This window comes from Aedes aegypti, chromosome 1, assembly GCF_002204515.2.
Source record: "Aedes aegypti strain LVP_AGWG chromosome 1, AaegL5.0 Primary Assembly, whole genome shotgun sequence".
NCBI classification, from domain to species: domain Eukaryota; kingdom Metazoa; phylum Arthropoda; class Insecta; order Diptera; family Culicidae; genus Aedes; species Aedes aegypti.
The window spans coordinates 247,244,570-247,296,452 of record NC_035107.1 but is presented as its reverse complement, the minus strand read 5'-3'; the positions used below and the strand labels follow the sequence as shown (position 1 = coordinate 247,296,452).

The 51,883-nt window shown below is 42.2% G+C and overlaps 2 protein-coding genes across 2 annotated transcripts; one reads left to right on the top strand and one right to left on the bottom strand.

Moving 5' to 3' along the window:
- Positions 1-13,342: 13,342 nt before the first annotated feature.
- On the bottom strand, positions 13,343-31,984 carry LOC5566463. The gene is made up of 4 exons (XM_001650795.2): positions 31,726-31,984; positions 31,104-31,653; positions 13,634-14,047; positions 13,343-13,566 (listed from the first exon to the last, which is right to left on the bottom strand). The coding sequence occupies exons 1-4, from the start codon at positions 31,882-31,884 to the stop codon at positions 13,490-13,492; spliced, it is 1,200 nt and encodes a 399-aa protein (XP_001650845.1). The 5' UTR covers positions 31,885-31,984; the 3' UTR covers positions 13,343-13,489.
- A 1,889-nt stretch (positions 31,985-33,873) lies between these two features.
- Positions 33,874-46,226, top strand: LOC5566464 (ferrochelatase, mitochondrial). The gene is made up of 3 exons (XM_001650796.2): positions 33,874-34,133; positions 44,434-44,602; positions 45,151-46,226. The coding sequence occupies exons 1-3, from the start codon at positions 34,088-34,090 to the stop codon at positions 46,109-46,111; spliced, it is 1,176 nt and encodes a 391-aa protein (XP_001650846.1). The 5' UTR covers positions 33,874-34,087; the 3' UTR covers positions 46,112-46,226.
- The last annotated feature ends 5,657 nt before the right edge of the window (positions 46,227-51,883 follow it).

Below are 51,883 nucleotides of genomic sequence, written 5' to 3'. Positions count from 1 at the left end.
TGCGACGCGACGAAGTTGGTCAAAAATCGAACTTCGCACGTTGGTTAACCCATTTTCCAATGCGAAGCAGTATATTGACCTGATATTGTTAGACACTATTGGAGTTAATTGAAAGTACAACCGGCTTGGTTGATGGTCTAACGATAACTGACAATATATTTCAAATTAACTTACGTGCTTATTCTGCGCGGCTTGTGAGTCGAGACGACTCGCTCTCACCGCGAGTGACGTGAGACGACTAATGTTAATCAAATGGGAGCGAATCGACAATGAACCAATGCACGAGTTCATTATTTGACGTTTTAGCTGTGCCGTGTTATTTATGTGGCCATGGGAACCCGTGAATTCGGCACCACTCAAACGTCAAATTAATGAACTCGTGCATTGGTCCATGGATCAATGCACGAGTTCATTTTTTGACGTTTTAGCAGTGCCGTGTTATTTATGTGACCATGGAAACGAGTGAATTCGGCACCGCTTAAACGTCAAATTAATGAACTCATGCATTGGCCCATTGTCACCTCATTTGACTCGTGTCACCTCACACGCCGCGCAGAATAAGCACATTATACACTAATTATTTCACGACATGCTTGAATATAGCACTTGCACATGCGCCGACTTCAACACTCCTCCTCAAGGACGATGTTCTGCAGGCTGATCTCCTCCCTCATCTTCTTCAGTTTGATCTGGCTCAAGGGTTTGGTTATCACATACGTTAACATATCCTCAGTCGGACAATACTTCACTTCAACGATCCCAGACATGGCCCAGGCTGTGTAGTTCCGGCTTATAGAATAGAACTACGGATGACCGATTCCGGTGGTAAGAGTCCACCAAACAGGGTAACCCCAATTCAAGGTGTCAAGCGAAAACCGTGCTGAGGAATGAATGGTCGAAGGGGTGGAAAAGATGTTCGGCCATTAACGGAGCCTGTGGGGCACCTGGGCACCCCTCACAGTATCTTGTCCCTTACCGCGTTAATGCAGGGCTCTGGCGTGGTGGACCTCTTTTCCCGTGGGATCCAAAAATTAGTACAATTTCAAACATAAATCAGAATAGTAGTGGTAGTGCAGGTAGTAGCAGTAGTAGGGAAGCGAACCCCTTCGCAAGAAGTGGGTTAGCTAGGTCTCCGTTGAGGAGAGTGAAAGCAGCAGTGCCAGTGCTGGAAACCATATTTCATCCCCGGCTAACGCATCGGGTGAGGTTATGGATGGAGCGTGGTTGATGAGGGCCATCAATAAAAGTAGAAATGGGCTCACTGTGATGGAAGTGGCTGCACAGCAGCTCGACTCCATAATTGACTTTGCGTCCTCGAAGTCTAACATCAGCAAGGACCTCGAGCAGGCCCTGCTCAGACTTCGTAAGTCAATGTTGGCGGCCAAGCAGAACCATGCTGAACCCACGGTGACTGTGGCTGCGGCAGAACCCGTGGAATTGAAGGTGCCGAAGTCTACCCAGACGGAGCCCTTCGTCTTCGCTCAAGGTGCCCGACCTTCAAACGAGCCATAAACGAAAAGTCACAGTGCAGGTAACGCAGCTGAACCTGAACCACTGTGACGCAGCTCAGCAACTGCTGTATCAGTCAGTTGCTGAGTGGGGACAGACATCGACATCATATCGGACCCATACCGTGTACCCGCCGGCAACGGCAACTGGGTCGTGGATGGATCCGGAAAAATGGCGGCGATATGGAAAACGGGTAAATACCCTGTCCAGCAGTTGGTGTCTACTACCTCCGAGGGCTTCGTGATCGCCAAGGTAAACGGAGTCCTCTTCTGTAGCTGCTATGCGCCTCCGAGTTGGTCGACCGAGCGGTTCACGCAGATGCTGGACTGTATGACGACCGTGCTGACAGGGCGAAGGCCAGTAGTAATAGCGGGTGACTTCAATGCCTGGGCCGTGGAATGGGGAAGCCGTAACACGAACCAGCGAGGTCAAATCCTGCTAGAGGCACTGGCCGTGCTAGATGTCGATCTGGCCAATGTTGGTACCAAAAGTACCTTCAGCCGAAACGGAGTGGAGTCGATTATCGACGTTACTTTTTGTAGTCCTGGCCTAACGAGTAGTTCGAACTGGAGGGTAGACAATGCCTACACTCACAGCGATCACCTAGCGGTTCGCTACAGTATCGACTACAACAACAGCAGGCAGCGGGTTGAGGGAGCGGCTAGGTCAAGGCCAAGCCCTCGTAGGTGGAAGACATCGTACTTCAATGATGAAGTAATTAGGGAGGCGCTCCGCCGTGAGCGTAACCTACTCGGCCTAAGCGGGGACGAACTGGTAGCGGTGCTTACGCGTGCATGCGATGCGACCATGCCTAGAAAAGTCCACCCAAGGAATGGGAGACCACCGACTTATTGGTGGACTCAAGCTATTGCGAACCTGCGCCGTGTCTGCCTACGGGCCAGGAGACGGATGCAGCGAGCACGTACCGAGCAGGAGCGTGAAGAACGACGGGCGGTGTTCACCGCTGCCAAAGTCGCGCTGAAATCCGAGATAAGGGCAAGCAAAAAGGCCTGCTTTGAGGGACTCTGTCAGAGTGCCAACGTGAACCCGTGGGGTGATGCCTACAGGATCGTTATGGCGAAGACAAGAGGTGCAATTGCTCCTACGGAGCAATCTCCACAAATGCTGGAGGGGATCATCGAGGGGCTCTTTCCGCGCCACAACCCTAGCCCATGACCTCCTTTTGTAGGACAGCCGGGGATTGGGACTGGCGATGAGGATAGAGTAAATCCCTAAGCATGGGGAAGGCACCAGGTCTGGACGGAGTTCCAAACCTGGCCCTCAAAGTCGCAATCTTGGAGGCTCTCGGTATGTTCAGATCTGCTATGCAGATATGCCTGGACGAGGGAGTATTTCCAGATGCGTGGAAGAGGCAGAGCCTGGTACTGTTGCCAAAGGCGGGGAAACCACTCTCAAGTAACCAGTTCGGCTTCCGAAAAGGGAGGTCCACCGTAGACGCTATTCTGACGGTTAAGAAAACCGCTGAGATAGCACTCCAGTGTAAGAGGAGGGGTATTCGCTACTGCGCAGTAGTGACTCTGCATGTAAGGAACGCATTTAATAGGGCCAGTTGGGCGGCTATTGCTGATGCGCTCCTGCGTCTGGGGATACCCGAGTACCCAGACATGGCAGAAACACCGAGCCGTTCTGCACGGGTGGCGAGTATATCGATGAACACAGCACCGCGTACTTCGATTTCAACACTCTGGTGTAGTACCTGCGGATGAACACACAAAACAACAAGCAAAACACGGGTGTCGGTGCTTGCGTTCGACACCAACACCGGACCCGAGTGTTGACGAATATCGAAAGCACGCTGGTTCGTTTCTTCAATCGGCAAAGCACTCCAATCAGTTGATTGTTGTGCAGTTGCTGGTTCCCGTTTTAGGATATCATTGGATGACGCATGGGCGGGTTTGATCCATCTCGCTCGTGCTGCGAATGACGAGCGGGTTTTTTTTTTAAGTGTTTTACTTTTACGCGCGGTGGATTCGTGGATTTACTAGGAAGCAATCGCGCTCAAATCCACCCCTAGTAGCACCACGTTTACGCTGTGTACAACAAGCGTGATTTGTTTGTGCTAAGTGTATGTCTTGCATTTTTCTTCCAAAGTTATAAAGTGAACGGTACAAGGTGTTGTATATAAAGCTGGGTTCTGACAGCAGTTCTACCATTTACGTTAATATTGGAAACCATAAAAATTGTTCAACCTTTAAACAAATGCTTGATATTCTGCCAAATATTTATCACCGTGTAAATATATGCTTGAAGCTCATTTAAAATCAAAATAGTCAGACCTTTTTTATCCACGGGCCAAATCTTAGAAACATAATTGTGAACGCCGCGTCTAAATTTGTTTATTTCGATGCGCAAAAAAATTTAACATTCTCAAACAAATGTCAGTTAGTGAAAAATGTGTTATTGAAGAAATTCAGAAAAAATGTAATGAATCCTACGATCATTTTGCTCAGAATTCTGTGAAAATATGCTTCATGATTACGTCAGAGTCAAGCCCAAGATTTTCAAATTATTTTCTTGAGCTCTATGAAAATGATGTTTGTCGGAATCCTGACCATGTTTTCTATGAAATTTGGGTCCTAGATTCGGTGAGAATCCTGACAATCCGTGAGAACAAAAAACAATGAAAATACAGTCGACTCTCCACATCTCGATGTTCTACATCTCGATAGCTCTCCCTATGTCGATGATTTCATAAGTCCCTTCAGTCTGCATACATTTTCACTCTCCATATCTCGATATCCTCCTTATCTCGATATCTCCATATCTCGATGTGATTCTGTTGATTTTTCGTTCTCAATTTTTCCTCCGTATGTCGATATGACCAATATCGAAGGTTACTAGACCAAAGTTTTGGGATTCAAAACAAATTAGGAGTGCTAACTGACGTTTGTTTGTGTATTACTTTCTTGGCAACGGAGTGTTTTTCAATCTAGTATTCTTTAAAAAATTGTTCTTTGTCTCGATCTCTCCCTATCTCGATGGTCCCTTTGATATCGAGATGTGGAGAGGCGACTGTAATTTATTCTCAACAAATTTTGTTCAAGTTTGACAGAAATTTAATGCCAATAATGGACCTATGCACGAGTTCACTAATTTGACGTTTGAGCGGTGCCGAATTCACTCGTTGCCATGGTCACGTAAATAACACGGCACCGCTCAAACGTCAGGTGGTGAACTCGTGCATTGGTCCATACAATAAACGCGAAAAAAATGTTTGTGCTATCCGAACAAAATTAATCTTAACGAATAGGAAGGACGTTTTTGAATTCTTGTTATGAATTGAGATCGATTATTTGTAACAAGATCTATCGATTTACTAATTCTAATGAGTAACTTATATTTATTTTAATTTGTTTGTTCATGTGTTCATTTATATTTATTTATTTATTTCATGTCGTCAATCAGAAGTAGACCATTTCATTACAATTTTGAAATTGATATTATATAGTTTAAAAACGTTATTTTCTTAATCTAGTTCGAATTTTGATATGACATAAATTTTTGTTTTAGTTCCGATTTCGTCATAGTAAAGTCAATGGTTTCGCAATGTTTATTGTAAACAGACATTATTTGTACTCAAGGTAAATGTATCTTAAGGAGACGGTCCCCTATAGAGTCTCACTGTAGGGCTGTTTCGCTATGAATCTCTATAAAATATATTGTTGCTATGAGGGTGAAGAATTAACCATTTTAATTTTAACCAACTAAGCGAACGATTGTTTTGGTCAACGAAATGAAGGAAAATTTTGGATTTATTTTAAATCAGTCGAAAGCTTTTGTTCTATTCGTAATAGGAAAAACATAAAAGCTATGTAAAAAAACGATTTTGATTTGAGTTTCTTCTGTGCAGTGAAGCTGAAGCTACCCACTAAGCTAATTTTACCGGAAATCGGTGAATTTCACCGTAATTTCAACAGCTGAACAGTTCGGTGAAATAAAACACCGTAATTTCGTCGAAATTTTCAGCTGTTGAGATTTCACAGGAATCCGTAAAATAATTGAAGTGTGTACTGTAAGAATAGAAATTTGAAATAGAGCTACTATATGTCAATCTTAATCTGGTATTCATGTGAAATAACTGTTTCAATACAAAATAATTGTGTTACTCCTGTTGATCTTTGAATATAAGCGAATCAGACAATCAATTCGAAAATGTTCTTTAATTATAATTAAGTCAAAATAAAATAAAATTACGCAATGTTTATTGCAAACGAAACTAGAATTGGTGACCGTCTATCGTTTAATGCTAAAATATGTTTCGAAATTGGATAAGATTCTTATAGAAATTGATCACTATAATTAAGACCATATGAAAAACCTATGCCCAGTGATGCATTTTGAACTGAACGCGAGCCAAAAATGAAAGGAGCGCGTTCAAATTTTGCACGAGAACGCAGTAGGCATTGAACTCTCGAGCCAGAGCTTGTCGCTGCTCTCGAACGGCCCGTTCAGATCGCAATGCATTATAATGGACCGATGCACGAATTCACTATCTGACGTTTGAGCTGCGCCGTGTTATTTACGTAACCATGGCAACGAATGAGTTCGGCACTGCTCAAACGTCAAATTAATGAACTCGTGCACTGGTCCACAGTAACCGAAGCATGGATTTTGGATTATATCTGGGAAATATTTCCTGAATTGATGAATTGAGTTCAATTAAATTATAATGAATATAGCAGCGAACTGAACGCGTTCAAATGCATCACATCATGTAGAATTGTCCATTTTTAATCCAAGCTGTGATCGAAACATGAATGAACCTTTGATCTGAATAATCTTTTAACTCCATAAAACCGTACATCAATTACCCAATGCGAAATAAAACCTACGCATATCAAAATGTATCATAATCATAGATGGAACAACGCGATTCATAAGATTCGATACCTACCAGCAGTAGTTTTTGTGTTATCCCTTTGCATTCTATAAACTCGTCACCTACCAGCACCGCTCAGCATCGACCAAAAATGCGCAACACCGAACGTTAAAACTGCACGAGTGTCTTCTAAAATCGGTAACACTCGGCTACGGTGCTATCCGAATAATAAAGCACGGTGGCAAAAATGAACACGAGCACCGACACCGGTGTCTAGATTGCTGCGTGTCGTGTTTGTTTATATGCACGAGAGCTGAGTGCAGTATTTTGTACGCCCGGTGGTGTGTTACAGACAGGCTCGCCGTGCAGTGCAGTGTTTGGACATGTCTGCCGAGTACCTGTACAAGATTCTCGGAAGTTACTTCCAGAATCGGGTATTAGTCTATGACACAGAGGTGGGTCGGAAGTGCTTTCATATAACCTCAGGAGTCCCGCAAGGTTCCATCCTGGGTCCGGTGTTATGGAATGTCATGTACGACGAGGTATTGAGATTAAAATTCCCGGCGGGTGTGGTCATCGTTGGCTTTGCCGACGATATTACGCTGGAGGTCTACGGTGAATCGAACGAAGAAGTGGAATTGACTGCAGCCCACTCGATCGCAAATGTGGAGGAGTGGATGAGCTCCAGGAAACTGGAATTGGCTCACCACAAAACTGAGGCTGTTGTTGTCAACAACCGAAAGTCGGTGCAGCAAGCGGTGATCAGTCTAGGCGACTGCACGATCACTTCGAAGTGCTCCGTCAAACACTTGGGGGTGATGATCGACGATAAGCTTACCTTCGGTAGCCACGTTGATTATGCCTGCAAGAGAGCCTCCACAGCTATTGTGGCACTGTCCCGGATGATGTCCAATAGCTTTGCGGTGTACGTCAGTAAGCGTAAGCTTCTGGCCAGTGTCGCCACGTCCATACTGACGTATGGCGGCCCGGCTTGGGGCACGGCTTTAAGCACCAACAGCTACCGTAGCAAGCTGGAGAGTACATATAGGCTAATATGCCTGAAGGTTGCGAGCGCGTACCGTACCGTGTCACACGATGCACTCTGCGTCATCATCGGTATGGTGCCTATTGGTATCCTTATCATGGAATACATAGAGTGCTTCGAAAGGCGCGGCACAAGAGGCATACGCAGGACTGCCAGACTGGCCTCTATGGTCAAATGGCAGTGTGCGTGGGACAGTTCCACCAAGGGAATGTGGACTCATAGGTTGATTCCGAGAGTAGATATCTGGGTCAATAGGCGCCATGGGGAACTAACATTCCACCTGACACAGGTCCTTTCGGGCCATGGTTGCTTTAGACAGTATCTACACCGTTACGGTCATGCGGGTTCTCCCGAATGTCCTGTATGTGCAGGTTTAGAGGAAACGGCGGCCAGCATGCTACCTTGGTGGACACCCCTAAGCGTGTCATCGATGTTCGTTAGCTGCATGGCTACGCAGCTAATCTTGAGGTTGCGATGTGCAATAGCCTCTCTCCGAAGAAATGTCTTCTTGGTGGTCCCGGAGAGACGAAGGGTTTGGCGGCAATGGGAATGGTTTAGTGAGTCGGGGATGTAGTCCTGTTTACTGCTTGCATGTATGGTCGCCAACCCCACACTCCCGGACCTTGGTCCGGGGTCTGTTGAGCAGATTATCCCCCCATTGCTAATAAAGATAAAAAAAAGACATGGCAATAGGGAGTACCTCCCTAAAATACAGGTAGCTGCTGAGCAGCGATGTCATCATCGAGTTTGTAAAGAGCAAAAGCAATATCAGCAAAGACTTGAAAACAAGTCTACTGAAATTGCGACAATCAGTCCTAGCTGCAAAGCAGGACTACGAGAAAGCCAAGGAACAACTTGGCAAGGTAGAAGGCCAAAAAGACACTAGGTCGTGTCAGACCGAAGTGTTTTCCTTCACAGGCAACGCGAATACATCTGATGATATTATTCGATACGCGATGCGGAAGAGGGGACCTTCCGGGGATGAATACGTGGCGAAAAGACGTATGGTTGCTAAGGGAAAAGTGACCTACGCGGCCGTCCTCCAGAGCGGAAAAGCTGGCACGAGCCAAGCCCCGCGATCGAGAGGACATGGCAACCAAGCCTAAGGCCAACACCAAGCCTAAGGCCAAGAATGCCAAGAAAAAGGAGCCACGGGATAGCCCGAACCAGGCAGTGCATCCACAGGAAGCACGGGCGCAAGGCAACAGCAACCCGTGGATACGAGTAGGAAATAAGAAAAAACAGAGGAAACCGAAAACGGAGCCCAAGGAGAGCGCTAAACCGAAAACAGCGAAGCGTAGGAATTTAGGCGAAGCCCTCGTTATCAAAACGGAGGAAGCGAAATACGCCGAGGTTCTGAAGGCGATGCGATGCACAGAGAAGCTATCGCCATTGGGCGCAGACGTGCGGAGCATAAGGCGAACTAGGATTGGCGAAATGATCATAGTCTTATAGAAGGACGCCAAGGAAAAGGGTGCAGTCTATAAGCAACTGGCACAAGAAGTACTTGGCGACGAGGTCGATGTAAGATCCCTTACTGCTGAAGCGACTCTCCAGTGTAAATCTGGATGAGGTCACCGACGCAGCGGAAGTCTCGGCTGCTCTCAAAGAGCAGTGTGACATCGACGTAGCCAGTAAGGCCATCCACCTTAGAAAGGGCCCGCAGGGCACCCAGGTGGCGGCGATCAGGCTGCCGGTCGCAGAGGCCAACAAAGCGAAGAACTTGGGCATACTCAAGGTAGGCTGGTCGGTTTGCCGGCTGAGCATACAACAGCCTCCTGAAGTTTGCTTCAAGTGTTTCGGGAAGGGCCATAAGTCGTGGAATTGCAATGGTCCCGACAGAAGTAAGACGTGCAGAAAATGCGGCACTGAAGGCCATAGGGGAAGCGATTGTAAGCAAATCGCTAAGTGCCTAATATGTGTCGACAGAGCAGACAACGGACACTTAACGGGCAGACCCAAATGTCCGGGCACAAGCGGAGTATCAAAGCAGCCAAAACGGAAGTAACACAGTTAAATTTAAACCACTGTGATGCAGCCCAGCAGCTGCTTTGGCAGTCAGTCTCGGAAACCAAGACTGACGTGGTGTTACTATCGGATTCATATCGCATACCAGCCAACAACGGGAACTGGGTGGCGGATAGGTCTCAACAGCTAGCAGCTATAGGGACGACAGGACGATACCCAATCCAAGAAGTAGTCTCTAGCTCAAATGACGGTTTTGCGATAGCAAAAATCAACGGCGTGTTCTATTGCAATTGTTACGCGTCCCTAAGGTGGTCGATTGAGGAATTTTCCCACATGGTAGACAGGATGATAGCCGAACCAGCTAATCGGCAGCCAGTAGTGATAGCTAGTGACTTTAATGCATGGGCAGTGGAGTGGGGTAGCCGCTGTACCAACCAAAGAGGCCAACGATTGTTGGAATCCCTGGCCGCATTAAATGTAGAGTTGGCAAATGTGGATACAGTGAGTACCTTCCGCAGAAATGGTGCAGAATCGATTATCGACGTGACGTTTTGTAGTCCTAACCTTTTAGGTATCATGAACTGGCACGTTGATGACGGTTATACTCATAGTGATTATCAATCGATTCGCTACAGTATAATACCAGGTGGGCGGAGGGCAGTGCGATGTAACTCGACCCAAGCCCGAGGTTGGAAAACAGCGCGCTTCGACTGCGAAGTATTCACTGAAGCCCTGTGGCACGAACGGAACACCCTGGACCTAAACGGTGAAGAGATAGTTGCTGTGATATCCACGAGCAACATATCCGCCGATGTGCGATAAGTTACATTCAGGTTGTCGTCTTCAGCCAAATCCTTTACGAAGTGATATTTGGCGTCAACGCTTCAGTTCTGCTACAAAATCTTGATGCAACTTTGATTGTCGAAGATCAAGACTGATTTCTGTATATAGGCTCCTCGAAGTCCTGCAATAGCTTTTTTAGCCAAAGCAGCTCCTGACAACTTTCAGCTAACGAAATGTACTCCGCTTCCGTCGATAAAAACACCATACACGATTCGATTTTCGATCCTTCACATTTCCGGCCCAGTCTGCGTCCGCATATCCTTGAAGTTCTTCTCTGTTGGCACCCAATTCCAACTTCAAATTACTCGTTGTCTTCAGATTGCGCAGAACCTTTTTTGCTTCCGTGCAATCCGCATTTGTTGGCTCGCTTACCTGCCGTCGAAGAATGGATGTACTGATAGTCTGGCCGGGTATTTACTGATAGATACGGCAAACCACCGACGAGGCTCTGCAACTTCTCATTGTTCGGTAGAATTTCCAGCTCCTCCTTTTGCTGTAGGTATCCGACGTCCATAGGAATCCGTTATCCCTTAGTTTCCGAAAGTCCGAACTGTGCAACCAACTTGTCGATATAAGCTTTTTAGTTCGAACAGTAGGTGTTGTCTTTTCGTGTCACTCTTATTGCCACAAAATGCTTAACTTCACCAAGTGGATTTTTTTTTGAAACGCGCTAGCCAAAGCCTTCGCAACACCTTTGTAGTTTTTGTCGCGTTATGTGGCAATTTGCATATCGTCCACATACACCAGGATATACATTATGCCGCCGCTCTTCGCCCACACATAAGCACAAGTCAGCATCCGCCTGCCGGAATGCCAGTCGCTTCATAACATCGTTCAGGTGGTACACCTTTCATTGATCTTCCAGACCGACGAGCTGCGACTCCCCCTGGACCGAAACTAATTCGCCATCACTGCCGTTGGCATCTTCATATACACTGCGATCTTCTAGATTTTCAAGACCAAGATGCAAATTATCGCAAGGTTTCTCTTCAAACCCACGGAATTCTGCTTCATCCTTGCTATCTTCATCCGGCTCATCTCCGGATTCTTCATCGAACTCATCCGACTCTTTCTGCTACACGTTGTTTGACGGCATCACCGGAGGTATCTCGGAAATGCTTTAATCGACCGCATCCGGAACCTCTCGATCACTCGACGGCAACAAACGAGCATCACGACTAATTTGTCTTCAAGTCGATGAAACGCCACGCTTTATGCTGCTGAGAGTACCCGACAAACGTCATTTTCGTCGCCTTCGACTGCAGCTTCGTCTGCTTCTCCTTTGGGATGTGCACATAAGCTTCCGAACCTAACACCTGAAGCATGCTCATGTCCGGCTTAGTACCGTGTCAAATCTCGTAGGGCGTTTGCTGCACCGGTTTCGTTGGCAACATATTCTGCAGATGGTTGGCCGTGTTAACCGCCTAGGCCCAGTAACGATAATGCAACTGAAGAATCGATGGTCATACACCGCGCCATCTCTACCAGCGAACGATTTTTACGCTCTGCGACTCCGTTATGCTGTGGCATGTATGCTGTCGTAAACTGCTGCTGCTGCTGCTACCTTCCTGATTGATAAATTTGATCAACTCTGCGCTTCGGTATTCTTCTCCTTGATCCGATCTGACGATCTTCAGAGGTCTACCAAACTGCGTTTTCATCAGACTCACAAAATCTCGGATAACGTCCACGGTATCCAACTACTTCTGGAGCATATACAGAGTGATATAGCGGCTGTAGTCGTCGCTGTACACTCAAAATAATCCAAACGTCATTGTTACGTGAAAACATACGTGATTTTTTTCCATCGCACTTTGCGCGTAGCTCTTACGTGAATCATAGGTAGCCCAAAATGAACGCATGAATTTTTGAACTTCGTCCATTCCACCGGCGCTTTACGTAAGAGCTACGTGGATTTTCCGGTAACCTTTACGAAGCGTTTCAATAGGACCTAGATGGTTTGACATTAAATTTAACTGTAATAAAGGCCAATCTTATTTCTAATAGGCTTTGGAAGAAAACTAATTCCAAATTGGAAAATGTAAACAAACTTAAAAGATTGTGATATTTTTTATTGTCAATCTGAGAATTTTGAATGCTGTTTCTCCAATTTTGTGAGTTTGGTCTGTCTTGTTGTAGCCTTTGCGTGCTATAATTGATAGAGGATATAAATCAGGTATAAGATATGAAGTAATGCAGGGATTCTTTGGTATTCAAAGCATATTTACCTTGAAATCAATCTTACACAGCGTTTAAAGCAGCAGCAGCTTCTGAAGTTCTTCTAAAATCAAGCGGGCGCCATCTTAGGATTTGAGCTCAACACCGAATGTACATGCAATATGCAGATGTCAAAATGAACTTAGGCACCTACGTGAATTTCACGTAAGCGCGATAGGTAACCTCAGTAAAAATGACCGAGGCACTATTTGGTGGTTATGAATGGTTTAATGATCTTTATCTTAGTCGGGTGAAGTGGGGGTAAAATGAATTTGGAATGATCTACGTGATTTTTCACGTAGCAATGACGTTTGGATTTTTTGGAGTGTATTGTAGTCGCAAAAGAAAATACCGACGACCTCTAGGTGTGGCCGTGGTCCTTTTCATCGGCCCGCACAAGTCACTGTGGGTCAAATGCAATATGTACCACTCTCGACTTAGGTTTCACTTTCTTCTGAAATTGCCGGAATCTTTCCTTTCAAGCAGAGTTCACAAGAATAACGAACAGAGCAGATACGTACCTTGATGCCAGTTGCCAAGCCTTTTCGCATTAAATTCAGAATAACTGAAGTATCACGATGCCTCAGCTTCCAGTGCCACTTATGTATAAGCAGTTCTTCGTATTGCACTGATCTGAAACTGCACTAGTACGTTAAACCATTTGAAAATGGAACAGACCTTTGCTCGACGGCGCAATAGCAACAATCCTATCGTCGTTCCCAATCCGTTCTTATCGAAGATTACGGTCGCTGCCTTCTGAACGAGCCTGCCAACCGACACGAGATTCATATCGAGATCAGGAACGAATAGCACTTCACTCAACAAGATTCGCTTCGATGCAAAAAATCTGGCACAGTCCGACGCCTTTAACCGCTTATCTGAAGTTAAAAGGGAAATCTTTCAAATAAAAACATCAACCATGAAGATAAAAAAAATCAGTCGATTCAAAAAAGACCTCATCTGCCGATTTGGCCATACAAACTACGTTCATAAATAAGAACCATTATTTGCAAATATGACACATTGATGTAAATACAGGGACATAACGGTCCAAGGAACACACTTAGTTAACCTCCGCCAAGCCGTGGAATCCGGCCACCCATCCGAGGATTTTCCTGTATCTCTTCCGGCGTTGGATTCATAGCTGAAAAATAAGAACATTATTATAAACCATCCAGACTGATCGAATCGAACCATATTTATCCACTTACGTCGGTTTCCGCGAGGGCTCACTCTGCGGCGCTTGACGTTGCTCGGGCCCGGTTGTTGCCCATCGTCGGCCGAAGGTGGCCGCCGTCGACTGGGGGGAAAATCTATGATGCAACTGTCCGAACTTTCCGAACTTTCCGAACCGTACGAAATTTGCGACTGTTTGGCACCACCGGCCACCGATTGGGAGCTTATGTCCACCGATTGCGACTGCGATAAGGACTGGCCGGCGAGTGTTATTTGCGACGCCTGGCGGCTGACATTCTGGGACTGGGACTGAGAGGACAGTTGGATGTCCCAGTTGCCGACAGGTTCCTCTGAGGAGATTTCAACCTCGTTCAGCACGGTGATATTGCTTCCGGATGCGCTTCTCCCCGAGGCCAAGGAAGCGACCTCGATTTCATCGTCCGACGAATCTATCGATGGTAAAGCTTGGTATTAAGAAATGTTGATGTTCGCTAGAAATCTCGCATACTCTGAGATAACGCCCTTAAAGCCATTGGTAACCACGTGTGTAGCTCGTTGTTTCTGAGCAAAAGAAAGAATAAGCATCCAAACATACATCACGGGCAGGTAGATAATGATCTTTTCTTCCGCATAGCGTTGTTAAATAGCATGAAAATCCATTCAAATGCCCAGAAACAACGAGCTACACACATGGTTACCAATGGCTTTTAGGGCGAGATCAGAAGTTATGCGAGAAATGGACATAGCCAGAAGGGGGTAATGCTCTCTAAAAATATTTTTTCCTGGCGTTTTCTCTGGAACCCTTTATGAAATGCAACGTTAGATTAATCAAAAAGATGTTTTTAGGGGTAACTTTGAAAATTCCTTCAAGGCATCTTTTAGATTGCTGATAATTCATGAATTTTCCTATATTTGTCACAAAATTTACCCCAACTCAATTCTAAATAGCTTTCTTGAGAAAACTATCAAAAACTGCTTACCGAAGGAATCTTTTAGGAATAGGCTGGCCATACGAAGCGTATTTAACAGGATAGTGCCGTTTTCAAAACATTAACAACATGTCCTCTCTGATTTTGTTATTTCAACTAAACAATTGAATCAAATAATTGATGCAATGTTTCAACAATTATATTAGTAAATTTTACACCAACTTGGACTGCTTCAGCCATAATGGTGGTATTGAACATTGCATCAATCTTTCGATTCACTTGAACAGATAAAAAAAAATCAAAATCATTGTATGAACTAAAGGCGTAGAATTTCTTCGGTTTTTCATTGTTAATCGATTGATTAGACCATGGGCAAGCATAGGGGTGATCGGGGTAATATGGGCCGCCTAAGGAAAACGTCATGGAATGCATAGAAAAACAGCAAAAATTATGGTTTAAATGCAAGTGACTTGTACTATAAAATGTTATCTTCCATGTTACGTCGATAGTTAATGTTAACATCAACTTGCAAATTATTTCAGAAGCTTTTTGGAAAACCATGTTTTTCTACGTGGTCACCAGCCATATGGGGCATAATGAGACACCCTACGGGGCAGTATGAGCCACCTCATTCAATCGAATGTTTTTTTTTTAAACAGTATAGAGAAGAGTTATTGGTGAAGAGTACATTATTGGAAAGGAAATTGTATTAGCTTTGCTTGAAATTATTGATTCTAGCGGCTTATTTTTTAAAGATACATAATACATAGTAAACAGACCATGTTATACTAGTACTAAATTGCGATAATTAGTTCAACGTATTTTCTAGCAAAGTGTTCCACTTGTAATGGTGCATAAAGATGACTATGCAGTAAAAAAAAATAAATAAAAAAATAATCTGGTATATTTAGGCAATGCATTTTTATGTTCAAAACATCGTTTGTTTTGCTTAAATCTAGGTGGTTCATTTTGCCCCGCCCCTTCATCTTGAAAATAATATATTGTTTTTCAATAATTTTGTTTACGAACAAATCTAATTTCGCTCACGAACTGTTCATTGTGATCAGAAGTTTCATTGGATTAGTAAAATTTACCAGAATTACAAATATAATTGTCTTATAGGCTTAATTAAAAACTGCCAAAATTATAAGCTTTTCATGACGAATATTCTTACGGTTTTTATTGTGGTGGCTATTTGATGCATCCTTTAGCGGATCGTAATGACACTAGACATTGAAACACTGTTTTTGAGGCTCATATTGCCCCGTATGTTCATATGGCCCCCATTGCGCCTATTATACAAACAGTGTCGTGGACTTAGTCGCCAAAATATGACCGTTACCCTAAGCATGGAAGGAGATTGTTTATAGTTTGGTCCCGGAATATACACAGATGAATGATCACTTGAAAGATTTAAATGAGGCAAGAAAAAGTTGGTATGGGGCCAAAAGTATTTGTCGTGAGAAGAAAAAGTTATATAATGTGTTGAAACGATGTAAGAAAGAACATGTTTTGGGCAGTTTTGTATTAAATCATATTTTCTTGCGACCATATTTTGGATTCTTGCGCAAGGGTATTTAGGTATGTTTATATTTTTGTCGTAAACTGTTAAAAATGTAGTGATTCGACTTGCTGCAATATGAATACTTAAGACATGCGAAGATAGGAAATAAAGGTGTACCAATGTGCATTTGACGAACAACTCACTTTAGGTAAGATACCGGCTGGGCACCAAGGTAAAATCGTACTTTCCTGTTCCAGTGTGCTAGCAATATGATTGTATAGACCGGTGATTTACTCAAAAAGGAATTCCTATATTATGTGCGTTTTAACACTACAGTGGTTGCATTGTATTCTGCATAACACTGGTTCAAAACCCTCGCTTGTCATACACAGCATTAGCGTACTGGTTCTAGAGATAGAGTATCGCACGACAGTCACCGCATTTCTATCCTCGATATAAATAACATCATACTAACATGTTATAACTTCTTAGAAAAAAAAGGTCAGCATTATAAACCAAAAGTTACTGTAGTGTTTGCTGTGAAATCACTGTCAATAAACCGAACAGAACTATTTGGACTCCTTCAGTTGTAACAGAGGCGTCGCGTGGCCTAATTGGGTCCTAAAATGTTGAATGAAATCTTGTTTTTATTTAATGACACGAAAGAGCATGTTACTGCAACTATTTTAGCAATTTTTCCCGCTCAAATGACGGCTATATCATATTTAAACTTTAATTTAAAAATTGGGGCCATAAATGAACCTTGACACTTTTGGTCATGTTTGACGTTCGCTCAATCGACAAAAACACCACAGGGCTTTTAGTTTTAACACTGGGGTTGTTCCTATCTGACATTTCGGAAGGGACACGGAAAGCAAAATACACCCAAAATTTAATTTAAGCCAAGGAGTGTGACGAAATCTAAAAAAATGTTTTTTGGACTCAAACAAAAGAAAAACATTAAAAAATTGAGTAAACATGTGTTTTTGGCCTAAACTTAAGCGTTTGGCACTAAAATTGGTACAGGCCTTTAGGACCCTATTATCAACCTGTGCATTTTTAATTTTGTGTCATTTTATTTTTGTCATTATAAAGTATACCTTGGATTAAAACCACTTTTTTGTCTAAGGTAATAAAATGTATAACCAGTCTTTACTAACCTACGTTTTCAAATGTAATTCTCTTCTTGTCTTTCAGTTGATTAAAAACATTGAAGATTTCAGATGCTAGTCGGGTTGTTTATTTTGATTTATCAGTTGAACCAACACTTTTTCAATTTGAACGATTAGTCATCATTATGGGAAAAATGTTAGGGGCCTTCCTTAGCCGAGTGGTTAGAGTCCGCGGCTACAAAGCAAAGCCATGCTGAAGGTGTCTGGGTTCGATTCCCGGTCGGCCCAGGATCTTTTCGTAATGGAAATTTCCTTGAATTCATTGGGCATAGAGTATAATCGTACCTGCCACACGATATACGAACACGATATAACTGTGGAAGTGCTCATAAAAACACTAAGCTGAGAAGCAGGCTCTGTCCCAGTGAGGACGTGAATGTCAATAAGAAGAAGAAGATGGAAAATTCGTAAAATTGCATATGAAAATTATTCGAACTATGCGGATAATCAGTTACGATTTATAAAGCACTGGATTCTAGCTAATATTGCAATACAGGGTTGTGATCATAGTCCCATATCTTTGCATAGAATTAACACAAGATCGGTCATCGTGTACTTCATTAGTTACTTAGTGTACTTAGTGCACGTATCATGAAAAATGCTCGCTTTTAAATTAGAGACACATAATTTGATCCTTGAGACAAGCAAAAATGTCATTTTTGTTGCGCTGTAATTGAAATGGGCTAATTGAGAGTACGATTCTAATGTACTTCAAAAATAGTACATATTGTAGGTTTTTCTTTTTTTTCTATCTTTATTAACGAGATTTTTAGCCCTGGGCTAGTTCATCTCGGGACCAACGGCTTTACTTCCCTTCCGAAGGAAGTCGTCACTATAACATCCTTGTCATGAGTGACTATCTCGGGGATGGGATTCGATCCCAGGTCCTCGGCGTGAGAGGCGTGAGTTCTAACATATTGTAGGGTCCAGCTCTCCGTTGAGGTACGCCGTCTTAACGTCTACATGCTTCACGAACCAATTGTTACGGGCGGTGACGGTCAACAGAGCTCGAAATGTGGCTTGCTTCGCCACCGGTGCGAATATTTCATCGTAATCCACACCAAACTTTTGCGCAAAGCCCTGTGCTACAATCCTCGCCTTATGCCGTACGATGTTGCCTCTTTAGTCTCGTTTGGTTTTGAACAACCATTTGCATCCTATTGCACGCTCACCGGGTGGCAAGTTGGCAAGCTTCCACGTGTTGTTCCTTATTAACGCCTGATATTCGTTCCCCATTGCAGTTTTCCATTGGTTGGCATCAGCGGATTGCATGGCTTCCGAACAGTTCCGGGGGTCGCCAGATTCCTTAATGACGAGACAGTTGCTTATCGTCGTGGTTTGATACGTTTGCAGATTTGATGCGGGGGGCGATGTCCCGTCAGAAGATGTATCGTCGCGGGAATTGGCGGCTGGCCGAACGCTGTGCTGGCTTGCAAATTTGTAAGACGGTAGACCTTCGCTCGGAAGAGAAAAATCAAGGTACTTGCCTGGTAAAGCGCGCTCCCTGCCGCTGCGCTTCAACACCTGTGACTTGGGTGGTTATGGAGATTGTCGCGGAGGGAGCGCAGTGATGGTCACGTCACCGGATGCATCATCCGAGAAATCGCCTTTGCTGGTTTCGACTTGCGATAAGAAGTTTGACGCTTCGGTATCATCAGAATCGTCGAATCGCTGGTGTTTCTTCGAAATCTACCCTGACAAAATACGTACCGGTGTTAGCTTCTTCGCTTGAACTGGTACTGAAATGGATGCTTCTACGTGAGACGGTTCACTGATGAAAACGACATCTCGGGACTTGAACACCTTCCTTGTTGCAGGATCGTATAGGCGGTATGACTTGGTGTTTTCGTCGAAACACACAAGTATAGATTCCTTCGACTTTGCGGCGCTTTTGCTTTGGAATGTGTGCCATGACCCTGGCACCGAACACACGGATGTGCGATAGATCCGGCTTGCAACCGCTCCATGCTTCTTCTGGCGTCCGCTTGTGCCCTTCGGTTGGGAAACGATTCACCAAATATGTTGCCACGCCCTCGGTAGATTCACTTCAAACAGCAAACATGGAGCCCTCTCGACAATTGTTCGGTTCACGCGCTCCGCCAAACCGTTTTGCTCCGGTGTATATTCCGTTGACGCCTGGTGCCGGATGCCTAGTTCCTTCAACCGTTTCTGGAAAGACTTATTAACATACTCCTTACCATTGATTTTCAACTTGCATCCGGTTTGCCGCTCAGCCAGACTGTGGAATTCATTGAAGGCTCTTACTACTTCGACCTCAATTCCTCTCCAGGAAATAAACTATCTCGATGCGTGGAAAGTTTCTTGCAAGAAATGCTTGAGAAAAGCATTTTTCTTTGATCGCAGTACGCAGTTGCAAAGAAATGTCATTTCAAATGAAGCTCACTGTAGGAAATTTCTTGACCATTTCTTGGGCAGGATTTTTTACTTTTCTTGAGCGGAACAGCATACCTAGCTTTACCATAAATATAGTGTTCAGTAAAATTTTCAGCTTTCTAGGTGGTGATTTAAAGGTGGCCCAAAAACAATGTACTGGAATACAAACTAATCATCCCATATTGAAAACTTATTTTTCAAATCATAATAAAGAAATTTGCTGAAGAGAGCTATTCAGATATTAATGAGTTTGTTTGCAATTATTTAGCTTCATATGGGATTTTAGCTCTGCAAACATTCCAAAAAAATTAGCTCAAAAAGGGATTTGTTTCTTCAGCAACATCCTTCATTGAGGTTTGAATAATAAGTTTTTACTATGGGATGACTAGTTTGTACTTATATTACTGTACTAACATGTTTGGAACATTTTTCAAAATTTCTCCATAGTAATTTCCATATAAACCTACTTTGTCTTTGGGCCACCTTTAAATCACCACCTAGAAAGCTGAAAATTTCACAGAACACTATTTTTATGGTAAGGATGGTAAGGAAGATATTTTTAAGATAAACATTTTTAAAATCTGAACCGCCCTAGTGGTCACTTGTCTACATCGGCCGATAGTCAGAATCTGCCGGAGACTTGGAGACAAGGGATTATATGTCTTACCTACAATGATGGCGAGTTTCTATCTATCTATCTTCTATTCAAGGCGTTACAGTCAAGTTACCAAAGGGTTATAAAAGGAAAGGAAGAGAATGGAGATAATATAAGGTACCGCAGGGCAAGTGGGTAAATGGGGTAAGTGAAAACTGGCGTTCAATCTTATTTTAATATTTTCAGTGGAAAAAAGTTGCGGAAAATAATTTCCTGTACCACTTCTTAGTTGTCCTCTGTGACAGTTTCAAACTGCAATAAAAAAAGTTTTAGAATTAATTCGACGTAGACCTAAAAATAACTAACTAAGTAAGGAGACATTTTTCAAAAACTTTTTATGTATTTTTTTCTTCAATTTTCCATAAAAATCAATTTATGCATGCTGCTTATATATGGTGGGAGTCAAGCTAAAAAATATACACAACCTCATTTGTTTCAATTTAAAGTCTCTAGAATTGGAAGAATCTCAACTATGCGAATTCCATTACCCACTTGCCCCACGGTACCTTAAGGAAGGAGTAATTACAAAAATAGTGTTATTGGACGCCACAGCGTTCGCATAACAACTTATAAAATGATAACGATTGACATGTTTCTTAATTTTAGACCGTTTCGATAACGTAGGAGTACATGCGACATGCTAGATTGCCGTTGAAAATGAGCCACCCAGATTTAAGTAATTCAAACGGTGTTTTGAACATAAAAATGCATTGTCTACATATACCACATTCTATTTTTACTGCATAGTCATCTTTATATTCACCATTACAAGTGGAACACTTTGCTAGAAAATACGTTGAACCAAGTATGGCAATTTAGTACTAAAATAACAGGGTCTGTTTACTATGTGTTATGTATCTATCAAAAATAAGCCGCTAGAATCAATAATTTCAAGCAAAGCTAATAAAATTTCTATTCCAATAATGTACTCTTCACCACTAACTTTTCTCCATACTGTTTTAAATAAAAATCATTCGATTGAATGAGGTGGCTCATAATGCCCCATATAGTTGGTGAACATGCAGAAAAACATGGTTTTCCAAAATGTTCCTAAAATAATTTTCAAGTTGATGTTAACATTATTTATCGACGTAATTTGGAAGATAACATTTTATAGTACATGTCACTTGCATTTAAACGATATTTTTTGGCTGTCTTACTATGCATTCCATGACGTTTTCCTTAGGTGGCCCATATTGCCCCGATCGCCCCTATGTTACTGATAGGTTCAAATATAATCAGTTCAACTCACATTGTATTGATGACGTTGTTCATATAGGTTGGAGTAATATGGAGTAATATGTTCTTTAGAAAAATTAGTTACAGTCAGTTCTCTTATAGGCAGGGCTGGCATCTCCTCAGTGCAAACAGAAAAACACAAAGAGCGCGCACTTTGTGTTGATCATGAATTTGAGTGCAGTGCGACAGCTACACTTTCTCACTGGTTCTTACCTCTTTGAGGCCTCTTTGTGTTTCTGCTCTCGCTGCAATGCATCCTTCGACACAAAGTGTGGATGGAAAATGGTGAACACAAACTTTTTGTGTGGCTCATTGAGTACCTACTGAATGCTTCTATTGGAGCTTCTATTGGAATATATGGGAGGATTGTTGGAACGGGACCGAAGAGTAGATGACGGAAATCGATGTCCGATGTCGTTTTGGAATCCAAGATGGCGACTTCCGGTTTGTAAAAATCACTTCAATCCCAAGCAATATGGGTATTTTTGGAACGGGGTCGACGAGTAGGTAACGGAAATCGATGTCCGTCTGTCTCCTCTTTGTGCAGTGGTTAAATTCTGCTCTTTGCGCGCATTGTGCGAGTTGGTGCCAGCCCTGCTTATAAGACACTACCCACTTTTCTCCAACCGCAGTTTCTCAGATGTTTTTCATCGAATGAGGCTGATTTTTTTAATTGAAGTTCAATCTTCATATTAGCTAATGGCCAACAAAAAAATACTCGAAAAAAAAAACGGTTACAAAACAGCTAAGCACTTGTGGTTGATGCAATGTAGATGCAAATCTGAAGATTTTTCAATGTATTACCGTCTAACATCACTATGTAATGTTCTCATTTTTAAATCAATGTCTAATGCACTTTTTTAAAACATATGACTTTTCATCAATACAACGGTGTAGAATATAATGTATTTTTTTTTGTTATTCAATAGAAAATACAGGAAAAAAATAATCAAATAAATCAAAAACCCATCTTAAACCATGCGGAACAGCTTTTTTTTTCTCACGACGGATATTTTTGGCCCCATACCAACTTTTTCTTACCTCATTCAGATCTTTCAAATGATATATGAGTCATCCGTGTACATGAAATTACCTGGGACAACATTGGAATATGAATTTCCTTGGGTATTTCCAACTGAATTAAAAATATTCGAAAGATTACCTGTTGGAAATTGCCAACGCTCTCGGAATTTTCCGCAATAATAATCCCGGAAATGAAACGACCGGAGAATGGGTTTTGGTTACTGTCCGGTAGATTATTATTTCCCTGAGAAAATTACATAATTTTATCAAATTCCAATCCAGTTTGTGTATCATTATGTTGTTTGCTGTGTTTTAAATAATTATAAGCATTATTGTGAACTTACGTTTAGTCCCGATTTCAGTATTTCGTTTCCCTCCGTGTAGTCAATTCAGTCTGTCTCGTGTCGTGTTGGTCTTCAACCGTTGTACAAATGTCTATCCTCGTATTTTGTCGTATTAGTCCGTACTATTAAACCTCAGTTGTAATGGTAGGCGATAGTAACTCTAACGACTTTTAGGTTACACCATGTAGGGTGTAGGTTTCTGCATAACTATGTAAATAGCCCATATAGTTTCATAAGTTCAACAAATTTTATAGTTCAATTTACCTTTTAGCATAGGCTTAGAATTCACTTAATTTTACTGCTTAGGTTTAGACTATTAGGCTAAGAATTTAGGTTTAACTATCAGTTTGTGGAACGTGTACTTTCACCTGACTCACCGCATGACAGTGAAAACTGTCATTCCTGTCCCGTTCACCCGACAATAGGGTGTCCCAAATATGGTTGTGAAGGCGCGATGGCGAGGATTCGCCAACACTCCCCCCAGGTACGCTGGCCACCTGGCCAGCTTACTCAGCTTCGCGCCGTACGTCTAAAACGGCCAACTTGGCCACTGGTCGCTCGTAGATCCCGACCGCAGTCCTTACGGTTGCTGACCTAGGTTGACCGTCTCTGCCGACCTGAATGTTGATTATTCGACCCTTCGACCAGCAATTTCGTGGAGATTTGGCATCGACAATCACCACAACATCGTTGATTTCGATAGGCTTGGTATGCATGAACCATTTCGTGCGGCGGGTTATCTCTGGAAGGTAATCGGTAACCTATCGCTTCCAAAATTGGTTGGCCTGGATTTGAGATAGGAGCCAGCTTTGACGTAGAACAACACCACTGCCATCCGCATTGCTCAAAGGTTTCAAGCCACTGGATGACCCAAGCAGGAAGTGGTTCGGGGTCAAGGCGGGCGCTGAATCATCGTCAATCGGAACATGTGTTAGAGGTCTGGAGTTAACGATGTTTTCGATTTCCGTTAATAGGTTGCGCAGAACTTCATCTGTAAGTTTCCTAGCTGGCAGAATCGCCATCAAATTTTTTTTTTGACGCTGCCGATTAGACGCTCCCAGCTACCGCCCATATGCGGTGAAGCTGTAGGCAGAAGTTTCCAGTTAGTATCGGCGTCCATAAATTCCTTCATGAGCTCTTCTTGACTGATGGCATTCTCTGTTTCTTGGAGAACCCGCCTTGCACCTATGAAGTTGGTGCCTCGGTCACTGAAGAATGTACGCGGTTTACCTCTCCTTGCAATGAAATTCTGCAGAGCCATGATGCACGAGTCTATACTTAGGGAGTGTACAACTTCGATGTGAATCGCTCGGATTGTGAGACAAGTGGCGAGCATTCCCCATCGTTTCTCTGCTCGACGACCGATGACTACCTCGTACGGCCCAAAGAAGTCGACACCTACATGTGTGAATGGGCGAGGCATCTAGACGTGCTGCATTTTTGCAGCGCTGACAGTTCTTTCTCATCTTGGCATAGATCGAGCGCAAATGCGGAATGCTGAATTTCTGACGGATTTCGTTAACAACGGTCTCATGGTTTTGATGGTGGTATTTTTGGTTGTAATGTGCAACTATTAACTTGGTGGTATGGTGGTCACGGGGAAGAATTATTGGGTGTTTTGCGTCTTCGGTCGCGTATTCACAGGCACCAATTCTACCACGCATTCTTAATACTCCGCACTCATCCATTCAGGGTGATTTGTGATACAGTGAACTAGACTTAGGAATCACAGGAACAGGTGGATTAAGATTCTTTTGAGATTTTCTGAGGTGTGCGATTTCCTCTGCAAAGGTTTTTTGTTGAGCTTGACGAAAAAGGTACGATTCTGCAGTTGTGAGTTCCTGGTTGGAAATGGGATCGATCATTTTAGGCTTCCTTTGTAGCTGCCGTTTGCAGTTACTTGCAAAGCGGTAGAGTAAAGCAACAATCTTGACAATCCGCTTCCAATTGGAGTATTCTTCAACACGTATCACAGCATCTGGCGAGGCGTAGTGTGTCATAACGCTCAAGCTCTTGGTCTGCAGTGTTGCTACTCTTCGACGACTGAGGCCAATCTTCTTCCGAGTGATAAAGGAATTGTGGCCCTATATACCATCTCGATTGAGGAGTGAGATCAGGTAATCCTTTCCATTTAGTTCCTTCATCGGCAACGTTCAGGTCGGTAGGGACGTACATCCATTCGTACATCTCTGTTGTGTCTAGGATCTCGCTAACTCGAAAAGCCACGAATTGCGAAAATCGGCGATGGTCAGAATTGATCCAACATAGTACGTCTTGTGAATCCGACCAAAACATTCGGCGTGAAATCTGGATTAAGAGGGCTTCAGATACTGATCGGGCTAGTCTCGTCCCTATCACTGCTGCTTGGAGTTCCAGCCTCGGAATGGAGAGGAATTTCAGCGGTGCTACCCTAGTTTTAGCGGCCACTAAACTACATTCTACGACATTGTCACGGATGAAACGTAAGTAGCAAGTGGCGGCCATTCCATTTTCACTAGCGTCGACAAACGTGTGGAGTTGGACGGTCCCGCAGGCAGCAGTATGTTGATAGAAGTAACAACGAGGAATTTGTAAGTGTTCGACTTGTGGGAGTACTCTAAGCCACGTTTGCCACTTTTCGAACAGAACGCCGTCCATTTTATCATCCCAGTCAACACCAGAACGCTAAACTTCTTGTAGCAGGATTTTTAAGTACACCAGAAACTGAGAAATCAATCCAAGTGGATCAAACATTGACATCAGGACGCGCAGCATCTGCCTTCTAGTTGGACAATGTTGACCTTCTAGTAGCGCTTTACCATAACGATTCCAGCCCACCTTATAGGTGAATGTGTCCGTATTGGTGCACCACCACATTCCGAGTACTTTCTCCGTTGCTATCTCCGATGATACATCTAGATTTTTCTCTTCTGTCTGACACTCCTGCAAAGCCTGTATGACATGTTTGGAGTTACTAATCCAATTGCGGATTTCGAATCCGCCTTCGGAATGTACACGCTTCACTTGTTGGGCAAGCTGTATCGCCTCTTCCTCTGTGTCTACGCTTACAAGCATGTCATCGACATAGTGGCGTTTCTGAATCACTTCAACGGCTGTCGGATAGTCGTTTTTAAACCGTTCAGCGTTCAGATTCTTCACGTACTGGGTGCTGCAGGGGGAACAGCATGCTCCGAAAGACATTACCTGCAGAATATAAACAGAGAGTGTTCCATCCTCTTCATACCACGGAAAACGTTGACATTGCTGGTCTACCGGACGCATGAGTACTTGCAAAAACATCTCTCGAACGTCTCCTGTTAAGGCGATGCGTCCTTCGCGGAATTGGATTAGTATGGAGAATAATTCACATAGTTGGTCAGGTCCTTTAAGTAAGACTGAGTTCAGAGATACGCCGTAGGCGGTTGCAGCTGCGTCCCACACCATCCGAATTTTACCAGGTTTGTTGATGTTGGTAACGGGAAATATTGGCAGGTACCATACCCGGGGATATATTTGCCCTAGTTCCTTGTCACTGAGCTTCCTGGCGTATCCCTTCGTGACAAACTCAGATATTTTTGAATTGAGAACTTCAGCTAGCTTTGGATCTTTGTTCATTCGCTTCTTGAGGCACTGCAAACGCCGAAGTGCCATTGGACGACTGTCTGGAAGACGTAGATCGTCGTGGCGCCAAAGAAGTCCTGTTTCGTACCGATCTCCTTTGAACACCGTACGGGCTTCAAGGAGAGTCAAAGCTCGTTCCTCTTCTGCATTGCGAAGAGTTTTTTTTACCGGATATGCAATTCCCAAGCTGTCTAATGTAAAGTACTCCTTCATCCTTCTGTGAAGGTCGTCATCTGTCGGTGAGTCACATGCGCAGACATGAAATACAGAGTGAACGAGATTAGCGGAATTTTCCTGATCTCCTCCCCCACAAACTGTCCATCCAAGACGGGTTTTAACGGCGATCGGTTGGTGCAAAGTTCCTTCGCGGCTTTTTTGGACTAAGGTAAGATGCTGATCCTTCATTCCTATTAGAATTCTCGGTCGAACATCCTGGTAGGAATCAATCGGTAAGCCTTTAAGGTGTGAATACCGTGTTGACAACTCTTGAAAGTTAAGCGTTTGTGAAGGAAGCAGCAGTTCTGCTACGGTTCGCACACCGTTCATGGCGTAAATCTTCGACTCGTTGTGTTTCGCAGAAACTTGCAGCTTAACACTTCTTGATCCTTCTTCTCGGCGTTTAGCTCCCCCGGTCCAATGCAGGAACATTGGCATAGGCTCTCCTTCAAGCTCTAATTCGTTGACCAGTTCTTCGTCGACCAATGTGAGCTCCGATCCGTCGTCCAAAAAGGCGAACGTTTGAATCGATCGTTGCTTTCCATGCAATACAATAGGCAAGTAGCGGAATAAAACTTGACTTGATGTAAGACGATGAGTGTGACACCCATGATCGGACGGATTTGGTGGTGGAGATGTAATGGAGACTTGATGCTGAGTCGACGAAGAAGTGTTTTGGGAGTTTGAACGGTTTGACGGTGGTGCTTCTTTCTGATCATTGTGCAGTAGCTCGTGGTGTTTCAGTTCGCAGCCGTTCCTTCCGCACAGTTTTGACTGACATCCTCCCTTGTGTCGACGTAGACACCTGCGGCAGAGTCCCAGATCCCGCACGGTTGCCCAGCGAGAATCACGTGAAAATTCCAAAAATCGTTTACACGTAGCTATCGATTTGCAACTCTCCTTGCATACCGGACAGCAATTGGCTTCTATCTTTGCGTTGAATTGAGCTGCGGTATGATATCCTGACGTGGTATCCTCGGAGTGAGCATTAACGAATGAATTGATCTTTTTTGCCGCCCGTGGGTCACTACGATTGGGCTTAGATTCGAAGGCAACATTCGGGATGATGACGGCACTAGCTGCTTCTGCAAGTGAGTACAGCCAGCTGCTGAAGGAAGGCAGGTTGGCTATCGGAAGGATTTGCCTATACTGTGCCCAGTTCAATTTAATCGACGGTGGAAGCTTGTTGACGAGTTGATGGAGAAAGGATATATTGTAAAGGTATTCCTCTAAACCACACGCGTCCACTGTTGCGCAGAAATTTTCAACGCTGACCGCAAAATCAACAAGGGTTTCCAATTTATCCTCCTTAAGTGGCGGAAGAGAATTTATTTTAGACATCATCGAATCTACGATTATCTCGGGTTGCCCAAACAACATCTTGAGCGTCGACATGACTCCGTTGACATTTGATGGATGTAACAATCTGCTCTTGACTGCCTCATACGCACGACCCTTCAAGCTTCGCTGCAGACGGACTATATTCTCTTCGTTGGTGAAACCACACATTGTTGTCGTACTATTAAAGGTAGAAAGTAACAATGGCCATTCCTCGGGGCATCCAGAGAATGTGGGCAGATCCCTCGATATTGCTTGTCTGACCGCTAGTTGTTTTCGAGAAATAGGACATGGGTCCATATCCTCTTCCTGGTCGTAGGCACGGCTAGTTCGCATTGTAGAAGAATGAGGAGCACGATTCATATGTGGCGTGAACTGTTGATAGTCTGGAGTCGATACATTCTGGGATGGTTGATGAACCGGATGTGATCCAGGATATCGAGTTGCTGAATCACGCGTTTGGAGTGACACTGCTGGCAGTGACATTGGTCGTGGTGGATCAGCTGGCTGATTGGAGCGTAAATCTTCTCTATATTCACAGGGCCGAGGAATTTGCGTGATTGAAACCCGGAGCGGGACTCCCATGGGAAGTTAACCGAGACTGATCGCACAGTGGTTTGTGACTAGTCGTGCCTAATGCCATATGCTGCATTCTATCCGGCGCTGGGGGATCGACGGAGTAAGCTAACATGGACTCCGGTACAGGAAATGGATCTGGTGGATTTGGTTCTGGTTGAGATGAACGGCTACTCCCGATTCGTGCATTAGTTAGTGGATCAACTTGCAGCTTACCTAATCGCTCAGTCAAAGCGAATTGATTGACTGCGTTTGGCGGTTTTAATAGGCTACAATTTGCGCTTGCGCTTGCTACCCACTGTTCGGTTCGGCTCGCTTTATCGTCCTTAGAGGACCAGCTTTCGGACATGGCTTGCTCCAATAATTGGTACTTTTGCTCCAGAAATACTTTTTCCTTTCTAGCTTCCTCCGCTGCGGTTATTCGTTGCTGTTCTGCTTCACGTCGCTCAATGATCCTCAACTCCTCCAGTTTTTGTAGTTTGAGCTTGGCAAGAGCTTGTGAAGAACGACTTTACGATACCGAAGAAACTCTCGAAGCATTTCTAGATGGTTCTCTGCTAGTATTCACTACCCATCGCAAAGAAGACACGAACGGAACTTGACCGGTGACTTCCGGCTGAATAGAGTCTTCTGCTGCAGAATAAAGTTCAGCTGTACTCGTTTGCATCTGAGCATGGACCTGCTGATGTGAAACTAACACCGGATTCGAATTCGCTTCAGGCAGCCGCTTTGATGAACTACCGCTTCTTTGGAGAGCACCTGCAGTCGAACTTGGTTCCTGGACACCCTTTGCGGCTTCGCATCTGGCACAACTCCAGGGAAAATTCTCGATCTGCTGCGTTACTCCAACACACTGGAAGTGGTGCCATTTCTGGCAGTCATCGCATTGCACCATCTCATCCGTGTCCATTCCTCGGCACACCTGGCATGTCCGCACGGGATAGGATTTATCTGGATCTTCCGTGACCACCACTTGCACACCACCCTTTGCACTAACTTTCGCACCGACCACTTGGTTTGGGTTATCTGACCGTTTTGACCGTAGAGTACGACTTGACATTGTCATGTCGACCTATCTCAAGTGATATTCCTTATGACTCTGGTACCTTTTACTTGATCGTACCTACAGTATTTTTGAGCTATAAATACTGGCTGCCGTAAGCGCAAAAGGGGAGACTTCCCGGACTGTGGACTGATTAAAATATTATTTTATTTTTTATTTACAGGTTATAAAAGACATGACCGGATTTTTTGCAGTAAACGGAAATAATAAATTGTTGGAAATTGCCAACGCTCTCGGAATTTTCCGCAATAATAATCCCGGAAATGAAACGACCGAAGAATGGGTTTTGGTTACTGTCCGGTAGATTATTATTTCCCTGAGAAAATTACATAATTTTATCAATGTCCAATCCAGTTTGTGTATCATTATGTTGTTTGCTGTGTTTTAAATAATTATAAGCATTATTGTGAACTTACGTTTAGTCCCGATTTCAGTATTTCGTTTCCCTCCGTGTAGTCAATTCAGTATGTCTCGTGTCGTGTTGGTCTTCAACCGGTGTACAAATGTCTATTCTCGTATTTTGTCGTATTAGTCCGTACTATTAAACCTCAGTTGTAATGGTAGGCGATAGTAACTCTAACGACTTTTAGGTTACACCATGTAGGGTGTAGGTTTCTGCATAACTATGTAAATAGCCCATATAGTGTCATAAGTTCAACAAATTTTATAATTCAATTTACCTTTTAGCATAGGCTTAGAATTCACTTAATTTTACTGCTTACGTTTAGACTATTAGGCTAAGAATTTAGGATTAACTATCAGTTTGTGGAACGTGTACTTTCACTTTCTTCTGCATGATAAACAACCTTCCATACTATTGTTCCCTGACTCACCGCATGACAGTGAAAACTGTCATTCCTGTCCCGTTCACCCGACAATAGGGTGTCCCAAATATGGTTGTGAAAGCGCGATGGCGAGGATTCGCCAACATTACCCGTCAGGAGAAAATAAGCAAGCCATCGTTAACTGCCAAATTAGCATTGTTGGAAATTCTGCCTGGGACATTCCGGCTACGAAAACCGGTTCTCAACGATTCGTTTGCGAGAAGAGCAATCCCAAAAGTTAGATTTATGGCTGCCCCCGTAATTTGCACATTCAAAACTTTTAGGTATCTTCATTCACAGGACAGACGCTCCTAGCGTGAGAAGAACCTCCGCAAATCATGCATTTGGCATCCATGCGGCAATGTTTGGAACCATGACCTTACTTCTGACTCCGATGGTACTGAATGGGGTTCAGGAAATTTATAATCAAATCGTCCGATTTGGAAGGAAGCCTTGATTCTCCTAAAACAGCGTCCTTCCATGAAAAATTTTGACCGTTGATCGTTAAGCAAGTTGATGGCTAATTTTTCTTGATAACGGTAAATGAAGCAACGTGCCCCACCCCCCTCATGGAAGTCCCGACTACGCCCATGTCTTCAAATCTACACCCTCCGACCCATACACTTACCACCGACAGCACGAATCTCCCGATCGGAATCGCTCAGCACCACATCCGGACCGGAGCGTGCTCCCGTAACGGTGATGGCGGGAATTCTACTGTGTCTGCTCGGTCCCATCACCATCGGCGTTTTATCGATCATAATGTCAAAGTTGTCGATCAGCTGACTGCCCCCCGCTTCCGAGATGTCCATATAGCTGACGCAGATGTCGTGATACTTTCGCTTCATGCCCTCGCAAAGATCTTCCCGGTCGACGAAGTGTTCGTTTCGCATCCGGTGTGCCTCCGGAAATAAATCCATCAGTTGCTTCAGTTTGTGGGATTTGGGTGCCGACCGTTTGGCCACCGCCTTGTAGGGGGAACATAACTGGGTGTTTTCCGTGATGATGATCTTGTCCTCGCAGGCGTATTTGTCTTCCTCGGAAACATATTCCGCCAGCAAATTGAGCAGCCGTTGGTCGTTCAAAATGCTGTCCGCGCGGAACAGATCCTCTCCGGTGTGGAACCGTTTGTACAGATCGGGATTCGGGGAACATATCGGGCAGAACATCTGGATGTGCTGAAAGGGAATGGAACCGGTGTGTTTACAACATCCGGAACAACCGATAAAAACCGGTGTACACATTTTTACCTTTGCTTCCCGGCAGAACTTGACGGCCTTTTCGTTGTAGCTCAAATAAATCAAAAACGGCGAATATTGACCGCAGGTGTAGCAGCGCAATTCCGAGCGGTTCCTGCCCAGCGACGGCAACTCCAAATCCAGCGACGCATGTTGAACGGAAATTCCCATTTTCGGTGCACTTGGCCCGCGGGACTTTAAAAAAGTAAATGTTTTCAACGATTATCACTTTATGTGAAACGGCAACGGATTCTTCTTCTTCTTCCTTGCGATCGAGCCCGAGCCTACACAAAGAAAAAAATTACCTAAATTTTGAGTTTATTCTACCCAAAATGTAACCTCTACACTAGACCTATTCATATTTTCAAAAATGTCTGGAAACTCCCCAGTCAACCAATACTTTGATTTTTCATTGCGAAATGAACTTCTGGCCAAAATTTCACTCAATTTAGAGTAAATTTAGTTGTGCTTCAAATCAATTATGTGGTTTTGGGCTATTTTCAAGCTTTAAAAAATCATAACTACCGAACAAAACATCAAAATTTATCGGAAATACTTCTACATAGTAGTTTATCCAATTCTACGATTTTTTGCTGAACACAATTTTATGATTGGAGCAAGTTTTAACATAGTTTGGTTGAGGTTTGTATCTCGAGGTTCTTGAAAATCTCTTTTTTCGGGAATTGTTTTCACTGAACAGCATGCCTGCATGAAAATTTCGGATTTTTAATTTCCAGACATGATGACAATGCATATCTAAAAGTCAATCCCGTTCAAAGTAACCATTTATCTTACGAAAATAAATTGAAAAAAATAGGTAATTATGAAGCACATTTGTAAATCCACTGTGGGTGAGCCAAGAGCACCACCGTGAGCTTCAATGAATACAAAAAATGAACACGTTAGCACTGCCTTTTCTCAGTCGATGATGATGATTGTTTTCAAATCGTTCTAAATGATCAGTGAAATGTGATCAAAACAATCATCACTCGAAAAGAAAAAGCAATGCTAACTTGTTCAATTCATTCGTTTCCGGTACATGTGTCATGCATGATTTAACTATCATCAGGTTGCGATGCGGTGCTCGATCTTTGGGCATTTATTGTAATTTATTGCCTTTAGCAACATGTAATCTGTTGATGGTCAATGAATTCATAAATGTATTATGTTTGATTCCCGTTGACTAGGGCCTGAAAAAATAATACCAATGCATGTTTTATATATCATGTATATTGAGAAAACTGTAATTTATGGGTACAGCGGAGTACAAATTTGGACCAAACAATGTTAAAACTCAATTTAATCTTGTTAGCGTGTTCGACAAACTTTAACAGAATAAAATTAGCTTTCAAATAGTGGTAATAGCAAGTGGTTTTGATTTTCCACATGCTAGTTATGATTTTTCAAACCTTGAAATAAGCCCAAAAACACATTTTCAACTTGAAGCATACTGAAATCTTTATCAAATGAGCTGAAAATTTGACCAGACATTGTTCTTAGCATGAGAATTCCGAATACTGCCTGACCGGTAGATTTCCAGACATTATTTTAAATATGAACAGGTCTACTCTACACGGTGGTTTGTGAATACCCTCTAATGGGTAAAAATTTACCCATTTCCGCTAGAAGTGCCTCTCCACTTAATGGGTAAACACGGTTTCTGTTTTACACTCAGGCAAATGGACTATCAAAATACCTAATTTAAATATGCCACAAGAAATCATTCACAAAATTCATAACCTCCTCGTGACGCTTATTGTATGATTATTATACAAATTTTGTAGGGGCTGTAAAATTTTGACACCCCCTTCAGCGTTATGAAATTTGTGAATGGGCCTAAAGGGTTCATTCATTTATTTCATAACGCTGAAAATTACCTTTTTAACACCCACCCACCCCTTTGTAACGCTTTTTGTATGAATATTCTACAAATTTTGTATGAGCCGTAACAACGTGAGGACACCCATCCACCCCCTTCAGCGTTATGAAATTTATGAATAAGCCCAAATGCGGTTTACTCAAACGTGAGGGTGGGTTTGAAGAATTATTAATTTTTGGTAATCTGATTTTTTCGTGTATTTTCGGAAATTCGTTACCTGTACATTGAAATACTTTGGTCGCAACATCGACCTGGTCGTATTTACAATGATCATCATCATCATCATTTTTTGACAGCCTCTTCAGTTTTGCACAATCTTTCGCCTCCGGTGGTTTACGTGATTTTGCGGATTTTATTATAATACATTTTTATATTCGAGTTGTTCCCTTGTTATCGAAGAGATTATCACGAAGTAGTCAATCGGACTCCTCCTTCTTCACAGAGTATTGAATTTTTAGTTAAAAAGTTTCACCATCAACGGAATCAGTCGTCGACATGTTGAAGAACATTCTCGTCTCCAAATGTGGCTCCTCGCGATTCGGTGAGTAGAAAGTAAATTACTTCGTTTACAGGGCTGGTACCATCAGTGCACCGGATTCCGCTCATTTAAGGGAAGTTATGCGTTCAAATGTTTAGTATAAAATACCTATTGTGTCGATCAACACTATTTTTATGTCACAATGTAGCTCCAAGTATAGGTAATCAGCGGCAAAATAAGAATAATTAGAAAAACTTTCTTAAAAAAAAAAACTTAATTGCATTTGTTACGGCATCAATTTGTCTTTGATCTAAGTGTTCCTATTTCCGCTCACGGTAAACATATTTCGTGACGAACATACTAAAATATGCATTGTTTCGAATTTCGTTATTTATCTTGATATTTGTCAAACCATAGCTACTTCTGCAATAAAGAAGGCTGTATACTAAAATCGAAATTTATTGAAAATTTTATTTAATTTTTTGCATGAGCGGTTATTGGAACACACAAAAATACCTAGTGATTGTTACCACCACTAGTTGTGCAACCAAGTATGCCATGCTTTGGGTGCGCAAGCAAGATGACAGCGAAAAGCAGAAATGAAGATCATTCAGTTACGAGCCTTCAATCAAGATCGACTTATTTCAATAAATAGTTAGAAATTTACCACCACATTTCACTCGTAACAATTTGGCGACGAGTATTACTGAAAAATCTTCCGGAAATTTTGAAGACCAGCTGAAACACTTCCAAAAATGCCGCGCGGAATTGATGAAGCCGTCGGTGATCAAGGTGAAGTTTCCAATCAAGCGATTATGAACAAGCTGCTCCTGTTTTTGGACCGGTTAATCCGGGTAATCCGCAGTCAAGAAACACGCCTGAGCAGATCATCGAGTCGCTTTCCGCGACAATTAAGGCTGTGAACCGTTTCACCAGTTCGTTTAACTATTAGTTAAAATTTGACATTTCAATAGTTATTTTCTCCTCAAATGGTTAAATTGAACATCGCAGTCGACCCATTTGAGTTTTGACAGTCGAGTAGTTATTTCAGAACAAAGTTGACAGATGGTTAGTTATTCTCAAATTCACGGGAGCAAAAAATAACTTTCGAACTGTCAAGTTTAACCATGCTCCAGAGCAGGGTTATTTCTAACCGGAGGGGAAATAACTATCGAGCTGTCAAATTTTAACTAAAAGTTAAACGAACTGGTGAAACGGTTCACAGCCTAAGGAGTTTCATCATGACCCAGCTGACGGTATGACGTTTGAAAGATGGTACTCGAAGTATGAAGATTTGTTCAGCGCCGACGGGAGAGAACTGGTTGACGCAGCAAAAATTCGCCTGCTCATGGGGAGTCTCAGCGTTCCAGTTCATGAAAAGTTTTTGAACTATCTCCTGCCACGACACCCACGAGACTTCACCTTTGAAGAAGTAGTGAAGAAACTGAAATCTGTTTTCGGACACCACCATCCCAGTTCAGTCAACGGTACGATTGCCTCAAGATTGTGAAGAACGAAGCAGACGATTACGTTACTTACGCATCGTCAACCGCCAGTGTGAGGACTTCGAACTGAATAAGCTGATCATCGACCAATTCAAGGGACTAATTTTGCGGTCTACAATCATCAAGAGATGCAGACGTCAGGACAAGATTACTATCGAAGCTTGAAGCAGACACGGCGGCAACGGTAAATCTCGAGAATCTAGTCACCGAATGCCAGAGGCTGTCGAATCTCAAACACGACACAGCTCTGGTGAAGAAGAAGCAATCACTTTCGTCGGTCCATGCAGTTCGACAACCCAAGCAGCCGAAATCCTCTGGTTCTCAACATTGAAGCGAGAAGACTTCTCGAACACCGTGCTGGCAATGTGGAGTCATGCATTTCGTCAAAGAATGTCCATTTTGAAGGCAAGCGTTCATCTCAGTCAAATCACATCCTTTCCGTCAACGCAGTAGCAGCAAAGACAAATTAAAGACCTCGATGTCCCTTGCAGTTGCCCAAAATTTTATAGCTCATAAGCTAATCTAGAATTCCGTAAAAAGTGTACTGCGATCTGTTAGACTTGGGTACCTTTTGTACTACCGAGGGACCAAATGCAGTACTAGAAGTGGTACACAATCTGAGCTCGAGTGTGACGGACCTGGTAGCACATACTCGTAAGTACGTCACCGCTCTCATCAACAATAAACCGGCGCATCTTCAGCTGGATTGTGGTTCGGACATAACAGTCATCTCCGTCCGATCATGGAAGAAGCTTGGTTCACCATCAATCACCAATTCATTCCATCGGGCGAATACAACATCGGGTGCTGCACTTCCACTGAAGGGAGAGTTCCAATGTCGGATGACCATCAACAACGAATCCAGAACAGTTACTTGCTTTGTCACTACAGTGAAGAACTTGAACCTCCTGGAACTGGATTTCATCAAAGCATTCGATCTTTGGAACAAACCCCTTGCTTCCATCTGCAATCAAGTAAATCAATCCAATTTCAATCCAGCCTGCGGAAGCCGATACCTCACCCGTTACCCCGAAGTATTCAAGGACACACTAGGTCACTGCACGAGAACGAAGGTTAAGCTATTCCTGAAACCACATGCGAAGCCTGTTTTCCGTCCAAAGCGACCCGTTCCGTTCCATGCTATACTGAAGGTTGACGAGGAATTGGATCGATTGCAGAAGCTAAATATCATCACTCCAGTTGATTATTCCGCATGGGCAGCACCAATTGTCGTCGTGAAGAAGTTAAGAGGAAAAGTACGCATATGTGCAGATTACTCTACGGGACTGAATGCTGTTTTGGAACCACACCACTACCCTCTTCCAACGCCCGACGTCATTTTCCAGCAAGCTGGCAGGTAGCAAGATCTTCAGTGTCATTGATCTGTCAGATACTTATCTACAAGTTGAGGTTGATGAAGAATCAAAGAAGCTGTTAACAGTCAACACCTATCGTGGACTGTTCCAGTTCAACCGGTTAGCTCCTGGTGTAAAATCGGCACCGGGTGCATTCCAGCAGCTGATGAGCAGTTTGATTGCGGGAATCGAAGGAGTAGAATCTTTCCTGGACGACTTCATCGTGCACACCAAAACAGAAACTGAACACGAAGAAACTTTGCAAGCTCTGTTCACTCGACTTCAACAGTTCGGATTCAACTTATGACTGGAGAAGTGCAAATTCGGCCAATAATTCCACATAGTCAGTTCAGAAGATATACGTCCAGATCCACCAAAAATCAGTGCAATTGTTCAGATGCCACGCCCTAACGATATCAGTCAAGTCAGATCTTTCCTTGGAGCTGTTAACTTTTATGGCAAGTTCGTCAGAGAAATGCATCAATTACGCCGGCCGTTAGACAACTTGTTGAAGAAAGGCAGTTGATTCGTTTGGAGTCAACAGTGTCAAGAAGCTTTCATCAATATCAAGAAAGTTCTCCAATCCGATCTGCTGCTAACCCACTACAATCCAAGTATGGACATCATCGTATCTGGAGACGCTTCAAAGACTGGAATTGGTGCCGTTATCATGCATCAGTTCGCCGATGGACAAGTCAAAGCTGTTGTTCACGCTTCAAGAACACTAACACAAACTGAGCAAAACTACAGTCAAGTGGAAAAGGAAGCACTCGCTCTAGTATTTGCTGTGACCAAATTTCGCCGCATGCTGCTAGGTCGCCATTTCAAGCCATCATCATCAACCGCTCCTGAAAATTTTTGGATCCAAGAAGGGAATTCCACTTCATACCGCCAATCGCCTCCAGAGATGGGCGCTAACGCCTGGAATACGTTCCTACACGCAATAAAATTGTGCGGTAAGAACTACCATTTTAGGGGGTTAACTTAAGCGCTCGCACCGGCAATTTTCTGCAGACCAGAAATGCGCTTGATTTTACCATGTCTGTAGTCGAAATCAGATTGTTGTAATTTTGTTCTGTCAAATGTACCAGTAATGCGGTGGGGTGTACCGTAAACATAGTAAATTGGTGTGAATTTCCATGGTAGTTTTAAGAATGGGCGTAGTCAGCTAAAATAGTTATTATTACCACAGAAATTTTTCCCGTGTACTGACCAGTTTGGGCACGCGGACGTCCTCTCCCGGTTAATCAACAATCATGAGAAACCAGATGAAGAAATCGTAGTTGCTGCAGTTAGCATCGAACCGGAAATGGACAGTACCCTGTGTGAGACGTTTAGCAACCTTCCAGTTACGTTCGAGATGGTTCGTACAGCCACGAAGAAAGACAAGCTTTTGCAACAAATAGTCAGGTGCATCAACAAAGGCTGGCCGTCCATCAAGAAAATTTCTAATCCAGCTCTCAAGATGTTCCATTCCCGGCGAAAATCTCTTTTAATCATCAAGGATTGTGTAATGTTCAGCGACCGAATCGTTATCCCAGCTGTATTTCGAGCTCGAATTTGAAGCAATTAGCAAGAAATCAGTTGCACGCAGTACTGTATACTGGTCTGGGATTGATGAAGAAATTCAACGTTTCGTTCGAAGTTGTTCCATTTGTGCCAGTGCAGCGAAATCACCGCCACAAATTCAGCCTCAATCGTGGCCGAAAGCAAATGGACCCTGGAAACGACTTCATCTGGACTACGCCGGACCAATTGAAGGGATGTCGTATCTGGTCATTATCGATTCATTCAGCAAGTGGCCAGACATTTTTCAAACTCAATCAACAACAGCATCTTCGACTATCCGAATTTTGAAAGAAACCTTTGCAAGATTTGGAGTTCCTGATACTATAGTCTCGGACAATGGAAGCCAATTTTGTAGCAGTGAATTCCAGCAGTTTTGTGAGTATTCCGGTATTATTCACATTCGTACCGCTCCCTATCATCCACAGTCAAATGGACAAGCGGAACGGTTTGTTGATGCTCTCAAACGTTCACTACGAAAAATCACCGACGGGGAGAACATACCATCAGCCGAAGCTCTACAAACATTCCTTCAAGTGTATCGTTCAACGCCAAGTACAGTTCTGGAAGGAAAATCTCCAGCAGTTGTGATGTTTGGCCGCCCGATGAAGACTACTCTCGATTTGGTTCGACCCACTGCAACCATACCATCATCAATGATCCAGCAACCGCAGAAATCAACGTGGAAAGCTGGGACACTCGTCTATGCGAAAGTGCACAATAATGCGTCCAAATGGAAATGGCAGCCTGGAACAATTATTGAAGCAGTTGGAAATGTGAACTACAATGTCCTTCTGGATCAAGTCTCTGGCCGTCGCAAGTTGATACGTACTCACGCAAATCAGTTACGTCCTAGATACAACGATGTCGAACAACCGTTACGTTCAGTTCCATTGCCTTTGGATATACTGATTGAAAGTTTTGGATTAACAGTTCCTACTCAGACGAATCCTAGTCCAGAACCAACTACCAGTTCGCAACGCAGTCAAGCAGTTCTAGTAAATGATTCATTGGATAGCCTAGATGAAACCATGCGGACAGCAACACCGACTATATTTGCATCAACACCTGTACCCGTAGCTCAGCCTAATGAAGAAGATACACCTCGCCCAACCAGATGCTCCAGAATACCAAGAAGATTGGAAGACTACATCCGGTACTGAAATAAAGGGGGAGATGTTATAAAGTGAAAATAATGTCAGACGACTTCATTTGAAAGTTGTTAATATTGCTAGAATATATCCGTGTGAAAAACATTGGTTTTTGACACGAAAAATCAATTTTTACACTAGTGAGCGGAAATAGGGGCATGAGCGGACACTGGTGCACTGCTGGTAGCTACCTACTAAGTGTTGAAAATATGAACTATAGGCCTGAATCCAAGATATCATACTGGATCTAAAAACAGACTAAGAAAACAACAAGGAAACCTAAGAGAAACCATACAATAGGGAGCCGGATCCTATTCTTGGCACTTTTGATTCACTTCGGCAGTAGGGTTTTTGAAAGCTACAGATCTCATATTTGGCGACAATATGTGTCGTACTAAAGTGCTTCTTAATGCAAAGTTTCAGACAATTTGGCCGAGAAAAACCCCACATGCCGAAGTGAATCATGTAGGTGCCCAAGTAGTCCTGCACCAAAGACAAATTAAAGACCTCCATGTCCCTTGCAGTTGCCCAAAATTTTATGGCTCAAGGTAATCTAGAATGCCGTGAAAAGTGTACTGCGATCTGTCAAACACTACCGAGGGACCAAATGCAGTACAAGAAGTGGTACCCAATCTGAGCCCGATTGTGACGGACTTGTCTGCACCCTAAGTTGTATTCATCATAGAATCTGCCTCGATATCTCTGTAAGAATTTTTCTATTTTTTTTTTAATTATTGCTCAAGACATTACAAGTTCTACTGCTCGTATTAAGATATTGCTCTAAAGATTTCTTCAGTAGTTCAATTAGTGATGTTTACGGACTTCCTAAGGAATTTCTCTAAGAATTCAACGATTTTGTTTTGTAAGAATAGCCACAGAAATTATCTCAGGCATTAAGTATTCCAAAAAAAAATGCAGAAATGCTTCAATAAATAATAGTCCTCTAGGAATTCATCCAGCCATCGATTTTCCTAGGACATTTTCCCGTTTAGAACATCTTCCAGAATTCAACCAATAATGTCTCCAAAGATGCCTCCAGGAATTCGAACCAGGATTTTTTCTAAGTATACCTTCAGGCTAGGCGCCAACTTTGGGTCCCCGATATTTTTTTTCAAAGGGGGAAATTTGAAGTGTAGCAACGTTACTAACGAGCACGCCCAAGAAATATAACGCGAGTTTGCCATTTCATGTTTGCTGAAAATAGCAAAACCTGGTTCCACAAGGTCACCAAGATAGAAGTTAAACTTACGAAAGTTAGGCTCTTGAATAAACGTCACTTGGGCTGTACCATTTTGCATGAGTTTGCAAAGATGGATTCAAAATGAATGTTTGTATTCCTAAAGGCTGATTTCTTCACATTCGCTTAAGTCGTAAACCACGTTTACCCATATTATTAAACTAGGTCTGAGGCATAAGCGGTGGTGAAGAAACCGCCTCTAATGGTGGTAAGCTCCATCGAAGTTACGACGCCAATCGCGTATCATCCTCGATTTTACTATAGTAAAATCGAGGATAATACGCGATTGGCGTATTAACTTCGATGGAGCTTACCACCATAAGAGCGATTATTCCATGGGTTGACATATTCATCTTGGAAAAGCTTCCGGAGCATGTAAAGATTCCTCCAGGGATTGATTCCTCTAATCAAATGATTTTGTATGTATGTAGGCGTACTATGATGTAAAGACATTGAACTTCTTGTTAGACTCCACAAACGTATATTGATATCATTGCGGAAAAGCGTCGAGAATGAATTTCAGCTATTAAGGGGTCCATTACTAGCATTGAAACCCAATTTTTAATCTTTAACTGTGCAGTGCACCAAGTGCACCTTACTACAATAGATCAAATCTGGTCGCAGTGGTTTATGTTCCGAACAAAAAAAAAAGTGCACCATAGGACGGGACGCTACTGCCATTATGAATTGGGTGCAAGATCTTTGATGGATGGAAAAATCAGTGGGGGTTTTGTACAAGACACGACCACATGACGTTAACTACGCCATGTGATTTGCTGATGCATTTGAATTTCAGTCAATAGGGTAACGACTGTTTATTTCGTTCTCAAACGCTAACAGTTGGCGCCAGCGGCAAAAAGTACAGACAACAACCTTTTGAACATTCAGTTTCTCTCACTGGCCGCTGAGCAGCGACACTGTAGTTTGTATTCCACTCACTGATCGCGCTACGCTGGATTCTCAAAGTTCTCAAACTTCAAACACAAGCACATCCCAGACAACCAAAATGTGCGTATAACGAAATCACCTGGAGGCTTTGTATGTGCAAAATTTCACTTATAAGATGTCGCGAAAAGGCCTTCTACGTACAAAAGTGGAGGCGATATGCGTGCATATATTATGTGATGAATAATAACATACAATGCGAGTGTATAAATAATCTACCGAACTAACCTGTGCTCTTATGCGACTTAACGTATGATAACAAATGTTGATTTGACAGCTGCTACGGATTGATTCGATTTACTTTGTACGAGTGTACGAGACGAACCAAAATGTACAAATGAACTCAGAAAAAAAGTGTTTTATGCGAGGAAATTCATCAATCTTACGAGTTTATCCACAGTGTTTTGCGGGTTTGATGTAATTAGTATGAATAAACGAGTTATAACGTGAACTTTCATGCGATTTCTGGTTGTCTGGGATGAAAGAATGGTAGTCGAAAACTGCCAAAGCGTATGGAAAATAATGAAAAACGTGAATTACAAGCAATTAGGAAACTGGATCGAAAAAGTAGTGATTAGAAATCAAGCGTAATGTGAGTACATAAGTTTTTGTGTTAAGTTCATGTTATTTGGTACTTTCTTTGCTTCAGGATTTCGTTTTTACTTCAACTGAAATAGAGCCATCTATTGCCTTTTCAGCTTTGAATATCACCCTATTGTCATAATTGCAACCTTCCTTTAGTTACACTGCCCACCATAAGTATGGAATCGCTTCACCTAGTATTGCAACACCCCAGTTGAATATTGCAGCACCCCCCAAAAAGTTTAGCATCACCTAAAAACAATAATATTTATGATTTAATATCTCGGAATCCTTACTTTCTACAAAGTTGCGGTCTTCGGCAAAGTTGTTCAGCGTTTGTTTCATGAAATTTTTAATACGAAATTTTGTCGCTACGTGGCGCTAGTGTGCATGTAACTTGGTCAAATTAATTATACTCTAGCTCATGATTCCTAGAAATATTGTGTCTTCAGCAAAGATGTTAAGAGGCTTGAAAGCAAATTGAGAAAGCATCGTTTAGTTTGCAATTTTGCTGCTACGTGGCGCTAGCGTGCATATTATTTGGTAAAGTTCTAGCGGGCTATAGCTCATGAAACCGACTACTTAGAAAGTTCGTGTCTTCGGCAAAGTTGTTACGAACCTTGAAAGCAATTTGGGGCAGCACTATTTAGTTAGCAATTTTGCCGCTACGTGGTGGTAGTGTGGATGTAATATTGATGTCATTTAAAGCAAGTTCTAGCTCTTGATCCCGACTACCTAGACAGTTCGTGTATTCGGCAAAGTTGTTCAGAAGCTTGAAAGCAATTTGAGGCAGCAATGTTTAGTTAACACTTTTGCCGCTACGTGGCGGTGGTTCCAGGTCATTTGGCCGAGCCGAATGCCGTTTGGCCGAAATTGAAAATCAATTGTGAATTGTCAAAAAAGTTGAAATTTAACGTAGCATAATGTGAAAATTGCCGGTGCGAGAGCTTAAGTTAACCCCCAAAAATGATAGTTCGCCTTTTGGGGGATTTGGTCCACTGGCAGGGAGTCAAACTGGTTGTTTGCCAGCAATCTGTTGTACGCCGCCGAATGATAATGCGCGAAGAAGCAGGAATCTGCTGCTTTTATAGTGTGAAGTGGCGAAGTGGAAGTGGAACGCAAATGAAGCGTGGACTGCTTGAACGTGATTGGTTGCGTAAGAAAGGGGTCGAAATTTTCCCAATTTTCAAAAGTTTATTGCCGATAATCAATAGTTTTCTCCATTTCTCCAAATTGTTGTATAAATTTTGTTGGAAAAATTTTGAAAATCAATCGATATATGGCTGAGTTATTAGCGTTCAAAATCTAACATAATATCGTGACGGTCGCAAAATGTGAGATTTTCAATCGACATCCAGTATACAGTATCGGACATATAAAATGCACCAAAGCCATACATACAAAATGGTCAACTTCAGAGAGCTATATCTCCGCCGTTTCTCAACCGATTCTTCTCATTTTTTCTGTGACGAACTACAAATTATCTCAATTTTTGATAACTATGAAAAAAGTTTTGTGAAAACTATGGGTTTAAAAGTTACAGATAGGTTGAATTTTGACATAAAAAATGCACCAAGACGAAAAGTGATGTACCAGACAAACTATGCATCGTATTCTTTCGGTATCTTCAGCGCACTTGGTCCTTATCTCTCAATGAACAAATGCGCTAAAGACACCAAGATGCTACGACACGTAGTTTTTCTGCTACATCACTTTGTGTCTTGGTGCATTTTTTATGTCAAAATTCAACCTATCTGTAACTTTTGAATCAATATTTTTCATACAACTTTTACATTACTTTTTGAAACTTGAAGAAATCTGTAGTTCGTCACAGAAAAAATGAAAAGAATCGTTTGAGAAACGGCGGAGATATAGCTATCTGAACTTGACCATTTTGTATGGGAAAACGGCTTTGGTGCATTTTATATGTCCGATACTGTATTTCCGTAAGACGTAGTTAACGACAAGAAGCACTCTAATAAAGATGAATAATAATAATAATCATCAATATTCTACCTACAGGCCCCCTGACTCAAATGCGGCAGTTTAGCCTGCAATCGGCCAAACACTCCAAGCCGCGCACGGCCATCGTCATGCTCAATATGGGAGGCCCACAAACTACGGATCAAGTGCACGACTATTTGCTCCGAATCATGACCGATCGCGATATGATTCAGCTTCCCGTTCAGAGGTAAGTTCCTATTGAGCATTCTCAATAAAAAAACGAAACAGCTCGACAAGTTCATGAAAACTGTACTGTCTCGTTCAATACGGTACGTATTGTAAGCCTAAATGTACAATATTGAACAGGATTGGATTATGTTGGCTTTGTCGATAAGTGGAGACCATGAGCGGTAAAGGTTTAAAATATGTTTATTACACTCTCCTTCCAACACACGTTTCCATGATTCTCGCCACTTTTAACCTGCAAATAAAGAATAAAATAATAAGTTAATTTGTCCACAGTTCAGGAAGCCTCTTCTGAGTCTTTGGCATCCAGTATGTATAACATTGAAAGCACTGCAAATATATACCAAAAGTTATCAAAATGATGCATTAGAATGAAAAACATCATTTGAGATAGACACAACACTAATAATATTAGCTGAAAATAGATCCCTCATGATACAAAAAATGCTAGTATTTGTAATATTAGAACTTGTAACTAGAAACTTGTGGCTAATATTTTAAGATTGATTATACTACAGGGGCCTGATGATAAACCGTATAAAATTTCAGCAAGCTCGGGCCCTGGATCGCCAAACGTCGTACCCCCGAAGTGCAGAAGAAGTACGCCGAAATCGGTGGGGGATCCCCCATTTTCAAATGGACCAACATCCAGGGTGAACTGCTCTGCAAACAGCTGGACAAAGTGTCGCCGGAAACGGCGCCACACAAGCATTACGTCGCCTTCCGCTACGTAACCCCCCTAACGGAGGATACCCTGAAGCAGGTGGAACAGGATCAACCGGAACGGGTTGTCCTGTTCTCGCAGTATCCTCAGTACAGCTGCGCGACGTCCGGTTCTAGTTTCAATGCGATCTACACCCACTACAAATCCAACAAGAACGGACTGGCCAACGCCAAGTGGAGCGTTATCGATCGCTGGGGCACGCATCCCTTGCTGGCCAAGACTTTTGCCGACAAAATCCGTAAGGAGTTGGAGAAATTCCCCGCAGAGAAGCGCAAAGATGTGATTCTACTATTCTCGGCCCATTCGCTCCCGCTGAAGGCGGTAAATCGTGGCGATGCGTACCCCTCCGAAGTCGGGGCGACCGTTCAGAACGTCATGGAACACCTAAAGTACTGCAATCCGTACTGCTTAGTGTGGCAATCGAAGGTTGGCCCACTGCCCTGGTTGGAACCGTTCACCGAAGATGCCATCAAAGGCTACGTCAAGCAGGGCAAGAAAAACTTCATCCTGGTGCCGATTGCGTTCGTCAACGAACACATCGAAACTCTGCACGAGCTGGACATCGAGTACTGCCAGGAGTTGGCCCACGAGGTGGGCGCGGAGAAGATTGGTCGAGCGGCAGCCCCCAATGATCATCCCTTGTTCATCGATGCCTTAACCGATGTGGTGAGCAGCCACCTGAAGGATGCCAATGCAGTAAATCCGAAATTCCTTCTGCGGTGTCCATCTTGTGTGAACGCCAAGTGCTCATCCAGCAAACAGTGGTACCGGGAAATGTGCAATTAGTAGTGGGAGGCATTTTTTGAACTGTTCGATTTAATGGTGAAAAGGCGAGTTTGCTTTGGTTAGTTGTTAATATATTTTAAGGAATATAAAGAAGAAGTTGATTTGCACGTAAGTATTCAAGTACAATTTTTTTTCGAAGTTAAGTGAATATCACTTTCCATTGGTAAATTGGCAAACATAATTTTAGTAGTTTAAATAAGCCTGTATTGCAGTAGTTCCCAACATTTTTGACATCTGTGACCTCCTTTGAAATTTCACAAACATATTGCGGATCCTTAAAAATGGATGTTCTTGAAATAATGTTTTATGTTATAGAAACCTGCCATAGCTCTCAGTTTGATTCAACAGATATACCTACTTGTCATTTGGCAGGTACTAAAAAAATCACGTTTGTCATCCAACGCTCATAATGTGAGCATTCAGTTATGCTATGGAGAAATCTTTTAAGTTTTAACCCAGAAATTTGAGTAATAGCTAAAACGACACCTATTCTCAATGGATTAGCGGACCCAGGGCGTCATGCCCCCCTAACGGTTCGCGGACCACCGGTTTGGAAACCTTGCTATACTGAATGACAACGGAGAGACTGCGGTGAAAGAAATACACGTTATTCAACAATGCTACGATGAAGAGTAGATCCTCCTCCATTTCCTACACTGAGCCAGAAATTACGTACGCATTTCATAATAGAACGCTTGTGAATTGATTTCTAGACTGTTTTTTTCTCTTTCATAAGATTCTTATGAAATACAAAACGTCCGATATTCACAAGAAATTATTGTCGTTATCATTAGAGATCTCATGAATATCTTCACTGAACCAGAAATTGCTTTCATAAGAGAATGCTTGTGAATTGATTTCTTGACTGGTTTTCTCTCTTTCATATAAGATTCTTATGAAACACAAAACGTTCGATATTCACAAGAAATTCTCGTCGTTATCATTAGAGATCTTATGAATATCTTTATTTTCCTAAATTCAAAGAGTGGTTCTCTAAATACATAATTATCGTGAAGAATTCCATAATTGATATCTATGATCCTTCACAAGAGCATCTTATGATGTTATACCCATTTATATTATGAACGCAATGATCGATGGAAGTTCACAAGTTTTTCTTATGGGTCTCATTAGATGCTTCTTATGTCTTTATTCTATAAGAAATTCGTAAGAAATTCTTACGCGTTTTTCGATAGGAAGTCGACCGTTTTTCACAAGTGTCACTTATCATTGTTATACGCGCGCTTATGAATCTCTATCGTGAATATTATGTTATTACCATCGCTCCACGTAATTCATAAGATTTTCGTATGAAATTGTTAAGAAAATCGTACTCCATTAGATTGTCTTATGAAAGCCAATGATCAATGCGTATGATAACCAAAAAGAGTTTCTTATGAATTTATATCTGTCTATGTAATGAGTATTGTTTCATAAGTCTATTGTGGATTTTTATAAGATTCTCGAATGAAAAACAAAATACTTCTTATGTCGTTATTTCATAAGAAAAACTTGTGTACCTCATACGTTCCGTTTCCTCAGTGTTCATTTTCCTAAATTCAAAGAGCGATTCTCTAAATACATAATGGTCCTAAAGAATTCCATAATTGATATCTATGATCCCTCTTAAGAGTATCTTATGATATTACAGGTACCATGCCCACACAGTTACGGATCACCCACAGTGACGGATCACTTTGGCGTTCAACATCGGATAACTCGCTCAAAACATAAACGTTGACGAAAAACATATTTTTCCCATGTTATACTATTTGTCTTCTACCATTTGTAATGTTAAGCACAACATTCAACCGCTAAATAACGGTGTTTTTGACAAATGTTCAGTTGGTACCACACAGCTATCATTATATGGTCGTTTTCTGTAAGAAGTGCCGTCAGCATTCATAAGCTCCCATAGGTGGTAAAATTCAAATGTTATAGCATGTTTTATGCTCATTCGCTTCGATTTAGAATGAATTCATCTTTGGAAAACATTTTACATGAATTTTTATTCAAAACACCGAATATTAGCACTTTTAACTAGTGATCCATAATGTGGACCAGGAAATGATTGTTTACCACGGTTATGGATCACTTCCAAAGAATGTAGATTTCTGCTATTTTATGCATTGGATTCCACATTTTCAGACAATAGCACTAAGGATAAAACTAATAAAACATCATGGTTTGTAAATTTCATATTTTAGCAGGCAAAAATGGGAGGAAAACTTGGTGTGGAGCGGAAACAGTTCATGTCTCAGTTACTACAATGCAGTATCACAATAAAAAGGGCATTTTACCCTTGTTTCCAGCTCTAACACTGCTATTTTTGCAGTAATATATGACACATTGTTAACTTTCGCCATACCATGCAATACAGATGCATTGAGTTGAAAATCTCTTGATTTTGCGCACTGATCCGTAATATGTCACAATTTGATCCATAATATGAAAATTGATCCATAATATGGTTTTCAGGAACCGACACAATTTTTAATTTTTATGCAATCCTATGTAAATATTACACTCAAAACAGTTTACTAACCGAAGTTCCAATTTGAAACGATTCGATTCGTGCTTTTAAATTACAATTTTACGTTTTCCATGTCGTTTTATTGAATTTTATAGGTTGGACTCCACACTATTTGATCCATAACTGTGGGGTCATGGTATGTTCCGTTTTTATCACGTTCCGATTTTGTCACGCTCCGATTTTGTCACGTCCCGATTTCGTCAACAAATTATTCCGTTTTTATCAACACACAAAAAGTGATTTTTTTTTATTTTCCAAATGTTTAGAATATAAACTAAATACTTATTATGAACCAATTCAAATCCTTTTCAATAGCCTCAGAGTTGAATTTTCGACATTATATTAGTGTAGAGCACCTTCGATACATAGTAGGTGTCAAGTCATATACGATTCAACAAGGTTTGACTCGTTCTTATCCACTAATTAATTGGTGTTTTCAAACTGAGCATGGTCTGTTGGACAAGATAGACTCATCCTTCAGAAATTGAGAGTTGCTCTGGCCACGTCCTAGCAACAACTGGAATTTGTGATTAGTTGAATACGTACTTAAGAGAGTTGCAGAGATTTCTCCTTTTTCTTATATAACATGACATCAGTGGTGGAAAGAATCATGCCGTTTACGCAAAATGAACCAATATTAAGCAGGGTCCACGCTCACACGCTCACGAACCAACAGCGACCGATTTGGTCACAGAATCTTGCATCGGAGAACCAGAACAAAACAAATGTAAAAAGAGCCTGATTGCTGGATGAGCAGAGTCTGCTCACAGCCGTTCTTTTTTCCGTTCATAGCTATTTTGTGAATAATTAGATGGATTATGATTATAATAGATAGATTACAAACTAATGTACGACAGTATTGAGAAAAATGACCAATATGTGGTGTTATTGTAGAAATATCACAGGGAATCGGACGCGTGATTGCATGTCAAAATAAAATGATGTGATGCCCTTTACAGTATATGTGTTCGGGCGATCGTGAACAAAGAAAGTAAGAACGCAATCGCACAAAATGAACCACCGATGCGGTGGCATTTTTCTGGTGTGCATGAACATACTCTGTTCACCGTTTTACAGCACTGCATGACATCAAAGAATTTTCTTCGTAAATTTGATAGACATAGGGACTGTTCATTAATTACGTAAGACAATTTGGCGGTTTCTCGTCCCCCCTCCCCCTATGATATGATTTTTTTATGAAAATAAAACAAATTTGTATGGCACGTAAGATATCTCAAACCCCCCTCCCCACCATAACCCCTACATGATTAATGGACGATCCCATATACGTTCAGTTTTTTTTTATAAGGGATGCACTTGAGAATGAACTCAAAAATGTTTTGGAACGACACGAGACATGATCGAGTTTATTTTATCTTCAATACGACTGTCGACCCCGTCATATTTTGGACATTATCTTCTTTCTCTCAAACTCGATAGCATTGCACAAATTATAGCAAAAATCCATTGATTAGATCCTGTTCTAAAGGGTAGGAAAAAGGTCCAGCAAAGCAATCTATAGAAAATTTTGGAATATCAATATAATAAGTTTGCATCGAGGAAGAAGGCAAGGGGCTGAAATGGCTGACAATTTGAGAAACTGTTGATTCTGAACGATTTTACGTCACGCACGTTGCCATCCCAAAATTGCTGGGATCTTAATCTTTGAGCAGACATGAACCCCTCCCCCACATGGAAACTAAAAGGTTAATTAGGAATCTTATACCAACAGTCATACGCTTATTCATAAAACTTTACAAAAGAGTTTCTTACCAGAAAGTTCTAATTTGGTGATGCTTTTACTAGAGTTTGTACACTTTTGTGTTTTTGATGAACTTAAAAATTAAAAATTGAATGGTGTTTGTAGCTATGTCACGGAATGGCTTTTTTTTCGCTGTTCGGATGCGCCACTGCGACCAGTATTTAGATCTATTGTGGCATTACCCGTATCCTTAGTGTATAGTGCATGTCGCATTACTCCATTTCCATTGATAGGTAGTGAAACATCGATTTCTGTAAAGTTATTGTTTTGATTCCTCAGATATTGATACAAATCGACTATGATGAAAAGGTCCCGCTATTTACACCCTTCATAGAAATTTACATCTCAGCGAAGGCGCGCCCCTTAGCAAACATAATCGATTTTTCTGAGAAACCAAATCGGTACTACTGATATTTGACCATGCAACGGAACTCTAGTCCCATCGTCTTTAACCTTCTGCTAGGTAAAATAGATTAATTTTCAGAAACTGTTGCCAGTAACAAGGACTTTGTACCGCGAATCCTTGAATTACCAGAACATATTACCCTAGCCCGAAAACAAGATGAGACTAGGGTTCAAATTGGTAGATCTTACCCCGTAACGCACCACGAAAAGGTGATCTACCCGCGTTACGGGTTACGAAATGATTATTTCACTGTTGCATTGGTCAAGTGTTCCGACGTGTTTAAGTGAAGGGAATTATTTAGAAAATAGAATAACTGGAAAAACAACTGAAAACTAACCTGTCGTTTTGTATGGGAGATTGCATGCCAGCCTACTTGATGGCAAAACGAAGTTTGATGGGACTACTAATATTTAATATTTTTTTGCTGATCTAACGTAAAGCTAACTAAAAGGATATGGTGGCGCTGTTCTAGATTGGCGATTAGTGCATTCCTGTCGAAGTTGGTTGTAGTAACTTAAGAAAAAAGGTCGCCACAATTTTACTGATAAGATTTTGGCTATTCAAAGCACAGGAAACCGTGAATATTCATTTCAGTTGGCAAAACTTTCGCAACATAACTCCACATTTAATCAACAATCGGATGTGGCCAAAAATGCAGTAAATGTACCTTGACAAAAAAGCTCTCACTGCGGAAGTGCTCATAAGAACACTGAGCTGATAAGAAGGCTCTTTCTCATTTGGGATCTAATGCCATGGAAAAGAAAAAAGAAGCATAAGGATGAGGACAAGATTATTATAATGACAGGTTCACCGACCTTAGCAGTCAGTGGGTGCGCGGTGTGGTTAGCTGCGGGGAAGGCGGAAGTAACAGCTGGCGAGTTGGCTAGCTGGCGGGTTTGTGTACTCAACCGTTTCTATGGGGTTGTTAGGGAATGTTTATTCCAACAAACATAAACACAGTGAAGTGAAAATTTTCACCAGCATTTTGTCGCGAATCAAATTTTCGTCTTTAATGTAGTATTCCGGTGTTTTGTGTCGAAGAAAAACAGATTATTTGAAAAATTGGTTTAC

Bases quoted from the DNA above. Each gene is read 5' to 3' on its own strand.
- LOC5566463 (XM_001650795.2), bottom strand. From the start codon at position 31,884: ATGGGAATTTCCGTTCAACATGCGTCGCTGGATTTGGAGTTGCCGTCG. The intron at 14,048-31,103 runs GTAAGTGTATGG...TACCATCGATAG, and splicing joins GGAGATTCGTGCTGTCGGTG to ATTCGTCGGACGATGAAATC. The intron at 13,567-13,633 runs GTAAGTGGATAA...CTTATTTTTCAG, and splicing joins GAGCCCTCGCGGAAACCGAC to CTATGAATCCAACGCCGGAA.
- LOC5566464 (XM_001650796.2), top strand. From the start codon at position 34,088: ATGTTGAAGAACATTCTCGTCTCCAAATGTGGCTCCTCGCGATTCG. The intron at 34,134-44,433 runs GTGAGTAGAAAG...TTCTACCTACAG, and splicing joins ATGTGGCTCCTCGCGATTCG to GCCCCCTGACTCAAATGCGG. The intron at 44,603-45,150 runs GTAAGTTCCTAT...ATAAAATTTCAG, and splicing joins ATTCAGCTTCCCGTTCAGAG to CAAGCTCGGGCCCTGGATCG.